Source organism: Bos taurus, chromosome 23 (assembly GCF_002263795.3).
Source record: "Bos taurus isolate L1 Dominette 01449 registration number 42190680 breed Hereford chromosome 23, ARS-UCD2.0, whole genome shotgun sequence".
In the NCBI taxonomy this organism is placed as follows: domain Eukaryota; kingdom Metazoa; phylum Chordata; class Mammalia; order Artiodactyla; family Bovidae; genus Bos; species Bos taurus.
In genome coordinates this window covers 42784222-42856310 of record NC_037350.1, presented here as the reverse complement: position 1 = coordinate 42856310, position 72089 = coordinate 42784222, and the positions used below count along the sequence as shown (strand labels likewise).

Here is a 72089-nt window from a genome sequence, read left to right as displayed (position 1 = left end):
TTCCTTTGATAGACTTGTGGGTTAGCTTCAAGTTCTCTCCTCTGGCAAACAAAGCTGCCATGAGAGTTCTTGTCTTTATGGTTTATTTTTAAAGAGCATTTACTGTTGTGCTAATGTGACTTTGAAAACAATGGTTGGCAAGATAATTCTCGCTGTGTGTGGAACATGCCATATGTAAACGTCATTTAAATTTTAAAACTAGAATTGAGTCATTTCTGTTAAAACCGGGTTAAAATCACAATGATCTCTTTCTCTTGTGTACGAATGAATCCTCTTGCTCCAGATGGGACATGAAACTCCTTAAATTGAAATTCTGTGCACAGGGGCTCTGATGGCCCTTGACAGATGGAAGGACAATCTCATCTGGATGGTTATATAACTCAGTGACTCTCATGAAAGCCTTCGGAGAGCCTCAGACAGAAGGTGGACTGAGCTAGGCTTGGGGCAGAGGCAGGTAAAGAGGCTGGAGTCACTAGTTTCTTTGTGTGTATTTATTTGCTAGTGTCGATAAGACTGGGGTCTGAGATCTGAGCAGTATAACACAGTCTGGTCTAATGACTAATGTTGGGACCTCAGAAATCTCCCATTTGGATACGATTTGAGTTGGAACTCAAAGTTTCCTGTTAAATGACCTTGGGATGATCATTCCATCTCTCTGAAGCCCTCATTCTCACTAATATGCAGATAATGCTTTCAGTAGGAGAGTATCATATTAATATTAGTCATAGGTATTTATGAAGAATTGATGCTTTTGAACTGTGGTGTTGGAGAAGACTCTTCAGAGTCCCTTGGATTGCAAGGAGATCCAACCAGTCCATCCTAAAGGAAATCAGTCCTGAATATTCATTGGAAGGACTGATGCTGAAGCTGAAACTCCAATACTTTGGCCACCTGATGTGAAAAACTGACTCATTGGAAAAGACCCTGATGCTAGCAAAGATTGAAGGCGGGAGGAGAAGCAGATGACAGAGGATGAGATGGTTGGATGGCATCACCGACTCGATGGACATGAGTTTGAGTAAGTTCCGGGAGTTGGTGATGGACAGGGAAGCCTGGTGTGCTGCAGTCCATGGGGTCGCAAAGAGTCGGACATGACTGAGCGACTGAACTGAACTGACAGGTATTTATTCAGCTGTATCTCTTGTAAGAGCTAGAGATACAGTTGTAAACAAGAGATAATCTATTTTTTTTTTCCCCTAAAGGGGAGGTTGTTGACTTCCTCACCCGGAAGTAATCAGCTAATCTGCTTGAATTTTGTCAATATACCGCACTGAAGTTTAGCCTTCATGTATCACCTCTTCTTGGTATTGTAGGCTGATGGTGAAAGTGTTAGTTGCTCAGTTGTGTGCAACTCTTTGCAATCCGATGGACTGTAACCCTCCAGGCTCCTCTGTCCGTCCATGGGATTCTCCAGGCAAGAATACTGGAGTGGGTAGCCATTCCCTTTTCCTGGGGATCTTCCTGACCCGGGGATCAAACCCAAGTCTCTTGCAGTGCAGGCAGATTCTTCACCATCTGAGCCAGTGGGGAAGCCACAGGGCAGGCTAAACTGTGCCAAACTTATTAGCCAAATCAATCGAACTTATCTGGACTTATCCGTTCAACAAGATACTGTTCCTCCTGCCTTGTATCAGGCCTGCATTGCTGAAGTCAGGACTCTTCCTTTTAAAAAAAAGCAGGTTTATTTATTTATGGCTGCGACCGGTCTTTCTTGCTGCACACGGGCTTTCTCTAGGTGCAGTGAGTGAGGGTCGCTCTCTAGCCATGGTGCGTGGGCCTCTCTTGCTGTGGAACATGGGCTCTGGGCATGCGGGCTTCAGCAGTCATGGTGCACAGGCCTAGTTGTGCCCTCAGGCCTAGCTGTGCCCACAGTTCGAAAGCATCAATTCTTCGGCGCTCAGCCTTCTTACGGTCCAACTCTCACATCCACACATGACTACTGGAAAAACCATAGCTTTGACTATGCGGACCTTTATTGCAAAGTGATATCTCTGCTTTTAAATACACTGTCTATGTTTGTCATAGCGTTTCTTCCAAGAGCAAGTCTCTTTTAGTTTCATGGCTGCAGTCACCATCCACAGTGATTTTGGAGCTCAAGAAAATAAAATCTGTCACTGTTTACGCTTTCCCCCCTTCTATTTGCCATGAAGTGATTGGACTGGATCCATGATCTTAGTTTTTTGAATGTTTAGTTTCAAGCCAGCCTTTATACTCTCCTCTTTCACCCTCATCAAGAAGCTCTTTAATTCTGCCATTAGAATGGTATCTGCCTATCTGAGGTTGTTGCTATTTCTCCTGGCAATCTTGATTCCAGCTTGTGATTCATCTGGACCAGCATTTTGCATGATGTACTTTTCATATGTACCCTGTTAAATAAGCAGGGTGACAATATACAGCCTTGATGTACTCCTTTCCCAGTTTTGAACCAGTCCCTTGTTCCATGTTTGGTTCTAAATGTTGTTTCTTGACCTGCATACAGGTTTCTCAGGAGACAGATAAGGTAGTCTGGTATTCCTATCTCTTTGAGTATTTCCCACAATTTATTGTGACCCACACAGGCAAAGACTTTTGTGTAGTCAATGAAGCAGATGTTTTCTGGAATTCCCTTGCTTTTTCTATGATCCAGCAGATGTTGGCAGTTTGATCTGTCCTTCCTCAGCCTTTTCTAAATCAAGCTTGTGTCTCTGGTACATAGTAGGTGGGAAATAAATTTTGGGAGGCTAGATATCTAAAAATATTTATTGTCTAAACTTTAGGCATTCAGAATACCTTTGGTGGATATAAGTATAAAATACTACTTCTGCTTTCAAATATCTTATATCTACTTAGGAGACAGGCATATTAACCAGAAATATGGATGCTTTAAGAATTGTGTGCACAGCATCTTCTTTCTCTATCGCCCCAATTAAAGTCACCATTTCCCGATTTCTTGTTCTATTCATCTACCCTATACTTTTAAATTTGCCTAAAATTGCAGACCAGATAAGCCAAAACATATTTTTGTTTCTGTTTTTGGTGAATCAGAGGTTACATTTCCCATCTTTTTCAAGGATATCTTTGGAGGCAGAACTCTTAAATGTTTTATACTTATTTGAAAAGCTGGTATAAATATTTCAGGACACAGTTGAGCTTTTCTCATTATTGCCCATTCTTCCCTTTCTGTATGCAGAAGTTTCTAGCTGTGGAGTGGAAGTACTATTTTCAAATAATTGTGAAGAGCCTAATTCCATGGTAACCATGACAAACAGACTTTTGCTATAATAGGTTTTGATGAGCTTATTTTAAATCAGAACAATGACAATTTTTTAACCTAATTTGATGTGTGTTTTTCAACTTGCTCTCAGTTAAAGGCTGTGGTGGGCTAGACAAGTCAGAATCAATCTATTTTTCAAACCAATAGCATAATCTGTGAATCACTGTTCTCAGGAAGATTTGGTGATATTTGTTGTAGAGTTGGTAGCTATCTTTAATCTTTTTTCTTTTGTTTCTGCATAATATAAAAATCAACAAATAAGCGAAAAATCTTCCTTGGTACTTTCTGTAGAATTACATTTAAATGCACGTAAGGGATGAGAGAAATTTCCATTTCCCCTTGGGTCACTTTTAATGTCCTACCCATAGGTGGCAGCAAGTGACTACTCTGCTAGACACTGGGCCTTTGCTGTTCAGAAGCTAAACTGTGTCTGACTCTTTGCAACCCCATGGACTGCAGTACACTGAACTCCTCTGTCCTTCGCTATCTCCCGTAGTTTGCTCAAACGCGTGTCAGTTGAGTTGGTGATGATGCTATCTAACTATCTCATCCTCTGCTGCCCCCTTTTCCTTTTGCCTTCAGTCTTTTCCAGCATCAGAGTCTTTTCTAATGAGGCAGCTCTTTGCATAGGGTGCCCAAGGTATTGAAGCTTCAGCTTCACCATTAGTCCTTTCAATGACTTTTCTGGGTTGATCTCCTTTAGGATGGACTGGTTGGCTCTCCTTGCAGTCCAAGGGACTCTCAAGAGTCTTCTCCAACACCACAGTTCAAAAGCATCAATTCTTTGGCTCTCAGCCTTCTTTGTGGTCCAACTCTCACATCCATACATGACTACTGGAAAAACCATAGCTTTGACTATGCGGACCTTTGTTGGCAAAGTAATGTCTGTGCTTTTAAATATGCTGCCTAGGTTTGTCATAGCTTTCCACCCAAGGAGAAAGCATCTTTTAATTTCATGGCTGCAGTCACCATCTGCAGGGCCTTCGAGTCCCTTTCTATCAGCCCCTTGCTGTAAAACCCTGGTAAAGGAAAGAACGTGGAAGATGACAGATTGCATCTCTGACGGATACTTCATTTTGTTTTCTGAGATGTAGCCCTCGTCTTTAGAGCTGGAGAATTCCGTTCTGTTTTGATTCTTCTTCTGTGGCTTTGGAGAACCCCAGCAGCACTGAAGTAGCCATCAAGGTCAAATAGGGAGGGTCAGGCTGGATGGGAAGGCCAAGGTCATCCAGGGAGTGCATATGGCTGAGGCCTTCCTTGAATTGCCCAGGGCCTCTGCCTCCTGCCTTGACTCATTCAGGTCAAGCCTTAAGAATTGGAAGTGCCTCTGACAATTCAGCATTGTCCCTTGGCCCCTGTGGGTCTGGAGTCTCTCTCTCTTTTTTCTCACCCTCTCAGCAAATTGTATTCTTGGGCAGCCCCTGACTCGAGTCCTCATGTGTATCACTGGTCCCTGGAGACTAGAGAGCCAGCATGCACATGATTTTAGACAATAATTTAAAGTTGGCATAAATGGATTTGTAGGTATATTCCTTTTATTCTGTGCTTATTATTTGACTAGCACTGTGCCAAATACTATATATACAACTTCTTACTATCCACAAGAGCTCCATAAATTAGAAATTATGAATCTCATTTGACCAGTGTGGAAATGGAAGTGAATTAACTTGTTGAAGTTTATAAATCTGGTTTAAACTGCTTTGGCTGGTTTAAGGAGGCCCTTTCTTGAGACGTGGGAAGACTTTGACCTTCTCGTTCAGTATGTACAGACTGCTTCCATGTGCATTGTGAAAGATGTAAATGTTCCGTATCTTTGAAGACTTTACAGTGGGACGGCTTACACACATCAAAAAGACATCAAGGCAGCAGAATTTGAGAAAACCCAAATTACGGTAAGTGTAATCTTGGGGAGATACTGCAATAAAAGAGTTTTCATAGAAACAGAAGAGGCCTGGGTAGAAATGTAAGCTAAATAGGAGAAGTATTGAACATAAGATGAACTTGTTCTGTTCTTTCAGTTTCTTTTGATTGGTATGTTTAAAAACATGGCTAGTATTCCCACCTGGCAAGGGCTGAGTTGTAGGAGTAATCTGGATCATTTCAAAATCTCAAGAGAACGTAGGAGCTAGATCTGCTCTCAGAATCTCTCCTGTGATGTAAGTTTCCTGAAGCATCAACAAGAGGTATTTTGTAAGAACTAATAGCTTACCAGTGGCCAATAAGCACATGCAAAAATGCTTTACATCCTTAGTTATTCAGTTCAGTTCAGTCACTCAGTCGTGTCCGACGCTTGGTGACCCCATGGAGTGCAGCACACAAGGCCTCCCTGTCCATCACCAACTCCCAGAGTTTACTCAAACTCATGCCCATTGAGTCGGTGATGCCATCCAACCATCTGGAAATGCAAATCAAAGAGATACCATTTCCCACCCATTAAGGATGGCTAGAAACCACAAGTCAGAAAACAGCAAATGTTGGTAGCGATGTGGAGAAACCGGAATGCTTATGCATTACAAATGGGAATGAAGAATTGTGCCGCCACTTTGGAGCACAGTCTGGCGGTTTGATTAAATTTAGAGCTACAAAATGAACTAACAATTCCACTCCTGGGTTTATACCCAAAGGGAATGAAAACGTACATCCACACAAAAACTCGCACATGCATATTTACACCAGCATTTTTTCATAATAGTGAAAATGTGGAAACAACACAAATGTCCATTAATTGATAAATGAAGATATCCATTAAAAAGGGATATTATTTAGCAATGACAAGGAACGAGGCACTGACATGTGTTACAACATAGATGAACCTTGAAAACACTACGCTGCAACTGAAAGAGGCCAGTCGTAAAAGACCACGTGGTGTGTGGTTCCATTTATACGAGATGTGCAGAGCAGGTAGAGCTACACAGGCAGACGCAGATTAGTGATTGCCCTGGGCTGGGGGTGGGATGTGAGGGGACAGGGTGATCGCTAAAGAGCATGGTGTTTCTGGGTGATAAAAATGTTCTAAAATTGAGTGTCATGATAGTTGCACAACTCCGTAAATACACTGATTCATACAATGGGTGAACTGGGTGAATGGTGAATATGTGAATTACACCTTAATAAAGCTGTTAAAGAGAGGAAAAAAACCAAAAAGAATCCATAGTCCCCTATGGCTACCTATGTAAAACTTTGAAGGCTTTTCATATGTTAATTTTTGTGATCTTCTCAAAAATCTCATGAGGTGGAAACTTTTAATCTTCCTTATTTTACAGGTGTGTGTTAGTCACTCAGTCATGTCCGACTCTTTTTGAATCCGTGGACTGTAGCCCCCCAGACTCCTCTGTTCATGGGATTCTCCAGGCAAGAATACTGGAGTGGGTTGCCATGCCCTCCTCCAGGGGATCTCCCCCAACCCAGGGATTGAACCCAGGTCTCCCGCATTGCAGGGGGATTCTTTACCATCTGACCCACGAGGGAAGCCCATGAATACTGGAGTGGGTAGCCTATCCCTTCCCCAGGGGATCTTCCTGACCCAGGAATTGAACCCGGGTCTCCTGCATTACAGGTGGATTCTTTACCAGCTGAGCTAATATACAGGAAAAGAAGGCACACTTAGGGTGCAGCTGCCACATATGCCCGAGCTGGGGCTCTCCAATGAATCCCGTCACTCAGATACAGAAGGCCTAGCAAGGACAAAGTCTGAGCCATCTGCATACACAGAAAGACAGTCTTTTCTTAAACTCCATATTTATTACTTTTGAATCTAGGGGGAGAGGTAGGTCAGACTGCATAGACGGCGTTGCAGGAGTATTAAATAGAAGAAAATGATGGAGCAGGCAATAAAATTGGTTGGGGATTTGGGAATTTATGAGAGAGAAACTGAAATAATATGCAAGCATGTCCACGAAATAGTGCCTGTCTCATTCTTCATTATGTATTATCAGAGGATTTCAAGGCAACTAAATTTGCAGAGAGATCTTGCTTGAAGTTAGAGGGATTCTTTTTTATAGGAGAAACTCAGGTATTCCACATGCCATTTCTGCTTCACTGTTAAATCTAGTTAGGAAGAGTGTGGGTAGCAGCAGGCTATGGAGAAAGATGGGAGAGCAGGGATAAACCTTAATATCCTATTAAGTGACTTAAAGGCGTGTGTGCATGTTCAGTTGTTTCAGTCATGTTCGACTCTTTGCAACCTCGTGGACTGTAGCCCACCAGGCTCCTCTGTCCATGGGATTCTTCAGGCAAGAATACTGGAGTGGGTTGCCATGCCCTTCTCCAGGGGATCTTCCAGATCCAGGGATCGAACCCACGCCTCTTACATCTCCTCCATTGGCAGGTGGATTCTTTACCACTAGCACCACCTGGGAAGCCTGATTTAAAGACAGAGGACCAATAAAAGCCTTCAGAATTAGCGTATGATCAAATTCGCCATCACCGTTCCCCTGCCGTTCTCTTATTCACTAAACCAGCCTCCTAGAACAGACCTCCGACAGCTCTGAGGTTCCCCTGTCTCTTTACAATAAGGGCAGTCATCTGGTCCAAGGTCTTCCGAGTTTCTGCTGAGCCTGAACTATCTTTCTGTTCCCTGGCATTTTCGTCCTCCTTGAATTGTTCAACTGCTCTGTCTGTTCCATCGCTGTTTCTTGAAAGGTTCAAAGTGGAGCACAGCTTCAAAGAAGACTCTGATATTTGCAGTCTTACACTGGAATTGTAACCTTGACGGCTTCCCTTGGGGGAATGTCTGTGTCTGTGGGCAACGTCAGATTGCAATGTGTTCAGAAGAACGTGGCAGTGAATGCAGGACACAGAGGAAGAGCCACCCACGCAAAAATAAAGGAAATAAATTTGAGGTGAGACAGAACCACTGAGGAAGAAAGGCTAGCAGGAAGTGTCCTGGGAAGCAGTGGTAAAAGGTAAATGACAGCTGTGGCTGGACTAGCAGGAAGGGTCAAAGGTTGGGTGACTCAGTTTGAATGAAAACTCACAGTGACATACAGATGGAGAGGAATTTTCCCACAGGTTGGGATAAGCCTCCAGGCCCAGTAATTATACATAAGCCACTATTTAATTTAGCAATTGATGTGAAAAGAATAAATAGTGATAGTATTTCAGCTTAATTCAAGTAAACATAAGATAAATGTTTTCAGTAACCCTGTATAAAAATACCCAGGACAATAAAACAAACTATAGCTTAAAGTGGGAAGACAGTCTTGGTCTTTTAGATTCTGTTCTTTATCATCATCCTGTTTGATGATGCCTATAATTATAACAACAATAAAAATAACAGTGGGCTATTATTAATATTTGATTTGGAGTAATGAGAAATCCTTTCACTCTTACTAGTACTGATTGATTATCCACAAAAAATACGTTCTTGATTTTGAACAAGATGAAGAGCCGTGTACAGCACTTGGCAGGTAAAGTGGGCTGCCTACTCGATAACCATGCCCTGTTTGTCTTGCTCTCAGAACCCATTTCTTTTTTTATCTGACAAGCTGCCCAGCTCCTGCAAATGATGTCATTGGCCTACACCAATCAGGACTTCAGGATTTCCCTTTAACAGTGATTGGTCCAGGGATGAACATGTGACCCAGTTCAGTCCACCAAGACAAGCTACTGAAGAATTCTGGGAAAAAGTTCCTCTCTGATGAAAAGGAGCAGCAGGATGAGAAAGGCCGTTTGTCACACCCCATTTCTTCCTGTTTGGATGTGGTTGTGTGAAGACGTGATACTTGCAGTCATGCCAGTCATTTGGGGACCCTGCTAATTACTGGGAGAGGAGAGCAAGGAGACAGCAAGAGTCCTATCCTTTGCTGATGTTAGAACTACCTTCCTATAGATGTACCTTCCTTTAGATGTCTTGTTTGATGAAATAAACACAATTATTTGGACTACTTTTATTAAAACTTTTTTTTTTTGACCATGCCCCCATGGCATGTGGGATCTTGGCTCCCCGACCAGGGATCTAACCTGTGCCCCTTGCACTGGAAGCGCAGGGTCTTAGCCGCTGGACCGCCAGAGTAGTCCCAGGACGACTTTTAATCATTATTTCCTTCCTGTTAGTTGAAGGTGTCTTACCTGCTCTAAGTTGCTGTGGTCTGAATGCTTGTGCACCAGCTCCCTCACCATCGCCCGCCAAATTCTTACATTGAAACCTTCTGCCCCCATCTGATGGTATTAGGAGGTGGAGCCTTTGGGAGATGCTGAGATCATGAGGGTGAAACCTTCATGAATGGGATTGGTGCTCTTATAAAAGAGACCCCAGAGATAGCTCTTCTCCTTCTGCCATGTGAGGTTAGAGCAAACAGATGGTTATCTATAAACTGGAGAGTGGGCCCTTGCCAAGAGGAATCTGCTGGCACCTTGATCTTGAACTTTTCAGCTTCCAGAACTACAAGAAACAAATGTCTGTTGTTGAAGCCACTCAGTATATGGTATTTTTGTTATAGCAGCCTGAAAGGACGTAGATACAGGTACTGTAACCACTGCACATTTTGCCGCTGCAAACGTGCAAACAGTCCAGATGAACATCTGGGGTGTATGCCGCTAGTTTGTCTCGGCGCCCCCTGAGACTGAGCTGTCTTTCTGCTCCCTGGCATTTCAAGCACTTTAATCATCCGATTTTGCACACACGCGTTTCAGTTCTTACAAATAAAGTCCCTGAAGAGAAAACAAAACCAAATTAAAAGTTTGCCTAAGCAAATTGATCCTATAAAATCCTTTCGGAGTAAAAGCTGACAAAACAAATGTGTTGCTAGCGCTAGGGTGTTCTGGGCTGTTAAGCAGGGCAAAGGTCCAAGATGGAAAAACCCCCCAACAAAGGAGCCCACGTGAGTAATTAGGGACACAGGAAAGGAAGCGCAGATTGCAGAGCCAAAGCTGGGCTTCTGTGCCAGAAAGAGCCCCTTCAGGGCAGGGGTTTAGTTGATTTCCAGCCCACGTTTTACAAATGGGCACCTCTTCAGTCTGCTTTTGCCCCAAACCCCCAACAGCCAACCACCTCCTCCCGCACAAAACAGAAAAATGAAACAAATCCTCGGTGGGCACTCTTGTCTGACAACTAAACACAATGCCACATGAAGTTACACCTGGGCTGGGAGTTCTATGTGGGAGCAAATACTTAACGTCATTAAATCAACAGACAGACTGCCAGCGAGGGCGAGACACTAGGCTAGGGAGAGACAGGCCATGCTAGGGGCTATGAGGGATTCAAAAGAAGACACGAACTTTGTGGTTTGGGAGTTTTTATTCTTGACATATGAAAATACCGGGCTTCCCTTGTGCCTTAGTGGTACAGAATCCTCCTGCCAATGCAGGAGATGTGGGTTCGATCCCTGGGTTGGGAAGATCCCCTGAAGAAGGAAACGGCAACCCACTCCAGTATTCTTGCCTGGGAAATCCCATGGACAGAGGAGCCTGGTGGGCTAGAGTCTATGGAGTTGCAAACGAGTAGGACACGACTTAGCGACTGAGCTTGCTCAGCCACCATACACACAGGCGTGCACGCAAATACCACTCTGGCACAAAATGCCAGGGGATTAGCTCTGTAAGAGAGATGTGAGGTCACGGGCTATGGGAGCTACTAGGCGAGTCCATCCCCACCAAAGGATGAGAGATTGCTTCAGTGAAGTGTGGGCATCTGAAGTCAGCATTGAAGGGTGGGGAAAGTTGGAGAAAAGGGCACTTTAAGCTGAATAAACCTGTCACTACAGAAGGACAGTATGTTTTAGTTCAGCTGCAATATGAAGACGAAGTAGTAGGCGTTACAGTGGGAAAGGTGAGTTAGCGCCAGAGCACAGAGAGTGAGAGTTGGGCAAGGATGTCTCTCTGTAGACAGCGGGGAGTTACAGAGAGCTCAGGGGCAGAGCATGGCATGTTCAAAGCACTGCTTTAGGAAGATGGAGCCAGAAACAATGAGTCCAATGATGAGTGATGCTAAGGGGAGACCGACAATCACGTGACCAGTTAAAACGCTATTATGATATTTCAGATAAAAATATACTAAAGTCCTTACTACAATTATGAGAATGAAAGTGAAGCAGGAGGGTGGGTTTGAAATTTAAATAAAAAGATGAAATTGACAGAATGTGGCAAATTGCCAGGAAGCAGAGGAAAAAGTTTACCCCGGGTTTCCTCCCTAATGTTTCTGAGAGGACAGAGTACCTCCCAGGCAACAGGTTTTGTTTTCATGAAAATCAAACTGTTCTAATGAATGTCTTTCCTGTTAAATGCGTGAATTGAAGCCCCTTGTGATGCTGTGATCCCCGGCAGCCTACACAACAGGCAGCTTTTGGAGGATTCCTGGCTCGCCGCCTTCCTCTGGCAAGCTGTCATTGAGGAGGCTGACAATGGCGCTGGTCTTGGCGACACTGGATATCCATCCATGGGAACCTGGACTGGGACCAGCCGGCCTCTTAACTTCCAATGCACTTCATTAATAATCACACGCGGCTTTAATATTTGCTCAGCTCTTTTGAAGGCAGTCTCATGGAGAATGTCAAATAGCATTCAAGAAAGGATGTGTATGTGTGTATGTGTGTGTGGTCAGCTAGAAAATAAAGTCCCAGCTCTCCAGCTTGGAAGAACAAGGGTCCCCCTGAGGCTTGTTAGTATTGAGAGTTGCCAGGAGGTGGGAAAAATCCAGAAGGGAGCAGAGGCTCTGTGAGTTCCCGTTCACCAGGCAAGACTTTTTTTCCAGGACTAGATTTTATTGTCTTGGGTTTTATTTACTAAAGAAAATGATTTTTCCTTACAAAAGTCCATCCAGTCTGATCTTTGCTACTGTCTCAGTATCATTTCTGTCACTGGCTCTTGAACACCCTGAATTCTGGCCACACTGAATCAAGGGCTCAGAACTTGATACCCTGGCTCAGCATCTTTAGCGCCTCACATCTGCTGCTTCCTCTACCTGCAATGACCTCCTTCCTTCATTATCTCAAGATAATGGGAAACGTACCTCCTTGGCGGAGAAGGCAATGGCACCCCACTCCAGTACTCTTGCCTGGAAAATCCCATGGGCGGAGGAACCTAGTAGGCTGCAATCCATGTGGTCGCTGAGTCGGACACGACTGAGCGACTTCACTTTCACTTTTTCTCTTTCATGCATTGGAGAAGGAAATGGCAACCCACTCCAGTGATCTTGCCTGGAGAATCCCAGGGGCAGGAGAGCCTGGTGGACTGCCGTCTATGGGGTCTCACAGAGTCGGACACGACTGAAATGACTTAGCAGCAGCAGTACCTCCTTGGTGGCTGTCAGTACCTGAAGCCTGATCTGCAGACTGCTACAGAAGGCTCACCACCTGAGCTACGGGTGTGCTCAGTCGTGTTTGACTCTTTGGGACCCCATGCACTGCAGCCTGCCAGACTCCTCTGTCCATGGGATTTTCCCAGGTAAGGAGACTGGAGTAGGCTGCTATGGTGGGTAGCTATTTCCTACTCCAGGGGATCTTCCCGACCCAGGGATGGAAACCAACTGAGTCTCTTGTGTCTCCTGCATTGGCAGGCAGGTTCTTTACCACTAGCGCCACCTGGGAATCTCCCGTGCTACCATTACCGAGACTCTTATCTGCCCTGTGCACGCTGCCTTCCCTCACAGCTGGGCTGCCCCTTCTTCATCTCTGGATCCCTGGCCTTGCTCAGAGATTGCACATGGAAGGAATAAAACCTTTGAATTAGCTAATATTCGTCAGCAGTAAGACAGGCTAGTGTCTTAGTGGAATATTCTTCCCTTGATGTATCTGTCCTAATTTTTTTTCAAAAAAAGCTGTGGCTTTTCTTTTTATTAGAGGTTGATCTTTTTGGCACCTTTCCTGGTCTTTGTCCAGCCCTCTACTGACTTAGATTTCTATGTGTATTCTGGTACAGCCCTTTTGTTGGTAAGGTCAAGAAGTCACTCAAATAAGATCAAGGAAAAGAAAAGATTCTTATGAGGATGTGGCGATTTTACAGCAGCCAAGGGTAGAAAGCAGTTTATGGCTGGATCTCTGTGAGCTAGAACCCGGCACTGGGAAGCCGGCCAGATCAGAACCGACTCACCAGGTGTTCGCTGAGTGTCTGGCCATGCCGGTGTTGTTCTAGAGGTGGAAGGTGGTCAGCCTGAAAGGGCCAGGCAAGTCCCTGTGGTCTGGAAGCTTGCATTCTAGAGGCAGAGGTGGTGGGAGACACACATACGAATGAACAACAGTTTTAGAAGGTGGCGTTTTGAAAATATTAAAAGAGGATGCTGATATGATGATGAGAAACTGGGTGTTCTTGCAGATTGGTCGGGAAAGCCGTCTTTGAGTGGGTGACGCTTTAGTGGGTGGCCGAAAGACACGAGGGAAGGAGATCTGGGCAGGGGACTCAGACAGGAATAGACTTGATGTATTCAGATGGCAGAAAGCAAGCCCGTGAGGCTTTAGTCTCTTAGCAGGTCACACAATGATGTCTGTTTCTCTGTTTGCAGTAGCTTGTCCTTCTCTGGCCCTGGGATGAACATGGCGGTCTGCATTGGCCGTGCATCATATATCCCAGCTTTGTCCACTTCCACCCACTCGTCCCCCACTCTTCTTTCAAGAGAGAGAATCTAATTGGCTCAGGTGACCTCCCTCAGCACAGAACCTTTCATGGCCAGAAACCTAGAAGGCATTCTTGGCACAGTCCTCTCCTCCATGACCTGGAGGAAACCTTCTGAAGAGGTTTCTGTTCTTCTTCTAAAATGCCTCTTTAATCTTTTTACTTTTCGCCATTTCATCTGTCACCACCCACCCAGTCCAGCTCAAAATCATCTGCCACTTGCTCTAGTAAACTGATACACATGTGAGTTTCCCTGTTTTCATCTTGCTCACCACAAATCCATTCTCCATCAACCAGAGGGATGTGCAAAAAGCTGCTAATTGGGGAGATAGCCTCGTTTACGATTAGAAGCTGAAGGGTGGCTTTTTTAAGCCTCTACCTCCTGTTGGGAAATTTCATACACCTCCGGGTTCTCTGGACTGTCGGGTTCTGGGAATGGTATGGAGGCAGAAACATGGAGAAGCACACTTGCCACCCACTATTTTGGAACTCACAGTCAGCTCACTCTTGTTAGTGTAGCCTCGATCTTGTTCCCTGTTCTAATAACTGTTCTTCCTCCCCGTGAGCGCCCTCACATTGGCCCTCACTTCCTTCGTGGACGACTCGTGGGCACCGCCATTAGTAGCACTGACCGTCGCGTCACTGAGAGATCTTGCTTTGCCACTAGAATAGATTCTTTCCCAGAGCTGCTCCTGTACCTGATGTTGCCTGATTTAGCAAATACAGATAGAGGACACCCAGTTAGATTTGAACTTAGGATAAACACATAAAAATGTTTTCGTATCGGTTCAGTTCAGTTCAGTCACTCAGTCGTGTCTAACTCTTTGCGACCCCACGGACTGCAGCGCGCCAGGCCTCCCTGTCCATCACCAACTCTCAGAGTTCACCCAAATGCAAGTCCATCAAGTCGGTGATGCCATCCAACCATCTCATCCTCTGTTGTCCCCTTTTCCTCTTGCCTTCAATCTTTCCCAGCATCAGGGTCTTTTCCAATGAGTCAGCTCTTCGCATCAGGTGGCCAAAGTATTGGAGCTTCAGCTTCAGCATCAGTCCTTCCAATGAATATTCAGGGTTGATTTCCTTTAGGATGGACTGGTTGGATCTCCTTGCTGTCCAAGGGACTCTCAAGAGTCTTCTCCAACAGCACAGTTCAAAGGCATCAGTTTTTGGCACTCAGCTTTCTTTACAGTCCAACTCTCATGTCCGTGACTCCTGGAAAAACCATAGCCTTGACTAGACGGACGTTTGTTGGCAAAGTAGTCTCTGCTTTTTAATATGCTCTCTAGGCTGGTCATAGCTTTCCTTCCAAGGAGTAAAGTACTGGCATGTCCCCCAGATTTCGTGTCCTGTATTTTACCTGGTCACTCTATCCTGCCCTTTGTCTGGAGTTCTGCCACCCTACTGAGCAGAGTTTGTCTCTCTCCCCTCTGCTTGAACTACCCTGTCTGGCCACAGTAAACAAGCCTACAAGTGGGTACTTCCGGTCATCTATGCCTGTCTAGCAGAGCAAGGTAAGCTCTCAGAGTGAGGGTGAGGTTTCAGTGGAAGGGTCCCGAGCCATCTTTCCTTCCCTGTGTTGTGTGCCTCATCCACGGAGAGCCTGTCTGGTCACAATATCCATGGCTTTGATGGCACAGAGTTCTTCGTTTATAATGTTCAAAAGAGCTAGTCACAAAGAAGGCCTTTCACATCATTTTACTATTCTAATGATGTGTACAGCACAGGGTTTCCTTTTGACACCAATTCTAGTCTTTCACTTCAAAAGTGTTACAGCATTAGAGTTGCACAGAACCTTTGATCAATGAGCTTTACTGAACGATCTAATTTAGACTTAGGAAATCCTTTGCCGCTAACAAGAGCAGCCTTCAGTACCCTCAATTTATAGGCGAGGAAACGAGAAACAAATCATTTCCAGTCTGCTGAGAGCTATGTCAGGGATCAATAAGTAAATGACCTATGAATTTAAAACATCATGTTGAACTGGTTAATATTCTGACACACTTTTTGCCACTGGAATGAGATAAGCTATGAGTGTGGGTAAAGTCTGACACCAGGGAACCCTGAAAAGAGGTGTGAGGCTCTATTAATGACTCAAAAAAAGGAAGCAACATCTTTAAACTGTGACATTTTTAAACACAGCTCCAAATTAATTGATTTAAAACAAAACTTATTTAAACCAGATTAAAGCACATCAAAAGTTAACTTTAATGGGATCTGGTCGATATCAAATTATACTTTTGGCTGAGACATCATGTGGAATCTCTCCATAGGGAGCTCTTGGCAAAGAACTATGATGTATTTGTTTAACTCTCTGTTTCCCTGCCATTTTCCCCACTGGCACAGAATATGTATATATTTTTAATTGGGCTGCACAATACACACCAGAGCTAAGAAATGATAAAATGGACAGTACTTCTCAATCCTATCTACTTTTGCCTGTATCCTCCAGGATTTTTACAGGATACATTTCTTTAATCAGCATCCAGTTTCTCACACTGAGGTTGATATGTCAGATAGCTCAGTAAATACATTGCTACTTTCAAGTACTGAATTTCAAAATTCATTTTATCTTTGTGGAATGGATTGCAATGAAAAATTAGTCCTCCTGTAAGCAGTTATGGGTCTGTTTGACATTTGATGGGCTTCCCTGGTGGCTCAGATGATAAAGAATCCGCCTGCAGTGTGGGACACCCAAGTTCAATCCCTGGGTTAGGAAGATCCCCTGGAGAATGGAATGGCTACCCACTCCAGTATTCTTGCCTGGAGAATTCCATGGACAGAGGAGCCTGGCGAGCTACAGTTCACTGAGTCATAAAGAGTTGGATATGCCTAAGTGACTAACACTTTCACTTTGGCATTGGTAGGAAACCTGACTAGAGCCATTTAGGGATGCATAGCCTTTCGTCAACCAACACTTTACATAAAATGCTCCTTTCAAGCTGGGTGACATTCCTGTTGCTTGTTGGATTTTTTTTATGTCTCCAAGAAATTCCCAGTGATGAAGGAATTGATGCACAGAGCTCATTTCAAGTTAGGTGACATTCTTGTCATCTGGTTGGATCTTTCTTTCTCCAAGAGATTCACTCTGATAAAGGAATTGAGAATGTTAATTGAGCATCTTTTGGAGACTCTGAAACATACGACTGATGATGTAACTGAACATTTTTGTTTATTTTTAAATGGATTAAAATATCTCCTTGATTTTGATAGTAATTTTATAACCAGTTCAGGGGTGAGGAGGGTTAAATTTCATGTCTCAGTCACAGTGCCAATCAGCTTACTTAAAGGAAGATGAAAAGATTTGTTATGACTAACCAGACAAATTTAGACTAACCAGAATTGAAGATTAATAGAATAGTGACAGATCTGACAATGTATAATTAAAAAAATAGTTAAAATTTATTCAGCATTGTATATGATCAGACATCATAATTAGAGTTTTCCACACATTCACTTACCTCGTTCTCAAAATAACTCAGTGAGGTAAGTACTATTATGGGACCCATTTAACAAATGTGGAAACTGAGGACCAGATGTATTAAACTGCTTGCCTGGGTCATATAGCTGATACGTAGGAGAGCTGGGATTCAGGCCCAGGTAATTGAACTTTAGTGCTCGTGGTAAAGTCTTTCTAAAATATAAACAAATGAGCTAGTTTTATCTCTAACATTTGTCTATGTTTAACATTTTCAATAAGTAAAAAATATTTAACATAAATTGCTATGACACATGTATGAAAACATTAATGTGAAAATTATATCTTGTTTTAACTAAAAGTTAACTTTGGATTTCCTGCTGATTTTTAGCATAAACACTAGCTCTAAAACAGAGCAGTCCAATATGCCACTTACATAATTTAAAATTTTTTAGTAAGCATGTTAAAGTGAAAAGAAACTGTACTAATTTTAATTAATATGTTTTATTTGACCCCATATATTAAAAATGTTATTTCACCATGTGATCAATATAAGGATTATTAATGAGATATTATACTTTTGGGCGGAGAAGGCAATGGCACCCCACTCCAGTACCCTTGCCTGGAAAATCCCATGGATGGAGGACCCTGGTAGGCTGCAGTCCATGGGGTCACTAAGAGTCAGATATGACTGAGCGATTTCACTTTAACTTTTCACTTTCATGCAGTGGAGAAGGAAGTGGCAACCCACTCCAGTCTTCTTGCCTGGAGAATCCCGGGGATGGGGGAGCCTGGTGGGCTGCCGTCTGTGGGGTGGCACAGAGTCAGACACGACTGAAGCGACTTAGCAGTAGCAATACTTTTGGGGGGTTATTGTTCCAAGTGTTTGGAATCTGGTGAGCATTTTGCACTTACTGAACAAGTCACTTTGGACTACATGGTATGAGTGTGCCAAACTTATTTACCTGATGGACAAACAAGTTGTTTCAATTTTTTGCTAATAAATAATTGCTGGAATGCACATCCTTGTAAATCTATCATCGTACACTTGTGTATTTCCGCATGACAAATTTCTGAGAATTGAGCTAGCCAGGAGAAAGGGATGTACATTTAAAATTTTGACAAATACTGTCAGACTGCTTAAGAGCCTGTGAGAAGTCCTTGTCTCTGGACTTCGTCTGGAATCACCAATGTTCCCAGTACAGGAAAGAGGCCAGTTGTTCTGAGGAACAGGCTGTTTCTATTCACCCTAAAATGAATCTTCTATTTTCATTAATTAAAATGTGTGGCTTCCATTGGTAATAACCTTGTTTTCCTTTATGGCTTCTCAGATAGGGAGCAAATCCAGAAAACATCAGCTACCCTGGGGTTTTATTATGTTATTGACATTCCTTTGGTGATTCACAAGTGCCAGAAAATAAATGCCGCGTTCCCCGGGGTCTAAACGAAGACACTGTAGGTCCTAGGTTTAATCACTGATATTTCAGGAAAACATAGGATGGGGTGATGACTCACCCCGGTGGTAGCTGTCCTCCAGCTCTGTCCTTCAGAGGAAGTATTACTGTGACCGTGCTAGTACTTTTCCCTCCCTCTCCAAGAATTTCCATAGGAGAGGATGCCTACCAGGTGCCAAGGTCAGCCTCACCCTTTCATCTTCCCCGGAGCACCACGACCTGCAGTGCACGGCTCGGGGGGCTTGGCACAGAGAGAGCGAGCGAGCCCGCGCTCAAGGTAGGCGCTTAAGCGGTCACGGCCAGTAGCCGAACAGTAGCAGCAGCAGAGATTCACAAGGACAGCCTCCAAGTTGTTTTAGCGTGAGGTTACAAGTGTATCCAGTGTTTAAATTAAAAAAACAAAAACAAAAACACACACCAAAAAACACGAAGCCCCCTTCTCTCTTCTCTTACTGGAGCCCCCCACGAAACACACGGATTTGGGTGGAGCGAGCCCAGACCCGTCGAGGCGCAGCTCGGTCAGGGCGGGAGGCGGCGGGGCGCCGGAGCCTCTTGGCAGCGCCGGGCTTCTGCGGCAGCTCGCAACAGATGCACCGGGACCAGTTGCTCCACACTTTATCTGTTTGCACCGCTTTCTCCTCTCTTCAGTGAATTTCCATGTTGAGGGCACAGCGCCAGAGAGGAGAAAGGTGGGGTGGTGGTGGTGGTGTGGTTGGTGGTGGTGGGCTTTGGGAATGTCCAGTGTGCGAAGCCAAAGAGGGTGCCTACGGGGGATGCCAATAGGCATCGGGCCCGGGGTGGGCTCCTTTCGCCCCCTCTTCCCCTCTTGCTGGGGCCAGACGAACGTTTTGGGCCCTTGAGAGAGGGGCGTGTGCGGTGGTGGCGGCTACTTGTGGGGTGGTGGGGGGTTGGGGGTCGGGGTGGTCCTTGTCCCCTCGGAGCAGCCAGACTGGGAAGAGGAAAGGCGGGGGTCCCGGACCCGGGATGCCCAGGGGTCCTCGCAGGGCCCGGGATGGGGGCCCGCCCCCCCGGCGGTTGCCATGGTGACGCAGGGTCGGTGGCTCCGCGCCGTGGAAACAAAGCCGCCCGCCCGCTCCTCGCCCGAGCTCCTCCTCCGCCGGCGCCTCCCTCCCCTCCCGGGCGCCGCCGCGGCCGGAGCGGCTCCCCGGCCCGCGCCGCCCGCCGCCGCCGCCGCCGCCGCTCACACATCCGCTGCCGCGGCCGCCCGCGGGTCAGGTGAGGCGAGCGCGCCGGCCGCCCGGGGGTTGGCGGGGGCGGAGGCTCGGGCCGGGCGCCGGGGGGTGGGGACGGGGGGCGTCCACCCGCCGCGGGGAGCGGGTCTCCGGGGAGGGGTGCGCCCCCGCCGGACAAGGTCTCTCCGCCGGGCCGCCCCGCAATCCCGGACGGCGCCCCGGGGCGCGGCGGCGGGCGGCAAACTTCGCGGCGGGCGCGCCCGACGGGCCCGGCCCGTCCCGGTTCCGCTCGACCGAGTGCGGGGCGCTGGGGTGCCCGGAGCCAGCGGGGTGCGCGGGGTGAGGCCGTGCGGAGAGGCGGGGGTGGTACCTGTCTACGTTATCCGTCCTTCTCTGTCTCTTTTGGAGTGTTAGCGAGGCTTTTTTGGCGGGGGGGTGGGGGTGGGGCGGGGGGGGGGAGACAAAAAGATACGAAAATATTTCCCTCTGGGACTTTGATGTTGCCGAGTTGATCCTCTTTGAGGGCGGGATGATGCCATAGGTCGCCAAGGGAACAAATGAGACTTTATTATTATTATTATTATTATTTTAAAACAATCTCTGAAAAGTGAGCCCAGGTTTCGATGCCTGGGACGGGAGCATTTTGAGGCGCTTTTAAAGTTCCCTGGGCTTTTGAACATCAGCACCTTTATCTTTGGAATGGGTGCTGGCACCTGTAACTAAATGGGAGAGGTAGCCTGGGATTCCTTCTGGCAATACGAGAGTTAACAGGACCAGTACTTGTAGATTAGATGCTTGGCACCCGTGTCAGCGCTGTTGTTTCTGGAAGGCAATGTGTTCTTGCTTTAAGGAACTGGAAATGCCTTTTTTTTGGTTTCTCTATGTGAGGAAGCAAACCAAAGCACCTCTGAGGGCAGGTGTCTGGGCGGTGTTTGCGTCTGTTTATGAGTGTGGTGAGAGGGTTACGATCGGTTGTCAAGGGCATAGGGTTACCGGATGAAGACCTGCTCAAGTTATGGGTAGTCTCCTCCTTTCTCAACGGGCCCCAACCTTGCCATCATTTCGTGATATTTAGTTTGTAGCAGACCTAGAGTAGATTAAAAATAGAATTGTGAAGACTTAGATATCATCTTTAGGTGTACTTATGTGGAAGAAGACAGTTTTCATTTTTAAGAAGCTGATCAGTGCAGAAGGAAATAAGGTATTTGTTAATTTTTTTGAAATAGGGGATAATAGGAAGATATTGAATTGTATACCCAACTTAGCAAAATAATCTTTAAGTTGGAAGAGGTCAGAGAAAATTTTATAGAAAGCAAGAAATTGTATTTTTGCTTAAAGGTAGTCAATGAGAAGAAACCATTGGCACTGATCATTTTGAATTGCAGTTAAGTTGATTAGAATTATGGATATTAAAGCTACTTGAGGTGTCAGACATAAAGTGATTATCTGATACTTCTCTCTTTTGGGATTTCAACACCTGTTAGCTGGCTGATTACTAGGTTTCTGAGTCTGTTCATATTTGCTAGTAATTTTAAGTAATGTCACTTCATTAGAAGATTGTATTGGAAACTATTAAGAATTGAGTTGCAGCAACAATTTGCAGATTATTTCACAATTGGTTTTGTTATTAAACTGAATCTTAACCTGTAGAGTGATTCACAGACACTCTGCAATGATGGTAGTGAAATGGTACATTGATTAAAATGAAGTTGATCTGTTTTCAGAAGATAACCAGGAGAGGAAAAATAAGCCTTTTTTCACTTGAGCATGAAAGACAACTAGGATGAATATTGAGGCCTTGTCCTGTTCTATAGACAGAATATCGTTTCATGTTTTGTGCTAAAAATAATTAGTTTTGTGTTCTTTCTGAGGCAGCAACAGTACAGCGTTATTCATATCTTTGTTAGCAAATCCAACATTCAAGTGCAAGGATTCTGGACCTGCTTTTCAGCTACATGGGCCCCTCACTATGAGTTCTAGTCTGTGGTCCTTGGTTTGGATTCTGAAGATTGGTGATAGCCAGTGTTAATTCAGCACAGTGATAACTCGTGTTTTGCCTTTGCTACTAGCTCACCCAAGGCACAGGATTCAATATAGTTTGGCATCTTTAAAGCTGGATCACTTTCTGCCAAGAAAATAAAGTCAGTAAACATCAGAAATAAACAGGCATATATTGCAAGCACAGCTTTGTCCTAGTGGTTTATTTACACAAGCTCTGAGGCAAGGAATGAAGCTTTTGTCAGTGAAGTGAAAAACAATAATTTGGCATATTTATATATGTTACTAGCATCACGAGGTAGGTGCGTGACCAAATCAGTTCAGTTGCTCAGTCGTGTCCGACTCTTTGCGACCCCATGAATCGCAGCACGCCAGGCCTCCCTGTCCATCACCAACTCCCGGAGTTCACTCAGACTCACATCCATCAAGTCAGTGATGCCATCCAGCCATCTCATCCTCTGTCATCCCCTTCTCCTCCTGCCCCTAATCCCTCCCAGCATCATAATCTTTTCCATTGAGTCAACTCTTCGCATGAGGTGGCCAAAGTACTGGAGTTTCAGTTTTAACATCATTCCTTCCGAAGAAATCCCAGGGCTGATCTCCTTCAGAATGGACTGGTTGGATCTCCTTGAATGAAAGCCAAAAAAAAAAAAAAGCTGTGATATCTATAGAAGCCCCTTAGGAAATGCAGATGGGAGTGTGCAGTAGGTCCCTGGTTGAGATCGGCCACCTGGTGGAAGTAGGGAACAGCACAGAGCATCCTTAGGTGTAATATGCCAGTTGTCACCGGCTCATTCATAGTAGTAGAAATCTTTTGCATTTCTAAGCTTCAGAGCCTTAAAATTAGAAAAGTCTCAATTTTGTAAAATTATTTTATAATTTTGTAACATCATAATTTTATAGTCTTAATTTAATAATTAAAATAAAACCCTGGTCCTAATTTTTGGTATACGTTGTAAAATTTGGTCTGATAATTATAAACACAGCCTGAAGAATTCTGTAACTTGACTTAGCGAGCATGTCCAAAGAGATAAAAGGAGTCAAGAAATGTTCTCATTTAAGTCAGATTAACATTGTTCTTGTGCCACTGAAAGTCATATTTTTAACCATATGAGCCTGCACGGGCAGCATTAGGCCGTTGGAGGCTTTGTTGGCTGTTTCTGGGTCAGTGTTCTCCAGCAATTTCTAGCTCTGTGATAACGTGATGACTGGTTGGTAATTTATCGTCTCGTACAACGTGTTGTAGCATTTGTAAAAGTGTATTTGTGAAAAAGATGATAGTTTTTTAAAACATAATTTCTTCACTGCCAAAACACTTGGATTTGGATTTGTGGCTGGGGAGAATAATGTTAGCCCTGGGACTTCAAGGAAAAAATGCTGTAAATGTAAGGTATTGTCAGCTGACCTGCTGTGTGTGGTGAGTATTGATTGTAACCACAGTGCTGAGAAAAGGCATGGGAATCCATGCTTGTGGTGATAGGAAGGGGTGTTTGTGCTACGGACAGTTAGTAGAGATTGACGGAGGCTGAGAAACTTCTGTGGGCGTGTGTTTCATTTTTTTCCTGCTCTCAGTTAAAATGAGGGTAAGATCTCTTAAGCCATTTTGTAAACCACTTTACAAAATGGGAAATGCATATATTTATTCAGTCGGACACAGAATTGGAGTGTTATAAACATAGTTCGAGATCAACGCTTGATTTCCATATGTGCCAGTTCTTTGTAGCAATTATATAGAATAGTTTTGGACATCAGTCAGCAAATGTTTATCAGCTGATTCCTTTTCTTTATTCCATATTGCTTGATAAAGTCACCTGAGATTTTATAGTTGAGGAATTACTTGTTTTCCAACTATTACGATTATTCTTATTATATGTGTAACTCATTGTTTATGATACCTAATACCCAAATATTCTATGTTAGCCTTCCTTTTCTTATGGGGAAAAGTTACCAGTTAATTCTTTAATGCTTTGTAAGTAATTGTATACCCTCCAGGGCTTTTAGAAAATATAAGTTGGTTAATTTGTTTTTCAACCAGAATATTAGAAAACTTACTTTATAATGGTGTGTATTAAAAAACTCATAATTCATGTTATAATCTTTTTTTTTCTTTTTAAGCTTTCTTTATTTTACATTGGAGTATAGCTGATTAACAGTGTTGTAAGAATTTCAGGTGGATAGCAAAGGGACTCAGCCATACATATACATGTATCCATTCTCTCCCAAACTCCCCTCCAATCCAGGCCATGTTATAATCCTTAATTTCACATTCTGGACATGTACAAAGGTCGTGTGGTGGATAGGAAAATCTGGAATCCTGTTAGGTGATGAAGTGCTGTTTTCCCTAACTGCCTAGATCTAGATCTCTGCTTCTTTACCTCATAACCAATTGAAGTGAAAGCCAAAGAATCTCAAGATGGAGAGTTCGGTGAGTTAAAAAGTATTGTTCAGTCACTAAGTCGTGTCTGACTCTCTGCAACCTCATGGACTGCTGCACACCAGGCTTCCCTGTCTGGCACTATCTCCTGGAGTTTGCTTAAACTCATGTGCAATCCAACCATCTCATCCTCTGTCACCCGCTTATTCTCCTGCCCTCTATCTTTCCCAGCATCAGGGTCTTTCCCAATGAGTCACGTCAGGTGGCCAAAGTATTGGAGCTTCAGCTTCAGCATCAATCCTTCCAATGAATATTTAGGATTGAATTCCTTTAGGATTGAGTTGTTTGATCTCCTTGTTGTCCAAGGGATTTGAGATTAATATATACTGAGACCTTTCAGGACCGGGTGAAGGGGAGGAAAAAGATGGATGACACAGATCATCTCTTCAGCACCTTGTGGTCCAGAATCCTAAAGCAACTCCCCAGCGAGTGTTTACATGGTTTCCAGAGACTGATCACTCCTACAGCAGAGAGGCTGTTCTGTTCACTTACCCCCACTTTTCCTTACAACCGAGTAAAAAGTGACTCCCCTGAACTGGGATGTAAGTGCACTTTTAATATTATAAACCACAAGTTAGGACATAAGAATAAAGATTTCCACATGATTATAGTGTATAATTGGTCAGGAAAAGTGAAGTCACTCAGTCATGTCCGATTCTTTGCGACCCCATGGACTGTAGCCTGCCAGGCTCTTCCGTCCATGGAATTTTCCAGGCAAGAGTACTGGAGTGGATTGCCATTTCCTTCTCCAGAGGATCTTCCTGACCCAGGGATCAAACCCGGGTCTCCCACATTGCAGGCAGACGCTTTACCATCTGAGCCACTGGGGAAGCCCATAATTGGTCAGGGAGACCAGTTAAATAGCCAAGACAGTAATGGAGCTTGAAAAGAAAACTATGGGTTTGTCCCATGTATTTGGGGGTGTTTAAATGAGAAATTGTTTCTCTGAGTATCAGTCTATTGTGAACCATCTTCCCTCTGTTACAGTCATAGCTGTTCAAGGAAGACATGGCATTTTACACAATTTTATTACTACGTGATGTGTCAGGCAGAGTTGAATTGAAGGACAGATGATTACTCAAACTCCTGAATTGTAAATCTCTAATGAAAGGTTTCTGTGTGGTCTCATCTGGCATTTTGTCTTGTTTCATATGGCTTCCTTAGACCCTGGTTAGCATGATTGCAGTTCCATCTCTTTTCTATCAGTCAAACCCTTGCAAGTGCTTCTTAATGGCCAGGCGCTTTTCTGAATACTTCACAAATATCAATCTATTTAATCTTCTTAAGAACTCTGTGAAGTAGGTACTACTGTGATCCCCATTTTAAGAAGGAGGAAACTGATGTGATCTTTCTGTTATATTATTCTAAAAGTACAGAGGCTTCCCAGGTGGCTCAGTGGTACAGAATCCACCTGCCAATGCAGGAGACACAGGAGACACGGGTTCGACTCCTGGGTTGGGAAGATCCCCTGGAGGAGGAAATGGCAACTTACTGCAGTATTCTTGCCTAGAGAATTCCATGGACAGAGGAGCCTGGTGGGCTACAGTCTATGGGGTCATAAGATTAGAACATGACTGAGCACACACAAGCACGCAGGCAAAATATGTACCAGAATCCTGGCTTCTTTATGTCAAGGAATGCAGCAAACTTTGCTTTTTAATTAACTGATATCAAGTGTAGAAATAAAGGCGTCAATTGTAATGGTACTTCGTTTTTTCCCCCTTATTTTAATAAAAAGGAACAAAACCTAAAGCCAGAATGATTTCTTCAAGAATAAAGCAAGAATTATTTCTTCATAGCATATTGTGACCTATGTCAGTATTTTCTTTACTTAAAAACTAGAACAGACTAATTTATGGAAAAGATACTTTTGAAGATAGTTGTTCTTTCACTTATTATTTGTATTCATATATTAAAAGAATGTATATTTTCGGTGGTGTTAGCTTTGCTATATACATGTGAAGGTATCTTTTACATTTGTCTATTTGGGATTGCCTTATGTGGTGTATCATCAGTCTAGGCACACCTTTTTAAAAAGAATGAAATGTAGTTGATTTGCAGTATTATATTAGTTTTCAGGTGGACAGCACAGTGAGTCAGTATTTTTGCAGGTTATAATCATGGTATGGAGAAGGAAATGGCAATCCACTCCAGTATTCTTGCTTACAGAATCCTGTGGACAGAGGAGCCTGGTGGGCTGCTGTCCATGGGATCGCACAGAGTCAGACATGACTGAAGTGACTTAGCATGCACGCATGCATTGGAGAAGGAAATGGCAACCCACTCCAGTATTCTTGCCTGGAGAATCCCAGGGACAGAGGAGCCAGGTAGGCTGTCGTCTATGGGGTCCCACAGAGTGAAGCGACTTAGCAGCAGCAGGAGCAGCAGCATAATCGTTGTAAGCTACTACAAGATAATGGCTATCATTCCCTGAGCTGTAGGCTCGTCTGGTCTTTTCTCAGTAGCTCTCTCATGTCCTGAGGACCAGGTAATATTCCCTTCTCACTCATTCTCTTCCAAGAGAACTCTGTCTATACCTATTTAAAAAACAAACCAAAACCGAAAAACAACTTAGCATGTTGTTTGAAAACACATATATCTTTTTTGTGTGTGTGTGAAGTGAAAGTGAACGTTGCTCAGTCCTGTCCAACTTTTTGCAACCCCATGGACTATATAGTCCATGGAATTCTCCAGGCCAGAATACTGGAGTGGGCTGCCTTTCCCTTCTCCAGGGGATCTTCCCAAACCAGGGATTGAACCCAGGTCTCCTGCATTGCAGTCGGATTCTTTACCAGCTGAGCCACAAGGGAAGTCAAGGAATACTGAAGTGGGTAGCCTATCCCTTCTCCAGCGGATCTTCCCAACCCAGGAATCGAACCAGGGTCTCCTGCATTGCAGGTGGATTCTTTACCAAATGTGTGCCAGACTGTAAACAAGAACTATGCCTTATTCATTTCCAAAGATAAGATAAATACAAATGTGCTTTCCTTAAATGAATGCCTAAAAGATTTTTTATGTGATATAAAAAGATTATTTTAAAGTCTAGTTCCAAAGTCAGTATTGAGGACCTTACAAGTGTCAATGTTAGGGTCTTAGGAAAGTGACTCAGGTTTCCTGCACGCGTGCATTCTAAGTCATGTTCGAGTCTGTGCGACCCTATGGACTGTAGCCCACTAGGCTCCTCTGTCCATGGGGATTCTCCAGGCAAGAATAGTGGAGTGGGTTGCCGTGACCTCCTCCAGGGATCTTCCCCACCCAGGGGTGGAACTCGCCTCTTTTGTCTCCTGCATTGGCAGAGAGACCACAGCACCATGGGGGAAACAGAGCAGCATTACTTCAGTTATCCAAGCTCCAGTGTGTCATCAGGGCGCTGAAAATCACTGTAGCTTTTAGTTATTTGAAATACAACATAAGAAATCAAAGATCATCGTTTCATTTTCAATTTATTTGGATTCCTGATGGTCATATCTTAAAAGGTTATGTATGTGTATGTGTGGCTCACCCTGGTGGCTCAGAGGTTAAAGCGTCTGCCTGGAATGCAGGAGACCCAGGTTTGATCCCTGGATCGGGAAGATCCCCTGGAGAAGGAAATGGCAACCCACTCCAGTCCTCTTGCCTAGAGAATCTCATGGAGGGAGGAGCCTGGTAGGGAACAGTCCATGGGGTCGCAAAGAGTCGGACGCGACTAAGCGACTTCACCTCACCTGTGTGTGTGTGTGTGTGTGTGTGTGTGTGTGTGTGTGTGTGTATACTCGACTGAGCGACTTCACCTCACCTATGTGTGTGTGTGTGTGTATGTGTGTGTGTATATATATATATATATATCACAAAAAACTCTAGCTAGCTTAATTTTGAAGCACAAGCGGTAATCAAGATTGCCGGGAAGAATATCAATAATCTCAGATATGCAGATGACACCACCCTTATGGCCGAAAGTGAAGAAGAACTAAAGAGACTCTTGATGAAAGAGGAGAGTGAAAAAGCTGGCTTAAAACTCCACATTCAGAAAATGAAGATCATGGTATCCGGTCCCATCACTTCATGGCAAATAGATGGGGAAACAATGGAAACAGAGACTTTATTTTTTTGGGCTCCAAAGTCACTGCAGATGGTGACTGCAGCCATGAAATTAAGACTCTTGCTTCTTGGAAGAAAAGCTATGACCAACCCAGACAGCATATTGAAAAGCAGAGACATTACTTTGCTGACAAAGGTCCATCTATTCAAAGCTATGGTTTTTCCAGTAGTCATGTATGGATATGAGAGTTGGACTAGAAAGAAAGCTGAGCGCCGAAGAATTGATGCTTTTGAACTGTGGTGTTGGAAAAGACTCTTGAGAGAGTCCCTTGGACTGCAAGGACATCCAACCAGTCCATCCTAAAGGAAATCAATCCTGAATATTCATTGGAAGGACTGATGCTGAAGCTGAAACTCCAGTACTTTGGCCACCTGATGTGAAGAACTAACTCATTAGAAAAGACCCTGATGCTGGGAAAGATCGAAGGCGAGAGGAAAAGAGGACGACAGAGGATGAAATTGTTGGATGGCATCACCAATTCGATGGACATGAGTTTGAGTAAGTTCCGGGAATTGGTTATGGACAGGGAAGCCTTTCTGCAGTCCATGGGGTTGCAAAGAGTTGGACATGGCTGAGTGACTAAACGGAACTGAGCTGAAGTTTATACTCGAAGTTATGCATAAGCTTTTGATTATTCAAGTCAAAGAGAGCAAAAAATGGATCTTTAAAAATCATCTACATTTGTCTTTACATTGCTTTTACTATTTTATCTTCTATCTACCCCACCCCGTTATAAACTCATGTTCTCACTGTCTCCATAGAAGAGTGATCAAGTGTTTTACTTTCAGGGGGCTTTTCTTATTTAAGCTATATGAAAAGCAAAATTAAATAAAAGACAGGTGTCCATAAAAGCAAGTAAGGAAACACAGTTCTGTAGGTTCTTTTAATAATAAATATTGTGATAGCTATAATTTATTGATCACTTACCTGGCACCCCAGTAGTCCATTTAGTATGTTATACAAACTATCTCTTGATCTTCACAATCACTCTTCTTTCCTCATCTATAAAATGCTAATAAATAGCTTATCCAAGATCACACAAGGTTGGTAAATTTAAAACCATCATCTGTGTGATAAGTCACAATCTGAAATTGACTATGCTTGCTTTGTTAATCGGAGAAGGCAATGGCACCCCACTCCAGTACTTTTGCCTGGAAAATCCCATGGACGGAGGAGCCTGGTGGGCTGCAGTCCATGGGATCGCTGGGAGTCAGACACGACTGAGCAACTTCACTTTCACTTTTCACTCTCATTCATTGGAGAAGGAAATGGCAACCCACTCCAGTGTTCTTGCCTGGAGAATCCCAGGGACGGGGGAGCCTGATGGGCTGCCGTCTATGGGGTCGCACAGAGTTGGACATGACTGAAGCGACTTAGCAGCAGCAGCAGCAGCAGCAGCAGCTTTGTTAATTGCCAGTCAACAAAGAACGCCTTCCTGCTGCAGTGAACATGCATTTTAATTACCTTTGCTTTGGAAAGAGTGGCTGCCTGGTGGGGAAGATTCAGGATGGTAGGTATGGTCAGTGTTGAAGGGGGAGATGGTTCTCAGGAGGTAATCAAAACCATAGTCCTTGTTTATGTTCATTGCCTCAGACCCCCAGATAGGGTTTTGGTGTAGAAGGAGGGGGCAAAGTCTCCCCCTCCCCCAATCTATTTTTAGAATTAAAAACAAAATTAAAAGGAATTATCTTCTCTTTCCTGAGTTTATTTTGTTTTGTTTTGTTTTGTACTGTGCCCTGGATTCAGAATTAACGCCCCCCGCCCCCGGCAACACACACCCAAAAAGAGGCCAGATGAGATGTTGTAGGATGAAAAGAAATGCAATGAAAAGTAACTCAATACGTGTCATTTCCCTCAGGCTGGACTTTTTTGAGGGTCAGAGCAACATGTTCTCTGTCGCTGCGGGAGAGTTCCTTGTCTTAGAACGCCAGCAGCCTGGAGTCGCAAGGTCAGGATGAAGTTAGAAAACTTGGAAACTGCTCTCATTTGGGTCCCTCCCTTGTGCATCACGGGTTTTTCCTGGAATTCCTAGCGCAAACCTTTCTTGATAGTTACTGGGAAAAAAAGAGAAACAAGATTTTTCGTTAACATCTTAACAGCATGTAAAAGCTCACCTTTTTGAACAACTAGTTATTTTTGTCAGGATGAGCTCTTTCTTTCATGTTCAAGGGCAGTCTGAGAGTCAGCAAAGCACAGTGGTTAAGAGCGTGAATTTTGATGCCAGACAGCTTGTATTTGAACTCCGGCCGTGCTACCATCTAGCTCTATGACCTTAGGGTGGTGGCTTAATAATGCTGTGCCTTCATTTCTTGACTTATAAAATGGGGAGAATATTACTTACTTGGTTGGGTTGTGAGGGTTAAGTGAATTAATATTTGTAAAGTCTTATTAGCTGTTAAGAATCAATTTTGTCTGCAGAAAGGACAATTTCGGTAATATTTTAAGTTTTTACAGGTAAAAATAAATATCGAGTTGCCTTTAAGCGTTTAAGTTACATATCTTCTTATTCTGCTTATAAATCTGCTAAATGTGAGCAATCACAATCCCTTTTTCTTTGATGAAACTTTAGTTCAAATTGAACAGATTGAGTTCCTTAAACTATCAGTCTCGTTTGTAAACTTAGTTAAATTTAAACCCTAAAATATTTTCAATTGTATATATTTATTTAATATATTTGATTTTCTTTTTAAACAAATCAGATGCTCAGTGGGCAAATGTATGATTCAAATGAGTGAAGCCTTTCCAAGTACTTAGCTCAATTTCCTTTGACTATTCCATCACTTACAAAATTAATATTTTATAGACATAGCCAAATCCTCTTAAACACTTCAATCTAAATAAATCATATGTCTAAATATAGCTCACATTTTAAGGAGAATCACATGTCAGTTTATGTCAGATTCTTTTAAACATTAAAAACGTAATAATTATGCACAAACTGTTCCAGTTAATATAAAACATATTTCTAAAATATTCTAAAAAATATTAACGTGAGTCTCATTTTCCTTGTGGTCTCTATGCTACTGTGCACGCCCAGTCTCGTCTGACTCTTTTCAATCCCGTGGACCAGAGCCCACCACGCTCCTCTGTCCGTGGAATTTTCCAGGCAAGAATACTGGAGTGGGTTGCCATTTCCTACTTCAAGGGTTCTTCCTGACCCAGGATCCAACTTGAGTCTCTTGAATCTCCTGCATTGGCAGGGGGGTTCTTTACTCCTGTGCCACCTGAGAGTCTCTGTTTGATTCTAAACTTTCTCTAGATTGGAGAGGCACTTACCCGTTAGAAAGAAGTGTATTATTTCGGGTAAGCTGGAGGTACCATTTTAGGTGAACTTTTGTTATCATCCCATTCCACATTGATTTCAAGTTACTGTTTGACTCTTTTTCATTAAAATACGGCTCCTTATGGATCACAGATTTAAGGCTTAGATACTGCACGTGGGCTGCGTACATCCTGAGTAATATTCCCGTGACCTTCGTGCACAGGCTTCACCCATTTTTTGTAGTCACCATGACAACCAGTGATTCCAAACCATGCTCTTTAGATATAGTATTGGCATTTTAATCTTTAGACGGATACTGTCCAATATGTAATTTTACATTTCAGGTAGGCATATTTTTACTTTTGAAGGTGTCAACCCTATATTTAGCCCATGAATTTTTTGGTTTTATAAGAGAATATATTCATTTACATAGGTAAAATAAATGATATATATACTGTTTAATAGTTTAGCATATTAAAATGTCAGACATACTAACTACAGCATCAATGATATTTCCGTGAATAGAATTGGAGTTTCTTATTAAACTGATTCTACAAATACATTTTCATCAATTGATGTGTTTTATAAGACATATTTCATGTAGCAGCTATTTTTTTTAGATGGAGCCATCTTTTGAAATCAGGATAGAAAAATAAAATTAAAATAACTGTGGTTAAATTGTGGGATTTAGGTTAAAAATATTGTGGTAGTGCCTTTTTTAAAAGTTTTACTGAAGATTCCTTAAAAAAAAAAGTAAGATAGAGCTACCATATGACCCAGCAGTTCTACTCCTGGGCGTGCATCTAGAGAAAACTCTCAAGATTGAAAAGATACATGCATCCCAATGTTCATAGAAGCACTGTGTACATAGCCAAGACGTGGAAGCGACCTAAATATCCATTGACAGATGAATGGATAAAGATGTGGTATATGTATATATGTACATATATATATATATACATATAAACAATGGGAAATGTCAGTTAAGTTCAGTTCAGTCGCTCAGTCGTGTCTGACTCTTTGTGACCCCTTGAACCACAGCACGCCAGGCCTCCCTGTCCATCACCAACTCCCGGAGTCCACCCAAACCTATGTCCATTGAGTCAGTGATGCCATCCAACCATCTCATCCTCTGTCGTCCCCTTCTCCTCCTGCCCTCAATCTTTCCCAGCATCAGGGTCTTTTCAAATGAGTCAGCTCTTAGCATCAGGTGGCCAAAGTAGAGTTTCAGCTTCAACATCAGTCCTTCCAGTGAACACCCAGGACTACTCAGTCCTAAAAAAGATTGAAATAATGCCATTTGCAGCAACATGGACGGACCCAAGGTTTATATTAAGCGAAGTAAGTCAGGCAAAGGGAAATATCACATGATATCACACGTGGACTCTGAAATACGATACAAATACACTTTTTTACAAAACAGAAACAGACTCACAAACAGAAAACAAACTGGCCAGGTTGGTGAGAGTAGGCAAGAGGTAAAAGGAGGGAACTTTGCATATTGAAATCCTAGAATCTATTCTAGGGAGAATATGGCTTCTAGAACAGGTAGAGTTGGGGAGGGGATGGAGTGAAGTGGGGAGGGGATGAGGGAGTGGCTGGTGAGGAAGCAGAAGTCAGATTAGGAAGACATTAACATGTTTTCAAGCTGGAATCAAGATTTCAGGGAGAAAGATCAACAACCTCAGATATGCAGATGATAGCACTCTAATGGCAGAAAGTGAAGAGGAACTAAAGAGCATCTTGATGAGGGTGAAAGAGGAGAGTGAAAAAAGCTGACTTGAAATTCAACATTCAAAAAAACGATGATCATGGCATCCAGTCCCATCTCTTCATGGCAAATAGAAGGGAAAAAGGGGAAGCAGTGACAGATTTTATTTTCTTGGGCTTCAAAACTTCTGTAGATGGTTCCTGCAGCCGTGAAATTAAAAGACACTTGCTCCTGGGAAGGAAAGCTATGACAAGTTTAGACAGTGAATTAAAAAGCAGAGACGGCACTTCACTGACAAAGGTCTGTATGGTCAAAGCTATGGTTTTTCCAGTAGTCATGTATGGATGTGAGTGCATGTGTGTGTACTCAGCCATGTCCGAGTCTTTGTGACCCCGTGGACTGTAGCCCACAAGGCTCCTCTGTCCATGAAATTTTCCAAGCAAGAATACTGGAGTGAGTTGCCATTGCCTTCTCCAGAGGATCTTCCCAACCCAGGGATCAAACCCATATCTCCTGCACTGAATGGCAGATTCTTTACAGATGTGAAAGTTGGACCATAAACAAGGCTGAGCACCAAAGAATTGATGATTTCGAGTTGCAGTGCAGGAGAAAACTCTTGAGAGTCCCTTGGACTGCAAAGACATCAAACCAGCCAGTCCTAAAGGAAATCAACCCTGAACATTCACTGGAAGGACTGAAGCTGAAGCTTAATACTTTGGCCACCTGATTTGAAAAGCTGACCCTTTGGAAAAGACCCTCATGTTGTGAAAGAGTGAAGTCAACAGGAGAAGGAGGTGGCAGAAGATGAGATGGTTAGTCATGTCCACTGACTCAGTGGACATGAATTTGAGCAAACTCTGGGAGATAGTGGAGGCAGAAGATGAGATGGTTAGTCATGTCCACTGTCTCAGTGGACATGAATTTGAGCAAACTCTGGGAGACAGTGGAAGACAGAGGAGCCTAGTGTGCTACAGTCCCTGGAGTTGCAAAGAGTTGGACAAGACTTAGTGACTAAACAACAGCACGGTATTTTCAGCCGGGGCATAAGTGATTGCTTTTGAGTTCTAGAAAATCTCTCTGGTTGCTGAGTGTAGACTTTTCAGAATCACTTTCTTTTATCTGTTTTGTGTTTTGTGTATCACGTAGAGACTTAAGGAAGCATTGTTTTTCTTTTTAAGTAAACTTGTGTCATTAATAGTTAGCATGCAGCCAGAAAGGTATACAAGGCAGAACGTGACATACAGCTCTATGCATTTTCACTAAGTCACTAGTTATCACCTGTGTAATCATCTGTTTTACTTTTCGCATTTAGATCTATAATCCTCTTGGAATTGAGTTTTGTATATGGTGTGAGGTAGGGGTGAAGGTTATTTATATCTATGTAAATATCCTGTTGACTCAGCATTATCTGTTATAAAGGTCATCCTTTCTCCCCTAAATTGCAGTGGCCCTTCTTTCATCAATCAAATAATCATGTAATGTTTGTGAATCGGTTTCTGGACTCTCTGTATTCTGTTCTATTGGGCTATTTCTTTAATAAAATGCCTTAAATTATTGTCGTTCTGATGTCAGGTTGAGTAAGTCTTTCATTTTTGTTTTTCTCCTTTTTTTGCCTCTTTCTTAGTGTTTAGCATTTACATAAAAATCCTAGAATCATTCTATCAATTTCCACACACACAAAACCTGGCCGAGGCTTGGGTTGGGATTGCATTGAATTTGTAGATCAGTTTGGGAGAGTTTACTGTCTTTACGATATTGACTCTTCTAATCAATGAATGCTACAGGTTGTCTTTAATATTTTCAAGTTCTTTTTTTTTTTTTAATAAGAAAAAAAACTTTATTTGAAGTGTTCACAAGAATTTTAACATAGTAAACCTCAACTCAAACATTGACACACAAACAATAAAAAATATTAAAGAGTATCATCATACATTATTTTGGCAAAACAAGATGGTCCAAGTTCTTGTCACAAAACATTGCATAGTGACATTTTTCCTGTCAAATGACTAACTAGATGAAAATACCACATTTCTTTTGTGTCCTTAAGAATATGTAGGTCATTTATCGATTATTGAGTTTTGAGAAGATTCATCTACAATATATTCCTCTGAAAGCTCATAACCTGACCAATTTTGCCATCATTAACAGAGTCTAAGAGTGCTGCTACCTGCCTCTTTCCATTTATCCTCTGATTCATCTAATAAAGTTCTATTGGTAGCATTCATGTATATCTTTCATCAACTTATATTCTTTTTGTTGTTATTGCAAATGACATCTTTTACCATTTCATCTTCTAATTTTTGTTGCCTGTACAAATCTGTTGCAATGTGGCAGATTTTCTTGTATTGACCTCGTTTCCAAGGATTTTGCTCCATTCATTTCTTAGTCTTAATAGTTTACCCATAGATTCATTTGGATTTTCTTTGTGCATGATCATTTTATGTAGGGAAGAGTTTTATTTTTTACTGTCCAGTTCTTATACTTTCCATTTATTTATTTTTTATTGCCTTGTTGCACTAGGGCCTCAGTTATAATTTTGAATAGTAGTGATGATAACATATATTTCTGGTTCCCAAAATCAGGAAGGAGAGCTTTCAGTATTTAAAGTAGGGCATTTACTTAGGAGTCTGGTTGAAAACTTTTTTGTTAAAGAAAACTCTCTAATTTCTAATTTGATAGGCAGTTAACTATGAACATGTGTTGACTTTTATCAAATGCTTTTTCTGCAGCTACTGGATTGTCATATAATTTGTTTCTCCTTTATTTTGTCAACATGGTAATCATATTAAAAAACATTAAAACAGTCTCATGTTCCTGTCATAAACCCAACAGATGTGCTATCATTTTTGTGTTTGATTGGATTCAATTTGCTAATATTTTAAGAATTTTGCTTCTGTGTTTGGGAAGGGAGGTTAGCTTGTGGTTTTCCTTTTGTGTAATGAACTTGCCTTGTTTTGGCATCAAGGATATGCTGGTCTTATAAAATCAATGGGGAAGTGTTTCCCTCTTTTGTTCAGTTCTCTGGAAGAGATTGGTATTACTTCTGTCTTCAGTGTTTGATAGAAAATTTATTAGTGAAGGCATCTGAGACTGGAGTTTTCTTTGTAGCAAAGTTTTATATTATGGATGTAATTATGTTAAGTACAGGCCTAGACATATTTCTATATACCATTTCTTGTGTCCAGTTTAACTTTTTTTGGACTAAAATTAGATGTTGTCTACCTTTTTTGAGAAAGATACTTAGATTATTGATTTTCAGTCTGCATTTCTAATGTATGCATTCACAACTCTACGTTTTCCTTTAAACTGTGGTTTTAATAGCATCCTAGAAGTTTTGATGTTGTATTTTAATTTTTCTGCTCAAGATGTTTTAAAATGGTCATGGTACTTTTTTCCTTTGACCTTTAGGTAACTTAGACACTTGCTATGAAGTCTGTCTCCCCATGATGAGTCTACACACTGATGTCTCTGCTGAGTTTTTTTCCCTCGTCTTTTATTTTTAAAGCTTGGCTTCCTGGGGATCTTTTCTGTGTGTGCATAGCTGTACGTTCAGCCAGAGACAGAGGTTGTGCGCAATTTTCTCAAGCCAGGAAGACTTCCCCTCTCTATGGACAGAGCTGCATGTGGCCTGGGAAGTCCATTCGAGTTCAGGGCATTTTCAAGTCTGCTCTCGTTTTTACTTCCACGGGCACTCATGTCTTCTCTATGCAGGTATTCAGACTCTGCTGTGAATGTGTTCGTGTTTTACACATTAGTCTCTGAGATGTATGTGCTCAGCCTCTGGTTAACCCCAGGCTATGTGGAAAAGTTTTCAAGCCTGTCTTTGCCATCTTAACTTCCGGAACATCCCGTCTATGGCTTGTCTCAAATTGTTTTCTTAGGCTAGCAGAAATGCTGTCTCTATTAGCTTGTAACCGAGATCACCACCTTGAACAACACTGTTTCGTATCAAGTGAGCTTCCGTGACAGTGGCAGCGGAGCTGCTGTTTCTCGCAATTGGTCGTGCCCTGGGTGAAGTAGCATGCTGCTGGGCGGGGGCGGGGGGTGATGGGAGGGCCCAGGCAAGAGCTCTCAATACTTAGGTTAAGCTCGCCAGAGTTCTCCTCTGTTTGTTGTTTGCTGGAATTTTCAGAATGCCGAAATGATTGTATTTGACAGTTCTGACTGGCTTTATAGTTGCTTTGTGGGGAGATGATTTATCAACCTCTTCATCATGCCAAAGTGAATCTGTTCTAGCTATTGTATTTTTGAGATTTACAATCTTTATTTGATTTTTACCTTTCCTTTTTCTCTTTAAAACAGGTCCCAGTTCTCTGGTGTAATTCTTCACTTGTCATTTTTTTTTTTGGACATATTAATCATATTTCTTTTAATGTCCATGTTGGATAACTTCCAGTATTTGGATCACCAGTGGGGTCACTTTATCTCATGTCTCCCCACCCCACACCTCTGCCCTGATTTTAGACATTTCGTCTTATCCCCTCACACGATATTTTTGTTAGAGTGTCAGAGCGTGTATTTGTAAAAATTGTAAGAAGCTCTGAATGATGCAATCTTTCTTCAGAGTGCAGTAAGTTTTCTTCTGGAAGACAGTTAGGGGGCTGCTTGTTTTGATTCGGTCAAGAATCGAGACGATGTGATTCTGAGTTTCGTTTGTTTTTCTGGCTGCCCTGAGTCTTCACTGCTTTTGTGCGGGCTTTCTCTAGTTGTGACACATGGAGGCTCTCCTTCCTTGTGGTGCTCGGGCTCTCCTTGCGGTGGCTTTTCCTGTTGGGGAGCCTGGGCTCTAGTGTGCTGGCTTCAGTAGTTGTAGCGCTCGGGCTTATCTGCCCCGAGGCATGTGGAATCTTCCCCCACCAGGGATCGAACCCGTGTCCCCTGCATTGGTGGGTGGATTCTGGTCCACCGTGGCAGAGTTTTATTCTTCTTGAGGAATATCTTACTTTGATATTCTTTTATTCCTGGGGCACAAGCTTTTAGAGATCCCAATTGAAACCTAAGGTGTTTGCTGGGGGCTTCCTCCTTGGTGAGCCTGAGCCCCACTTTCTTTTCTTCAGTCCTACAGATCTACCAAAATCTCTGCTGAGTATTTTAACCTCACGTGTGCCACTGTTTTCTGGCTTCTCAGAGTGTGCAGCTTAGGAATCTTGAAGGGAAATGTTTTGTGGAATGTTAGTCTTGCTCTCTGCACCTATCTTTTCTTTGGTGTCTTGGCTCATCCAGTCCTACTCACTTTGGTAAACCTGAACTCTAATTCTTGAGCACATACCGCTGAACCAAAATATTTGAACCACCACTTTCTTCATGGTCTACTGGCCCCCAAGTGTACACAGAAATTGTGTGCACTTGACCATCGACGTGGCAGATCATGGCAAGTTACCCACTTTAGTGCTTTTCCCTTCTCTCCAGCAACTTGTCTCTCAAGTCCTGGTTGCTTGGGTTGCTGTTTAAGGACTCGAACAGCTTTTTGCTTTTTTCAATCTTATCTCCTCTTTCTTCATGGGATTACTGGTCTGATAGCAACTACTTCACTCTTTATGGAAGTGGAGCTCCACAAAAGTATTCTTAGTGTCATTATACTTTATTTGATCTAAGTTGACAGATGTATGATCATGCAATTTTTTTCTCTAGATTAGAATCTTGGAATAATCAAGGAGTCTCCTGAAGATACAATAACTAGACTGGAAAGACTGAAAAATCATCTTGCAAAATTTGAACTAGGGAAATTTTACTCAAAATATATCAGTAGCTAAGAGACAAAATTGTTTTGCATAAATTGACCTGCAGTGTTATTATAATTTTGGTCTTATGAATGCTTTATTTTGAATTACTTCTTACAGTAAAATTAATCATGACTATATAAGGAAATTTTACAAAAATTTGATAATGACTTTTAGTGTGTGGATCACAGCAAACTATGGAAAATTCTGAAAGAGATGAGAATACCAGACCACCTTACCTACCTCTTAAGAAACCTGTTTGCAGGTCAAGAAGCAGCAGTTAGAATCGGACATGGAACAGCAGACATGGAACAACAGTTAGAATTGGACATGGTTCCAAATTGGGAAAGGAGAACGTCAAGACTGTGTATTTTCACCCTGATTATTTAACTTATATACAGAGTACATCATGCAAAATGCCGGGCTGGATGAATCTCAAGTTGGAATCAAGATTACCAGGAGAAATATCAATAACCTCAGATATGCAGATGACACCACCTTAATGGCAGAAAGCATAGAAGAACTAAAGAGCCTCTTGATGAAGGTGAAAAAGGAGAGTGAAAAAGCTGGCTTAAAACTCAACATTCAAAAAACGAAGATCATGGCATCCAGTCCCATCAGTTCAGTTCAGTTCAATCACTCAGTCATGTCAACTCTTTGCAACCCCATGAATGGCAGCACGCCAGGCCTCCCTGTCCATCACCAACTCCCGGAGTTCACTCAGACTCACGTCCATCGAGTCAGTGATCCAGCCACCTCATCCTTTGTCGTCCCCTTCTCCTCCTGCCCCCAATCCCTCCCAGCATCAGGGTCTTTTCCAATGAGTCAGCTCTCCGCATCAGGTGGCCAAAGTATTGGCGTTTCATCTTCAACATCAGTCCTTCCAGTGAACATCCAGATGGATGTTTAGGATGGACTGATTGGATCTCCTTGCAGTCCAAGGGACTCTCAAGAGTCTTCTCCAACAACATAGTTCAAAAGCATCAATTCTTTGGTGCTCAGCTTTCTTCACAGTCCAACTCTCACATCCATACATGACCACTGGAAAAACAATAGCCTTGACTAGATGGACCTTTGTTGGCAAAGTAATGTCTCTGCTTTTTAACATGCATCACTTCATGGCAAATAGATGGGGAGACAGTGGAAACAGTGACAGACTTTATTTTCTTGGGCTTCCAAAATCACTGCATTTGGTGACCGCAGCCGTGAAATTAAAAGATGCTTGCTTCTTGAAAGAAAAGCTATGACCAACCTAGACAGTGTATTAAAAAGCAGAGAGATCACTTTGCTGACAAAGGTCTGTACAGTCAAAGCTATGGTTTTTCCAGTAGTTATGTATGCATGTGCAAGTTGGACCATAATGAAGGCTGAGCGCCAAAGAATTGCTGCTTTCCAACTGCAGTGCTGGAGAAGACTCTTGAGAGTCTTTTGGACAGCAAGGGGATAAAACCAGTCATTCCTAAAGGAAATCAACCCTGAATATTCATTGGGAAGACTATTGTTGAGGCTAAAGCTCTGATACTTTGGCCACCTGATGCGGAGAGCTGACTCATTGGAAAAGACCCTGATGCTGGGAGGGATTGGGGGCAGGAGGAGAAGGGGACGACAAAAGATGAGATGGTTGGATGGCATCACCGACTCAATGGACGTGAGTTTGAGCAAACTCCTGGACATAATGAAGGACAGGGAGGCCCGGCATGTCCAGCGGGTCACAAAGAGTTGGACACGACTGAGTGACTGAACAACAGCAAAGAATCATATTGTTTTTACGATTTGGAAAACACAAATATTTATAGTGTCAAATTATTGTTTAGGTTTTTTTATTTTAAGTGAAACAACACAGAATGCTTAATTTTTAGAGCTAGTTAATTTTGGATCTAATACTTTTTATTATAGAAAGTAAAAATCAATCTTGAAAATAGCTTTTAAAAATTATTAGGTAAGGTTCATCAGTTGTAACAAATACACTGCTCAGATGAATGATACGGATTATGTGGGGGGATGTGCAGGTGTGATGGGAAACGGTAAGTGGGAAATCTCTGTATCTTACTCTCAATTTTGTTGTGAGTCTTAAACTGCTCTAAAAAAAATTAAAGTCTTCAAAAAATTGTTAGATACACAGAAATTACATTCACCTACTACAGGAGACAGGGATCAAGACCATTCCCATGGAAAAGAAATGCAAAAAAAGCAAAATGGCTGTCTGGGGAGGCCTTACAAATAGCTGTGAAAAGAAGAGAAGCGAAAAGCAAAGGAGAAAAGGAAGGATATAAACATCTGAATGCAGAGTTCCAAAGAATAGCAAGAAGAGATAAGAAAGCCTTCTTCAGCGATCAATGCAAAGAAATAGAGGAAAACAACAGAATGGGAAAGACTGGGGATCTCCTCAAGAAAATCGGAGATACTAAAGGAACATTTCATGCAAAGATGAGCTTGATAAAGGACAGAAATGGTATGGACCTAACAGAAACAGAAGATATTAAGAAAAGATGGCAAGAATACACAGAAGAACTGTACAAAAAAGATCTTCATGACCCAGATAATCACGATGGTGTGATCACTGACCTAGAGCCAGACATCGTGGAATGTGAAGTCAAGTGGGCCTAAGAAAGCATCACTACGAACAAAGCTAGTGGAGGTGATGGAATTCCAGTTGAGCTATTCCAAATCCTGAAAGATGATGCTGTGAAAGTGCTACACTCAATATGCCAGCAAAAACTCAGCAGTGGCCACAGGACTGGAAAAGGTCAGTTTTCATTCCTTAATGCCAAAGAATGCTCAAACTACCGCACAATTGCACTCATCTCACACACTAGTAAAGTAATGCTCAAAATTCTCCAAGCCAGGCTTCAGCAATATGTGAACCGTGAACTTCCTAATGTTCAAGCTGGTTTTAGAAAAGGCAGAGGAACCAGAGATCAAATTGCCAACATCTGCTGGATCATTGAAAAAGCAAGAGAGTTCCAAAAAAACATCTATTTCTGCTTTATTGACTATGCCAAAGCCTTTGACTGTGTGGATCACAATAAACTGTGGAAAATTCTTCAAGAGATGGGAATACCAGACCACCTGATCTGCCTCTTGAGAAATTTGTATGCAGGTCAGGAAGCAACAGTTAGAATTGTACATGGAACAACAGACTGGTTCCAAATAGGAAAAGGAGTTCGTCAAGGCTGTATATTGTCACCCTGTTTATTTAACTTATATGCAGAGTACATCATGAGAAACGCTGGACTGGAAGAAACACAAACTGGAATCAAGATTGCCAGGAGAAATATCAATAACCTCAGATATGCAGATGACACCACCCTTATGGCAGAAAGTGAAAAGGAACTCAAAAGCCTCTTGATGAAAGTGAAAGTGGAGAGTGAAAAAGTTGGCTTAAAGCTCAACATTCAGAAAACGAAGATCATGGCATCCGGTCCCACCACTTCATGGGAAATAGATGGGGAAACAGTGGAAACAGTGTCAGACTTTATTTTTCTGGGCTCCAAAATCACTGCAGATGGTGACTGCAGCCATGAAATTAAAAGACGCTTACTCCTTGAAAGGAAAGTTATGACCAACCTAGATAGCATATTCAAAAGCAGAGACATTACTTTGCCAACAAAGGTTCGTCTAGTCAAGGCTATGGTTTTTCCTGTGGTCATGTATGGCTGTGAGAGTTGGACCGTGAAGAAGAGTGAGCACCGAAGAATTGATGCTTTTGAACTGTGGTGTTGGAGAAGACTCTTGAGAGTCCCTTGGACTGCAAGGAGATCCAACCAGTCCATTCTGAAGGAGATCAGCCCTGGGATTTCTTTGGAGGGAATGATGCTGAAGCTGAAACTCCAGTACTTTGGCCACCTCATCGAAGAGTTGACTCATTGGAAAAGAGTCTGATGCTGGGAGGGATTGGGGGCAGGAGGAGAAGGGGACGACAGAGGATGAGATGGCTGGATGGCATCACTGACTCGATGGACATGAGTCTGGGTGAACTCCGGGAGTTGGTGATGGACAGGGAGGCCTGGCGTGCTGTGATTCATGGGGTCACAAAGAGTCGGACACGACTGAGCGACTGATCTGATCTGATCTGACTCTGATATACCAGTGTTATATTGCTATACAGCAATCTACTTTTCTTAGAAGTAATTTACATTAGTAGCAGTTAATATCGATAAGCTGCTTACTAGGTGTCAGATCCTAAGGGGAAAATTTAGTAAGATCTAATAAACTCTGAATAGCGAGAAAGTCAGACTGTTCCTAGTGCTTTGCTTTGTCCAGATGTAAATGCTCTCAGCTGTCATTTGAATGACTGCCGACACCCTTAATACCTATGGAAAGGCCGGCCCTAATCCTAGATCCTTGTGATGTTGGAACAGGGAGGTCTTTAGCCATCAAGTCCAGAATCTTAATTTCTTGGATGAAAACGTCATGACCCAGAAAGGGTAAGTGATTTCCCCAAGTGATTTACTCCAAGATCCCAGAGCCTGCTCATTAGACAGAGCTGGGATTGGAATAGACAAATTATTGTGGCCCGATTTGGAAATTTACCCTAAGATGTCCTTATCACAGAACATATTTATCAAATGTCAAACTGCCACAGCGTCTCCACTGCATTCCTTTAGAAAAATAACCTTAAAAGGTGAAGTTGTCGGTGGGTGGAGATGACAGTGACTCAGCAGTGTCCTTGAGCCCGTTAATGGCTTAGCAGAACTCTCTGTATAGATACTTCTGCCTCCATCTGCCAGATGGCTTTTAGTGGCCCTCCCCCTCCACCCTAGCCCCAATGCTATAGCTTCGGCAAAAATAAAAGAATAGCAACATGACAATAACAACAAAACAGCCAACCTGCGTGCGTGCTAAGTTGCTTCAGTCCTGTCCGGCTCTTTGTGACTCTATGGACTGTAGCCCGCCAGGCTCCTCTGTCCATGGGCTTCTCCAGGCGGGAATACTGGAGTGGGTTGCCAGGCCCTCCTCCAGGGCCTCTTCCCAACCCAGGGGATTGAGTCCGCATCTCTTATGTCTCCTGCATTGGCAGGTGAGTTCTTTACCACCAGCGCCACCTGCGAAGTCCAAAAAAACCCAACACACATCTAAAAAACAAAAACAAAAAACCCAAACCTTTCTTTTCTTTATTTATTTATTTTGCCTAAATGTGAGCATTAGAGCGTTTTAAAAATTTCAAAGATTAAAATGCACCATTTTTGTTACTTATGTCAAATCTTTTCATTTATGCTGTTTTAGGTGTTAATTGGGCTTCCCTGGTGGCTCAGTGGTTAAGAATCCATCTATAATGTAGGAGATGCAGATTCAATTACTGGGTTGGGAATATCTCCTGGAGAAGGAAATGGCAACCCACTCCAGTCTTCTTGCCTGGAGAATCCCCGTGGACAGAGAAGCCTGGCGGGCCACTGTCCATGGGGTCGCAAAGTGTCAGACACGACTGAGTGACTAAGCCCACACCCAGCAGGACAAAGTAAGCATCCCTGAACACAAACATTGGCAAGTAGGGACAGAAAGCGTTGCTAGTGGTTTTTATTTTTGTCTTTTTATTATGGAAAAACTTTAAATGTATTCAAAAGTAGAGAAAATGGTAGAATGAATCCGTATTTCACTAATCATGAAGCCTTAACAATGGTCAACATATGGCCAATCTAGCTTCTTTCATCTGCCCCTCCCCACTGGATTATTTTAAACAAAGCCCAGATGTCTTATTTCATCTGTGACTATGCCAGAGTGTATCTTTAAAACAATAAAGAGACTTGCCTTTGTAAAAAAAAAAATAACCACAATGCTATTAGCACACCAGAAAACAGCATTCTTTGCTGTCATCAAAAATATCTGATGCGTATTCAGATTTCCCTGATTGTCTTGTAAATTTTTTCTCAGTTGGTGAGTTAGAATCAGATCCAAATAAGGGCCACACATGCGCTTAGTTGATAAATGTCTCAGGCCTCTTTTAATCTATAGGTTCACCCTTTTCTCCCTCCTCTTGCGATTTATTGCAGAAACCAAATTCTTCACCTGTAGAATTTCCTACAGTATGAATTTTTGCTAATTGTATAGCCCTGATGTAGCTTAATTTTCCTGTCCCCTGTATTTCCCATAAACTGGTAATTAGAACCAGAGCTTTGGCAGATTTTGGGGTAGGGGGCATATGCTTTCTAGTGACCTTCCCTGGTGGCTCAGTGATAAAGAATCTGCCTGCAGTACCGGAGACATGGGTTTGATCCCTGGATCAGGAACATTCTCTGGAGGAGTAAATGGCAACCCACTCCAGCATTCTTGCCTGGAGAATCCCATGGACAAAGGAGGCTGGTGGGCTACAGTCCATGGGGTTGCAAAGAGTTGGACACGACTGACTGAGCACACACACACGTATACTTTGTCCTGCAGGACATCAGGGGCCACATGCTACCTGGCCTTCCTGTTTGTAGGGTTAAGTTTGACCTGCGAACAAGTGTCGTCAGCCTGACACATCCATTATAAACTCCCCCATCTGCTTTGTGCCTGGTGGTTTTAGCAATCACTGGTAATTATTGTCTAGATCAGGGGCTGGCAGACTCTTTCTATAAAGGGCCAGAGAGTGAATATTTCAGACTTTGAGAGCCATATGGTCTCCATCATTGCACATAGCAGCCTTAGGTAACATGTAAATAACTGGGCATAACTGTGTTCCTATAAAACTTTACTTACCAGATTAGGTCTGGCCTGTTGGCCAATTTTTTTGCTGACTCCTGACCTACATCAATTATTTCATAAGGGGTTGCAAGATGATATGATTCTATCATTCTTTCTTTGTTTATTCACTGAAAGCCTTCTGTAAAGAATTTGACCTCATCTGGTATTCGGCTCCTCTAAGCAACTGTTTGTAAAGGAAAAGCAGGGTAAATACTGGAGTCTTTCCCTTTGTTTATTATCCACCTTCAGAATATGGTGTTGGTTTCCTAGCATCTTCCAGAGGTGACCATTTTGTTTTTAAAGTACCATCATGGAATTCCAGATCTGTGACATGGTCGATATTTCAGGCCTCCTAGACTTGGGCCCTGTACATGCTCAGAAGAGCCTCTCGGCTGTTGTCTTAATAGTTAAACTGCAGCCGTGTGGCACTCCCCAGACGTCTTTATTTTATTGTTATTATTATTTTTTTTGTCTTTGAGTGAATCTAAATCTCAAGGACAGATGTCCTCAAATATTTTCCTTTGGCAGGTGTTAAATGAGTGCCCATTCTATGTCAGACCCAGTCCTGGATCCTTTCCTCCCAGGCATCCTTATATCCCTGGCAGAAAGGCTCTGATGTACAGTTGTTATAGAATAAGTGGTCTCCTTCTGCAGCTGTAGAATCCACGATGCTCTGGTTTCCAGTTTTATCAGGTAAGAAAAACACGTTTTTCAAATTCAACAGTGAGATTCTTTCACATAGCTTTCCATAGTTTTTAATCTGTGTTAAAACATTTGTTTTTAATCATGGCTAAGTCACTGCTATTAAGCGAGATTGACATTTAAGTGTTCACAATGCAATATTATTTAGTTAGCCTGCAATCTGAAATTTGATTTAATACCCTCTGGTTTTTCATTAGTGCCAAGTGGGGGAAAAAACGGACACATTTAAAGAGCTCAAATTTAACATTGTCAGAAATGTTGAGATGCTCTCTCCTGGTGAATCAGCCAAAGTTCTCTTCAATCAGTGGACTGTTCCGATGCTCCTTCTCGCTTCCTCTCTCTCTTGTTTTAGCGCTGAGTTCGCTCTGCATTTTCTCTCTGTTGTGGCCGGACTTTCACCCTAAACCCACAGGCTCTGTCTTCCCCTCAGTTATTTGAGGTTCTGTGAGGTCTCCTTTAAGTGTTGGTGTCGCTGCCCTGCTGCTGCTTTTGACACCTCCTTGTCACCCTCTCTTTCATTGGATTTAGGGGCGACCTTTAGTTTTTCTTCTCATCCTCCTCTTGCTTGCTTCCCTCTCCTCTCTTTTCCCAACCCACCAGCAGTGTGCCCGGATCTTGTTTGATCTCACCTCCGCGTTTCTCTCTGACTTGCTTGGGAAGCTCGTGGTTTGCCAGTCTTGGGTTCACGATTTTAATTATCCCCGCTCCGCACATGACTCTAGAGCCCTGTCTCCAACGCTGAGCTCCGATGTTTCTATTTCTATATTTATTGTCAAGGATGAGATGTTTAAACGTTGACTACTTTTTTTTTTAACAACCGAAGATAAGATCCAAGAGAAGAGAGTATACCGTGTTCCTGAGGTACCTTTCAATGTAGTCCTGTCCCTCTTGAAGTCCCTGGTGGTTGGCTGATCAATGAAACGATCTTGAAGATGGGTTTAAAGCCTTCTGAAACTTGTCTACAGATCCCTCTCCGTTTCCATCTTCGGCTATACCCTGTCTCTGGTCTGGCCCTATATCTGCTGGCTGTCCTTGCTTTAGACTACTTTATAACATTTCTCTATTTAATATATCTTGCCACACCACCAGTTTCCCTTCTTTCTGGAAAGATTTTCCAGATGAATTCTGACCATCTTCAGATACCAGAAGCTGAACCCCTTTTCTCTGAACCATAAAACTGGTTGTGTGTGTGTGTGTGTGTGTGTGTGTGTGCTTTTGGCAATTCCATGGACTGTAGCCCGCCAGGCTCCTCTGTCCATGGGACTTTTCAGGCAAGGATACTCAAGTGGGTTGCCACTTCCTGCTCCAGGGGATCTTCCCAACCCAGGGATTGAACTCCAGTCTCTTGAGTTTCCTGCATTGGCAGGCGATTCTTTACCACTGAGCCACCGGGGGGGCTCGAGCAGGTGGCTCAGTGGTAAAGAACCTGCCTACCAATGCAGGAGATGAGGGTTCTATCCTTGAGTCAGGAAGATCCCCTGGAGAAGGAAATGGCAACCCACTCCAGTATTCTTGCCTGGAAAATCTCAAGGATGGAGTAGCCTGGCAGGCTACATTCCATGGGGTTGCAGAAGAGTCTGACATGCTTAAACAACTAAATAACAACACCACAAAATTAGGAGGAATTTTTTTTTTCATGACTTGAAAACTTCCCCAAACCCATTATTTTCTGCACTGATAAGAACGGAAGCAATGTTTTATTTTTTATCTTTTGAAGATGTAAGTATTTAGTATGTCTGACACACAACAAAATCATTTAACCCTAATGTGTAATAAATGTAAAACTTTATTTCCTAACAGTGTGCTCCTTTTCCTATACAAACATCATTTTTATCTCATTAAAAAAACATTGAAGCTCTTTGCTTTATCCTAATCTTCACAGTTGAGTATGTGTCGATCAATAAAGCCACTTTATGTAACTGTTGCAGAGTGACACGTTCATTAAGATTGAGGCTGAAAGGCCTTTTGAGAAAAGCCCTTCAGGGCAAATTCAATAACACTTAATCTAATATTTCTGTTTCTGCTTACCAAGCTTATATTAAGGCAAATAGTAAATGTAGAATTTAGAAAGTGATTTTTTTCCTTTAAAAATCTTTGCCCATTATTGATTGAAGTATTTTGTTCATCGGATTGATCACATTTTACTGAGTCAGACCACAGGTGGGCCTTGGTAAGTACAGATATTCAGGATATGTAGGCATTTCTATTGAAGATGGAGGAGAGAGAATACATTCCTTAGAATTATGGGAAGTGAGCAAAACACTTTTGGGAGAGATGAAAAGGAAAAATATTTTCATTTGTGACTTTGTTTTTACTTTAGAATAATAGTATAGCAAGAATACCTTTCTGGCTTTTACTATATTTATAATTTTGAGAAAGTTGTGAGTTTCGAGACTAGCAGTGGTCATTTTTACTTAGTGTATAAGGAAACATTTAGAGAAAATTTAAAACGCTTTAAGGGCAAAGTATACCTCTTCATGGAGAAGGAAATGGTAACTCACTCCAGTGTTCTTGCCTGGAGAATCTAAGGGATGGAGGTGCCTGGTGGGCTGCCGTCTATGGGGTCGCACAGAGTCAGACACAACTGAAGCAACTTAGCAGCAGCAGCAGCATACCTCTTCAGATTGATGTCCTGATATTTACAGACAAACAATCCTACAGAAGTTGTAATCTCTGATTTTTATTGATGAGTATCTAGGAGCCTAAACCTGAAGCTGACTGTGGATAAATATTTATGAAAATGGGATTTTCAATGATGAAGATAAAAGAATTCATTCATTTGTTCAACATATATTGGAGGCTTTCTAGATGGTATGATTTAAGGGCACCCCACTCCAGTACTCTTGCCTGGAGAATCCTATGCATGGAGGAGCCTGGTGGGCTGCAGTCCATGGGGTCGCTAAGAGTCGGACACGACTGAGCGACTTCACTTTCACTTTTCACCTTCATGCATTGGAGAAGGAAATGGCAACCCACTCCAGTGTTCTTGCCTGGAGAATCCCAGGGACGGGGGAGCCTGGTAGGAGGCCGTCTATGGGGTCGCACAGAGTTGGACACGACTGAAGCGACTTAGCAGCAGCAGCAGCTGCAGCATATCAACCTAAAGCAGGAATGAGTTTGGACTATTCCTGGAACTAGCAAACGGGGATGTGACAGGAAGGTGACATGAGTGGTGAATCCAGACAAGACGGAAGGGAATGTAGAGGCCAGACTGTGCCGTAGGGAGTCTGGACTCTAATCTCTATGTAATGGAAAACTACTCAGTGATGGTGACTGTTTTGCTTAGTATTAATGTGTGAAGTCGCTCAGTCATGTCTGACTCTTTGTGACCCCGTGGACTGTAGCCCGCCAGGCTCCTCTGTCCATGGGATTCTCCAGGCAAGAATACTGGAGTGGGTTGCCATTTCCTTCTCCAGGGGATCTTCTCAACCCAGGGATCGAACCTGGGTCTCCTGCACTGCAGGCAGACACTTTATCCTCTGAGCCACCAGGGAAACTTAGTATTAATATTCATATATAAAACAATATTTAGAGAAAATATAGAAACCTTAATGACAAAGTATACCTCCTTAGGTTGATGTCTATAAAAATATAATCTAATTTACATTTCTAGAAGTTCATATTTGAGCTGCAAAGAAGATAGTTTGTTGTGGGGCAAAACAGAAGCAGGAAGATTATTTAGGAGACAATATCCTAACAGATAGGCTTTCTAGGTGGTCCTGGTGGTAAAGAATCTGCCTACCAATGCAGGACATGCAGGAAATGTGGGTGTGATCCCTGGGTCGGGAAGATCCCCTGGAGGAGGGCATGGCACCCCACTCCAGTATTCTTGCTGGGAAAATTCCATGGACACAGAGAAGCCTGGCAGGCTACATGGGGTGACCACGTAGGTCACCCATGGGGTCCCACCATGGGGTTGCAAAGAGTCAAACACAGCAATTGTAATGGACAAGGTCACACGTGGGTGCAGATGGAAGACTGGAGACACGTTGTGGGCAGAGTTGACTCTTCTCCCTAGTGAGTTGGATGTGAGGAGTGAGACGCGGGGTAGGATGAAGCAGGACTCTTGGGTTGTGACCTGAAAAACAGAGAATGAGAAACTAGCACACATTGTAAAGCAGTTTTATCCCAGTTTACAAGGTAACTAATCATTAATTTAAAAAGCAGAGGAGGGTGGTGCCATTCATTATGATGGAGAAACTGTACTGGGTGTGGTTAGAAGTGAAGATCAAAAACTGGTCTTGGATTGAATTCAGATCTGAAATGTTAGTGAGAAGACAAGGGGCGGGGTCTAGTAGGCGGTCTGTGACTCAGGGGAAAGGTGTGAGCTGTAGACCCAGAGTCAGGGGGGCTGTCAGGTGGCACTTAAAACTGTGGGAGCAGATGCAATGATCAGTGGCTCCAGACCAAGTGCTCGGGTGCCCCAACCTTCAGAGACGTGGTAGAGGAGGAGCTGGCAGAGAACGAGTGGTCCCGAAGAGAACTGGGGAAATGTGGCATCCTGGCAGGGATGAGCAGAGAGGGTTTGGGGAGGAAGGCCGTGGGCAGTGGGTGGAAAACTCTAGAGAGGTGAAACGAGATGAAGGCAGAGAAGGATCCATTTATTACCTTTATAGTCGACTTCTGCCTTCAGAAATCTCATCTTACTTGCTTTTGTATCCTCAACGTCTAGCACATAGCTTGACACATCATAGGCATTGGTAAATACTTGTTGAATAATTAAATGAAAGAGGTGGTATGAAAAGAGGGCTACATCATGTGTCTATCGGAATTAAAATCCAACTACTGCTCTTTTAAGTATTTTCTGTAGGAATTGAAGATGGCTTTCCTATCAATTACTAATATATTGATTAAAATGTTTTGAAAGTCTTTGATTTTCAGCTATGATTTCGGGCGTATGATTGTGTAGTTTTTTTGACCAGTAGGTATGTTTCCTCTGTTTTCCAAAAGAAAGGCAGTTACATTCGTTTGGGAGAAGGAGCATTTGAGTATGTGTGTATGTGTGGTATTAGTTTTATTTGAAATCAGCATTAAAATAATTAACTTATTTCTACCTAAGTTTGAAGTTGTAGAAATGTTGCAAAGCACCTACGTTAGTCTCTTTGATCATGTTATTCTTTCTTGATATAGTTAGAGACTTTTATTCAATTTGGCCAAGGGAAATTATGGGGAAGGATTAATAGCAAAGAGGTTTGTCTAATGGGAAAGGATTCAGTCACTTTTAACAATGTAATTTGTAGCCTATATTCCTGTTAACACTTGATCTTCTTATATTCTACTTTTGCTTCTTCCAAGTAAAGTAAGATACCAGACAAGCAATCTAAACTTATAAAAGAAAGAATGAAAGAAAGTGTAGTCGCTCAGTCATGTCTGACTCTTTGTGACCCTGTGGACTGTAGCCCACCAGGCTCCTCTGTCCATGGAATTCTCCAGGCAAGAATACTGGAGTGATTGCCATTCCCTTCTCCAGGGGATCTTCCTGACTTAGGGATCAAGCCTGGGTCTCTCACATTGCAGGAAGATTCTTTACCATCTGAGCCACCAGGGAAGCCAAAACTTAATAAGACTTAATAAGACATCTGTTCATGTCCTATACAGACAGAATACTCATTGAAAAAAAAAAATAAAATTTCCCTTTCAACTCATCAGGTCGTGGAGATTATTAGAATCCTGTAAGTTTGGTAGATAACGTTTTACTTGCTGTGAGTTCTATCTATAGATAGAAAACCTGGGTAGCTTGGTTCAGTGCATATTCTTATAACTGCTACCGGTTTAGAATGCCGAAGTACTTAAAAATATCAGTGGATACATTATTTATAAATTTCTGACAGCATCCGTATAGTATTTACTTATGTAAAATATTTCTACCCGTATGATTTAATTGAATCCTTACAACAACTGCTGAGACAGGTGTTCCTTCTTAGTCCAAGATCAGATAGCCTGTCAGTGTCAGAGCCGAGCCCCACATCTGGGTCTCCTGACTCATTTCAGACTGCCTTCAAGTGATGGCCATGCGTCTGGCTCCCCACAAGTCCTGAGATTGCAGGTGTGGATATACGTAGGGTGAGGAGAACCTGACTTTTCTCCGTCATTGCTGGATATACACACTGGTTTAAGAGAGTTGGCAAATGATGAATCGTTAAATCCCTCCTCCATCTGTATAAACAGTGGCCTCTCATCCAGCAGTTAAAGCCTGGAGCACTCGGTCATTAATTCTGCTGTATTCTAATAAACAGATTATGATTCCCCATCAAATTAAATTGCCTGGTTGTGGAGGAGGGGTAAAGTAAGAGTTTCTGTCTTTGACGGAAGTTTTCTGGAAGTGCTCAGAAGGCTGCCAAGCAACCACTAAGGGTTATTGGTGTTGGAGGTTAAATTCGTTTTAGAGTCGGCTGGTGATCCTTCAAGAATGAGCGTTCGGCATCTACTGAGCCTCTTCTTCCAGAGTTTTCTAAGTTAGAGCCTTTTTTTAATAGCAAGAAGGATTGTTCTTAATGAAAAGGCACAGCAACCGCCCCACCCCCACCAATCTGAGCTTATCATGCTATACAAAAGCTTAAATGTTGTTAATGTTCTCTAAGGGGGCACTATGATCACTGGGACTGAAATCAGCATATTATTGGCAATTTGTAATTATTAACAGTAATGTGAGTTTTTCAGACTCTAACTGGAAGCTAACTTAATGAATCTCTGGATGGAAAGACTGGACATTCTTGAAGGTAGATGCCACATATATGGTATAAGTTTACTTTGAGACTCAAGAGCCATAAATACTAAGATTTGGAGTGTAGGGATTTGTGAATGCAATTTAGCATTATATGGCCAGTATGTGTCATTTTTAGTAGCTGAGCTTAACATCAGTGTCCTGCCTTGGTTATTCACAAAGAAGGATGGTGCTGCAAGTGCTGGCATCTCTCATATTGTTTTTCACTTTTTGGGTGGGGGGTGGGTTAGAGCTATCAGTCAAGAATTTAAGATGTCATAAAAACTGATGATCAAAACCCGAAAATGTTTGAATAATAATGTTCCAGTTTTGCACAAAAAGAAATTAAAGATAGAAGCAAGTCTTTAGCACCATCTCTAAAAACAGGAACCATAGGTAATGTAAGTGACTGCTGCTCAATCTGTATCAGTTTTTTGGTTAGAGAACCCTTTAAAATATACTGTCTACCCATGTAGGAAGCAATGTTAATACTGTTTATTTTCCAGGATTGGAGGAGGATCCAGGAAATGAGAATTGAGACTTGGCAGTGTTGCTGTTTCATAAGGGGAAAAAATATAACCTGTCCTGTTAATGCCAAATTAAAATGGTTGATGGACTCCGTGAGCATGATTCAGGCTAAATGAAACCAGTATGAGAAATATTGGAAGAAACTAAATTCACCCTGAGACATATAAAGATAATTTATATGGACACTGGAGTGAGACAGAGGACAGAACCCTGGACAGGCGACAAAATAGCATCACATTTGATGGCTTATTTTTTGAGCTCCCTTTGTTCTTATTTCTTATGTGATCTTGGAAAAAATGCTTATCTTTTGTGTCCATTTACATATCCTTTGGGGCTCCCCAGGTGGTGCTAGTAGTAAAGAACCCACCTGCCAAAACAGGAGACACAAGAGCCGAGGGTTTGATCCCTGGGTCGGGAAGATCCCCTGGAGAAAGGCATGGCAACCCACTTGAGTATTCTTGCCTGGAAAATCCCCATGGACAGAGGAGCCTGGGGGGCTACAGTCCGTGGGGTCACAAAGAGTCTGACACGACAGAAGCAACTTAGCACAGCACAGCATATGTCTATTAAATAGGAATGATGGTGCCCTTCATTATTATGAAGGTTATGTATGTTTCTAAAATTTTTCAGTTTCTTAGAGAAAGTCTCTTAATTAACAGAAGTAATTATAGTAAAAATTATGAAAGTTTATATATAGAGGAAGGTACAGGGGACTTTCTTTTGACCAAGAACTTTCTAACACAAACAAAAATTGCAAGGATCTCTTAGGCAGCTTCAAAGTATTCAAGGAAGTCTTTTAGGTAGGATGATGATAAATGGTGGCTGCCTGCTGTCACTCTGCGAGGTCACAGAGTAGAGACCTCTGTGTCCCCTCATGGAAGTGTAGTCACGTGGGTCCTCCCGTTCCCAGCCAGATCCCCAGGGATATAACAGAAATAATGGTTCCATGAACACATGGTTAATGCGGTAGAGTGGCAGCTGGAGACAGACGCCGACCTGACAAAATATAGTAAGAGCACATAAGGAGATTTAAATGCAGCCTAAGAAGACTTCCTAGAGAGGAAAAGCATGATTTTCCCATCAAACATTTCAGTAAATGAATTGAAGGAGATGACAGTCTTCCTGGAGACTTGAATGAAGAGCCAGGTCTCTCAAGTGGAAGAAGCTGAAAGCATAGAACAAAAATATAAAGAAAGGGATCCAAATCACAAGAGAAAATGGATCTAGGAAATATAACATGTGAGTAACAGGAGAGCCAGAGGGAGGAAAAGGACAGATGGAGGAAAGGCAATAATTAAATAAATATAAGAAATAAATTTTCTGAGCTTGAAAATCAAGACTTGTGTCTGTACATTCAAATGGCTCATCAAGTTCCAGGCAAGATTTCTCAATTCTCTGTAATACTGGAAAAGTTCTCGAACTCTTTAAGAATACAAAGCAAAACCTTAAAAGCTTCCAGAAAGAGAGAATGAATTACCTACCATTTAAGGATTATCAGAGAAGGCAATGGCACCCCACTCCAGTATTCTTGCCTGGAAAATCCCATGGACGGAGGAGCCTGGTGGGCTACAGTCCATGGGGTCGCAAAGAGTCGGACACGACTGAGCGACTTCACTTTCACTTTTCACTTTCTTGCATTGGAGAAGGAAATGGCAACCCACTCCAGTGTTCTTGCCTGGAGAATCCCAGAGACGGCGGAGCCTGGTGGGCTGCCATCTATGGGGTCGCACAGAGTCGGACACGACTGATGCGACTTAGCAGCAGCAGCAGCAGCAGCAGACTAGCAACACACTTCTCACTGCTGACCCCAGAAGCTAGAGATAGTGGGGTCCCTTCCATAGACCATGGAGACAAAAGTGAAAATCGCATACACAGTCAAGCTACCATCTCTCTGTTAGGGTAAAAGAAATTTACTGTTACGTAAAAATTCAGAGACGTCATCACCCATTTTCTAACAAAAGTACTTAAGAAGAGTATCAAGTGAAAAGCATCTAAACAGAAGTTAATCAGAAATACTTCAAGGTGAGCAGAGACAATAGCAGAGGAATTTTTTTTTTTAATTTCTAAATTAACCATTGAATTGAAGTGGAAAGGAAAGAGTAAGTTCAAATAGTCTTTACATTAAATGTGAATGAACTGAATTTTCCCATTAAAAATTTGATACTATTAGACTAAATTCAAAAGCAAAACCCAGCTATATGGTATTTTTAAGAAACATTTGAAACAAAGTAATGGAAGTTGAAAAAACAAAAACAAAACAAAAAAAAACGGTAGACAAAGATCCCAGGTCAATACAGAGAGTCAGAAGAACTAGTAATATTAGGTTTAGTATTTAAGTTATATTTAAGATAAAGGCATACTTAGGATAAGGAAAGAGATTATATAATGATTCTTAAAAAGCACAGTTTATGAAGAAGATACATAAGCCTGTATATATAAAGAACATAGCCATTAAATCTGTAAAGCAGAGGATTAGAAATGCAGTTACGATGAGACACTTTAGTAAGCCTTTCTCGTTTGTCTCAACCCATCTTAAGTTCATGCAGACCTCTAAGATGGAGAAATTGAATAAGTAAAAAAGTTAGATTTAACAGATATGCAAGAACCTTACATCCTTTGAATACAGAATATTTCTTTTCTGGTTTACTTACAAACCTTGATTATATACTTGACCACAAAGAAGACCTTAACAAAGCCAAAGGAAAAGAGATTTTTACAGATCTCATTCTCTGATCATAATCCAGTAAGATTAGAAATGAACAAGAGAAGGTAATAAAAAAGAAACTTTACTTGGAAATTTAAAATCACTCTTTATGGCCTTTGTATCAAAAGAAGAGGCAAAAGTCAATTTACACGATATCTAGAAATCAATAAAGGGGGCATGATTTATTCTAAAAGCTGTGAGGTAGAATGAAAGCTATAGGCAGTGGAAGTTTACAGCCTTGGGATGTGTTCATTATTTAAGAATAGAGACAAAGTGTACCTCATCATGAAATGAGAAAGAAGAATGACAAAACAAACTAAAGTAATCAGAAGGAGACAATAGCAAAAGCTGAAGTTAGTGAAATAAAAAATAATAGAAAGGATAAATACATATGCTAAATTTACATGTGCTAAATTGCCTCAGTCGTGTCCTACGCTATGGACTGTAGAGCCCATGAGGCTCCTCTGTCCCTGGGATCCAGCTGTAAACAGCTGGTTCTTTGAAACAGTAAGATAAGACATAAAGATTTGTGTCTGATTAGGAAATGAATAGAGAGTGAAAATTTACAGACTAGAAATGAGAAAAAGGATATAATCAGAGCTACAGGAGCAATTCAAAGAAGATAACAAACACAACTGCATTTGAGACCTCCCTGGTGGTCCAGTGGCTAGGACTCTGTGCTCCTAATGCCGGGGGCCCAGGATTCATCCCTGGTCAGGGAACGAGATCCCCCAGGCTGCAAGCAAGGATCCCGCTGCATGCCACAACAGAAATAAAGGATCCGGCGTGCTGCACCTAAGACCCAGTGCAAACCAATACATAAATAAAAACAAAGATTAAAAAAGATAACTTCATTCAGCTCCAGGACAATAAAATTTCAGAAACCTGAAATGGCTTATTTCCTTGCCAAATATAAATGTCTAAACTTGACTCAGGAAAAAGTAGAAAATTTGAGTAAGACAATAAATACCATAAAAGACATTGGAAAAGTGATTAAAGATCTTCCCTTTAAAAAGGCCGTGGTGGGACTTCCCTCATGGTATAATGAGTGAGAGACGGTCTGCTAATGCAGGGGACACGGATTTGGTCCCTGATTGGGGAAGATCCTACATGCCACGGGCAACCGAGCCCATGCGCCACAACTGCTGAAGCCTGTGCCCCCTAGGGCCCGAGAACCACAGCTAATGAGCCCCTGGGCAGCAGCTACTGAAGCCCAAGTGCCCCAGTGCCTTGCTCCACAACGAGAGAAGCCACCACAGTGAGAAGCCTGTGCTCTGCAACTCGAGAAAGCCTGCTTGCAGCAATGAATACCCAGTGTGATCAAAACCAAAAAATAAATAAAAATTATTTTTAAAAAGGCAATGGGATCATATGAAGTTATAGATGAGATTTATTTGTGTGAATGTTTAGTCGCTCAGTCATGTCCGACTCTTTGAGACGCCATGGATTATAGCCCACCAGGCTCGTCTGTCCATGGAATTCTCCAGGCAAGAATACTGGATCGGGTTGCCATGCCGTCCTCTAGGGGATCTTCCCAACCTAGGAACTGAACCCAGGTCCCCTGCATTGCAGGTGGATTCTTTACCATTTGAGTAGGGTTTATCCCAAGAACAGAAGAGTCGAAATCTTATCAGTGAAATCCTTCACCGGATCAAATTAGGGCTAGAAAACCATATGGTCATATCAGGAGATGCTGAAAAGTGTTTAATAAAATGTGTAGACACAGTAAAAAAATATAAATCAGAAACAGGAAGAATGGAAAGAAACTACATGAGTCGAATCCGACTCTGCAGTCCCGTGACTGCAGCCTGCCAGGCTCCTCTGTCTATGGGGATTCTCCAGGCAAGAGTACTGGAGTGGGTTGCCATGCCCTCCTCCAGGGGACGTTCCCAACCCAGGGATCGAACCCAGGTCTCCCTCACTGCACGTGTATTCTTTACCATTTGAGCCACCAGGGAAGCCCTGCTGTATAAGGCCTAGTACAGTGGACCATTTACCAAAATAAACAGTATCATCCTAAACAGCAAAACACAAAATTTACAGTAGTGTTACTAATACTTAGTTATTAAGTAACTAAACTTTCTATCACTTATTTATTTAACAAATGTTTTTTCCAGCATCTCCTTTGGGTCAGGATATTGGTCTGTGTTCTCAGGAATGAATAAAAAAGAGAAAAGGCTGTGATTCATGGAGCTTACATTCTAGTGGGAATTGTTAACTTTGTCTTAGAGTTTGTGGTAAGTTCATTAAAACAAGAAAAATGAAATAACTGGAATAAATACTAGAAAAGACAAGCTAAAACTATCTTTTACCCCTAGTGATATCAATGTATACCTTGCAAATCCAAGACACCCCCAGTAAATCCTGTAAACATAAGAGAATTTGGTAAGTGGCTAAATTTAAAATAAATAAAATCAAAGCCTCCTTCTTGCCCCAAAATAGCAACAGTCCCTTATAAATGAAGGGTAAGGACAAATTAGAATAGTAGCAAAACCCTAAAAATACTAAAGAATAATTTTAAAAGGCATGAAACATGGAGAAAATGAAAATATATTGAATAACACAGATCAAGATTGTAAACAAGTGAGAGACCCTGTTCTTGGATTGGAAGTCTTAGTATATTTTTTATTGGAGGATAATTGCTTAGAAGTCTTAATATTTATACATTTGATACGATTCCAATCCCAACAGTTTTTTTTCCAATTTGATAAAATGATCTGAAAATTTATAACAGAAGGTTAAGTGCCACTAATAGCCAAGAAAATAATTCCTCCATTGCCTCCCTCCAGACCACTGAAATGTAAGCTCAGGAGAGAAGGGATTTTGCTCGCGGTTGAATCGTCAACACCTACAATTGTGTCTGGAACATACGAGACACTTAATAAATAGTTGAATGAATTAATAAAGGAGACTTCCTCAAGGAGACATAACTTACCAGGTATCAAAACATACTAAAAAGCCATGATACTCAAGTGACTATGGTCGAGACAGATGGCTAAACAAATAGATCAATGCAATATAGTAGAACATCGGAAATAGATCTCGGAACGCATGAGATTTTAATACATGTCAAGCAGATGCAGAAGGCCAACAAATTAGACTTGGCTTAGCAGATAAGAATCTGCCTGGAATGCAGGAGACACTGGTTCCATCCCTGGGTCGGGAAGATCCCCTGGAGAAGGAAATGACAACCCATTCCAGTATTCTTACCTGGGAAATCCCGTGGACAGAGGAGCCTGGTGGGTTACAGTCCCTGGGGCTGCAAAAGAGTCAGACCCAACTTTGCGACTAAACAACAATAACGTGAAGACAGAATTCAGAGAAGAACAAATCCTGGAGGCCAACAAATGAGAAGACAGTCTCGCTCAAATCATGACATATCACCCCTCAGGCTGGCAAAAATTACATCAATATCATCTATTGCTGTTAGGGGAGAAGAGCTCTCACATTACTGAGTTTTGAAGTCTGTGTGACAGTCTTTTTAGAAGACAATCCAGCAGCATGTGTGCAGAGTAACATCTGTTTGACCCAGGAATTCCACTCCTTGTTCTCTTAAAAAAATGAAACGCTGTATGCATGGGTGTGTATCCCAAGATTGTGTTCTACAATAATGTTAGTGTGGAGGACAAAATGGAGATACATGAATGCTTATCAGGGGAGGAATGGTGGGCTATATTACATTCATCCCAATGGTGAAATGTTATACCGCCGTTAAAAAGGAATTTGGGGCTGTATTGGTTGAATTGAGAGATTTTAAAAGTGAGTCTTTATTTAGTGGGAAAAACAAGATGCAGAAAACTGGATATAGTGTAATAGTTAGGAAAAATAATGGGAAAAACTGTGCTTATAGTGTCTTTCCAATTATATGTACATGGATAGATAATATGCACGTTGGAATATATATGGAAGAAAACATGCTGCTGCTAAGTTGCTTCAGTCGTGTCCGACTCTGCAACCCCATAGATGGCAGCCCACCAGGCTCCACTGTCCCTGGGATCCTCCAGGCAAGAATACTGGAGTGGGTTGCCATTTCCTTCTCCAATGCATGAAAGTGAAAAGTGAAAGTGAAATTGCTCAGCAGTGTCAGACTCTTTTCGACCCCATGGACTGCAGCCCACCAGGCTCCTCCATCCATGGGATTTTCCAGGCAAGAGTACTGGAGTGGGGTGCCATTGCCTTCTCCTGGAAGAAAACATAGCAGGTAGTTAATATGGGTTATTGGAGGGAAGGGAGTGCCTTTCAGGCTGATACCAGTGAAGGGAAGTGAAGAGGAGAAATTAACCAAATAAAAAGGGAACACATAGAGAGACCACTAATAAATAAACAATATGTATGATGACTTTTCCAACAAAGGTCCGTGTAGTCAAGGGCTGTGGTTTTTCCAGTGGTCATGTATGGATGTGAGGGTTGGACTGTGAAGAAAGCTGGGCGCCGAAGAATTGATGCTTTTGAACTATGGTGTTGGAGAAGACTCTTGAGAGTCCCTTGGACTGCAAGGAGATCCAACCAGTCCATCCTAAAGGTGATCAGTCCTGGGTGTCCATTGGAAGGACTGATGTTGAAGCTGAAACTCCAGTACTTTGGCCACCTGATGCGAAGAGCTGACTCCTTGGAAAAGACCCTGATGCTGGGAAAGATTGAAGACAGGAGGAGAAGGGGACAACAGAGGATGAGATGGTTGGATGGCTGCACTGACTCGATGGGCATGGGTTTGTGTGGACTCCAGAAGTTGGTGATGGACAGGGAGGCCTGGCATGGTGCAGTTCATGGGGTCGCAAAGAGTCGGACACGACTGAGCTGAAACTGAACTGAAAATGATGCCTTTGGGGGCTTCCCAAGTGGCTCAGTTGTAAAGAGCCTGCCTGCCAACGCAGGAGACACAGGAGACATGGGTTCAATCCCTGGGTGGGAAGATCCCCTGGAGGAAGAAATGGCAACCCACTTTAGTATTCTTGCCTGGAGAATCCCATGGACAGAGGGCATGGCGGGCTACAACCCATAGGGTCTCAAGGAATCGGATACTACTGAGCACACACACACAGGCGATAATGTTTGTATGCTTTTGTATATAAATTTGTGTGTGTGTGTGCATGCAGGCATGCACATGTACACACATGTGCAAATGAAACTTTTAAAGAATTCCTATTGGCTTTGGCTTGTTTTACTCAATTATTTATTTATAATTTCTGTAGTACTAAGCAGAAGCCTAGATATAAATACACAGTAAATTCTCTAAGTTAAATGCAGCATGGTAATTATATCCTGGCTCTTTGTGTTGTGAGTAGCAGAAATCCTACCAAAAAATCTAACATGAGCAAAAATGGGGATTTACTGACTCACGTGCGCCTCACACAAGATTAGGTTCAGAAGCTCAGTTCAGCTTTCATGAAAAGTCTTTTGCTTTTACCTGCATCTCTGCCTTCCTTTACTTTTCTCTCTCTCTCTCTTTTTGGCCCATCTTCTGCTTCTCTCCCTCTTGATGGCATGACAGTTCCCCGGTACATTTATTTTTGGTCTGTCCTCCCTTCCCTGGCCTTCAGTACGTTTCTTCTTTCCTCCAAGCTTTACATTGAAAAAGGCTCAGGAGGTGCTGTGACAGGGCTGGTTTGAATTGCATCCCCACCTAGACTGTGGGCCCTGTGAGCACGGGGTTTGTGGAGTCCTGGGGTGAGGCAGGCCGGGGTCACGGATCCCAGCTTGGGAGAGAAGGGAGGCAGTGTGGCATTGTCCACATCACAGAATCTGAGTGAGGGGAAGGCTTCCCCAAAGAAGCCGTGGCAGGTGGGAAGGAGCAGTGTGGTCTAAAGGAAAAAAAAAAGATCCTGGGTGGGTGGACAACAGATGTCCCCTGGAGGGACTTTGGTTCGAAATACAAGCCAAGTTTGCATCTTTAATAGCAAAGACTTGAGTAGTGGAGACAGTGGGTTTGAGTCAAGTAGTAACCACCACACACTTTTTGTTCAGTCGCTCAGTTGTGTCTGATCTTTGTGACCCCACGGACTGCAGCATGCCAGGCTTCCCTGTCCTTCACTATGTCCCAGAGTTTGCTCAAACTCATGTCCATTAAATTGATGATGCCATCCAACCATCTTATCTTCTGTCATCCCTTTCTCTTTCTGCCTTCAATATTTCCCAGCATCAGGGTCTTTTCCAATGAGTCGGCTCTTTGCATCAGGTGGCAAGAGCATTGGAGCTTCAGCTTCAGTATTAGTCCTTCCCGTGAATATTCAGAATTGATTTCCTTTAGGATTGACTGGTTTTATCTCCTTGCTGTGCAAGGGACTCTCAAGAGTCTTCTCCAGCACCACAGTTCGAAGGCATCAATTCTTTGGCTCTCAACCTTCTTTATGGTCCAAATTTCACATCGGTACATAACTACTGGAAAAACCGCAGCTTTAACTATATGGACCTTAACACATTTAGGGCAATGAAAATATTTAGTCCTTTGTCTAAAAGCTCAAGTTAATTTATAAGAATTATAGTAGGTGATTATCTCTTTGTATATACTTACACTAGATAATCTATAAAAGGATTAAAGACTTAAGTGGCTAATGAGGAATATCAGCTTCAGATATTTGAATAGATATTTTTCTAGGAAAAGAAAATCTACCTTTTGTATTTATTTTCCCTCCAGCTTTATTGAGATGTAATTGGTACACAATATTATGTAAGTTCAAAGTTCACAGTGTGATGATTTGATACTCGGATGTACTGCAAAGTGATTAACAGGATGAGGTACGACATCACTCACCTCACGTAACCACACATATTTGTTTTTGAGGCAGTTTAGCATGCCGGATTCTTTGCCGTGTCTGGTGAAACATACGTTTAGTTTTTCTCATCAAGTAATGCTCCAGATTTGCTCACTTTAAAGACTCCATCCTTTTTAATATTGATTTATAGCGATGCTTGGATATTTACGTGATAAATAAATGACTGGCATCTCAATTTTGTGGGGGAAAAAAAAATGAATGAACTTACAGATCACAGAGGAAAAAAGTTGATCCAAAGTATCCATGGACAGAAAACTCTGGGCTATCCAAGTAGCAAATGTATTTAGCCATGGACTTAAAAAACAAAACAAAACAAAACACTTTTTACTCTGAAAGTAACGCCAGTACAGAAAAACGTGCTGCCCGATGGTGTAGGACGACAGGGACGCTCACAGGTGCCGCCCGTGTCAAGCCTCTCAGCCCACACCCAGGTGTATCTGCTGTCCTGACTTTCATGCTAATCACTTCCTGGCTTGGCTTCTTGGCTTTACCACTTACACTTGCATCCCTACCACGGCTTACCTTTGCCTGTTTTTTGAGCTTTCTAAAAATAGTCATACACCGTGTGCTCTCCGGGGTCTAGTTTCTTTCATTCAGCATTTGAATTGAGGCCCACAGTTGTGGAGTGAATGCAGGGTGGGAATGAGCTGCAGTGTCCAACTTTTAGATGACCAAATTAACAACTCCCACTAATTGTAACCCTATAAATTACAGATTTTAGGCTATTACTTGAGTACTTAGGGGGACCTTAGAATTAAAATGAGACACATGAAGTATTTAAGTATCCTAGAGCTTGGTACCCCATCCTCCCAAGAGGAACAGACACTGCCCTGTTTATGCCATTCCAGAAAGAAAGCCCTTGTGCTGGCTGCATTTCCTGGGATGTGACCCGAGCTCAAGGCTGTCAGCCAGTCCTGCCCAGAAGTGCCACTTTCAGAGCCTGGAGTTGATGAAGTATTTCAAGCTAATAGAGTGGGTTTTCTAGAAAACTCCTTAGAGATAAAGTAGGTACTTTTTTGATTGGATATTTAAACATTCAGTATTTTTATTTTTGCACATTACCAAGAAGCCCCTGTATGAATTTTTAGAACGTTATGATCATAACACTCTAAACATGTTCATAGGAATGAAGAGTGGTTCTGTGAAAAAGGTAAGCTTTATTGAAAATAATAGCTCAGTATTGGCTCAGTGAGGCTTCCCTGATAGCTCACTTGGTAAAGAATCCGCCTGCAACTCAGGAGACCCCGGTTCGATTCCTGGGTCAGGAAGATCCGCTGGAGAAGCAAATGGCTACCCACTCTAGTATTCTTGCCTGCAGAATTGCATGGACTGTATAGTCCATGGGGTCACAAAGAGTTGGACCTGACTGAGCGACTTTCAGACACACATTGGCTCAGTGAATAACTTATGTTCCCAGAATTAGGAAATAAAAATTGTGCTGGCTTAACATATTAATAGAACTTTCCTGCTGCTCCTTTAATGGTAGGAAGCTTGGGTACAGAAAGTATTACAGTAACCAGCTGACTATCAGATGTTGACAATGTAATGTATTCTTATACACACACACAGCCTTTAAATTTTTTTCATTTCCCTCAGTTTTATTGAGATTCAATTTACATATAGCATTATAGGGGCTTCCCTGGTAGCTCAGCTGGTAAAGAATCTGCCTGCAATGTGGGAGACCTGGGTTTGATCCCTGGGTTGGGAAGATCCCCTGGAGGAGGGCATGGCAACCCACTCCAGTATTCTTGCCTGGAGAATCCCATGGACAGAGGAGCCTGGCGGGATATAGTCCATGGGATCCCAACGGATGGCACTTACATATATATTGTGAAATGATCGCAATAAGTTCTATATATTCTTTTTTGCATGTCAGTGTAGTTACAGAGAAATTAGCTTTAATAGCAGTTTTGAAATACATGCATTCATATACAGTGTAAAGTGAAGTGATGGGAAAGTCGCTCAGTCATGTCTGACTCTTTGTGACCCCATGGACTGTAGCCCACCAGGCTCCTCTGTCCATGGAGCTCTCCAGACAAGAATACTGGAGTGGGTTGCAATAGTAAACTCTATTAAAAAAAACTCTACCTATACTTTTTGGCTGATGCCAGAGGTAAGAGCCTAACTTATTGATTGTCTTCCTTTTCCCACCAAGAGTACATCTTACCATGCTAGCCATTACACTATACATTCTTGTACTATATTGAGTCAGTTTAAAATTAACTAAGGTCATAATTTAAAAGGAACATAATACATATTCACAAACCAGTTAATCATGATTTCAAAAACCATCCAAGTTTACCTGCACACTGGCTTTTCTCTGTTAAGGCAGTAGGGTCCATGGCAAATTTAAAATGCTGGCATAGTTGCATTCTACTTCTCAGAACTCTTATGACCGCCCTCTGCTGTTATTTCCTTGGGGGTCTTCTCAGAAATTCAAATACATTCTGATATTTTTCCAAGCAAAATATAACTTAAGACAAATCTTTGCGCGTGCCTGTGTGCTAAGTCACTCAGTTGTGGATCTTAGCGATCCTGTGGATCATAGCCCACCAGTCTCCTCTGTCCATGGGATTCTCCAGGCAAGAACACTGGAGTGGGTTGCCATGCCCTCCTCCAGGAGATCTTCCTGACCCAGGTATCGAACCCGTGTCTCTCAAGTCTCCTGCATTGGCAGGCAGATTCTTTTCCCCTATCGCCACCTGGGAAGCCCAAGACAAATCTACCACCCCCCAATCACATATATTAAAGCTAAAAATTATTTGGAGATTTCTCACATTGCTGCTCCCTTCTTTTAGTCCTAATAATTGAGAATGGACTGTTTATGTGACATCAGTCTTCAGCCATTTGTCCAAAGTCAGCAGTAATAGCAACCATCATGCTTTCTGTTCACCATAGAGAGAGTTTACATGAGCTAAAGTAGGCAAGTGGCTGGAGTTTGAGTACTTTTTGATAGCCATGCATGCATGATTCTTCATGTTTTGAGACATAACTGCACGTGTGTTCTGTGTTTAAACACTCTTGGCTCAGATGCTGAAGTGCCTGCCTGCAATGCAGGAGACCTGGGTTCGATCCCTGGGTTGGGAAGATCCCCTGGAGAAGGAAATGGCAGCCCACTCCAGTATTCTTGCCTGGAAAATCCCACGGACAGAAGAGACTGGTAGGTGACTGTCCATGGGGTCGCAAAGAGTCAGACACGACTAACAACTCCATTTCTGTGTTTTCTTCTCTGTCTTGGCAATTAGACTTGACTTGGATATAATGCTTATTTTAGGTGTCATGTGCTTCACTCTTCTTTGAGTGAATGTATGTGTACAGCCATGGTTTTCAAGACTAGTATTGAAACAGAAAGTTTGAAATTGAATAGTCAAATAAGGAAGACACTTGTAACAGATTTCTTTACACTGGGAAGGTAAGAATAGTCTGCTGTATTTAAATACACTCTCATCTGTATAAATTACTTTCTGAAAACACGTTTTCAACATCTATCCTTAAGTTTTCCCTCCTTTAGTGTGTTCTGAAGCACTATTGGGGTTATTTAGACAATCGGAGTTTATTACCAATGGGCCTCTAAAAGAGTTAATTTATACTGAATGGAGTTTAACTGCAAATGTATCTATTTCTGGTAAGTGTCCCATTCTGTCTTCAAAAAGGCCGAATTTGTACAATTTCAGAGAGAAAAATCTCTCTATTGAGCTGAACACATAGTGCTCTGCAGTGTACTTCACACCACTAAGATTCTTAATGCCTTCTTTACTATCATATCTGTGGACTGAAAAAAGCTAAGCATAGAGATAATGCTTTCCTATATCCTGGAGGCAGAAACGCGTGAAAAGATGCTGGGGATTTAACCTTTCAAGTCTGCCACTTCTAATCGCTGGAAGCTCAGAAAATTCCGTAAAGCACTTTTCAGCGAACCGCTCACCATATTAGAATCTCTTTTCCTTTGCAGACCCCTCTCGTGGCTTTTGTCAATATGCTGTTTGAGACAGAGAGCGATACGCAGAAACTGAAAATGCCCGGCCGATTTCTGTCCCTCCTTTTCCTGCCTGTGTGCATCTCTGCCTGATTTGGACGATGTGATAATTCAGAGAGAAGGCACCGTCCAAGCCTTCCTTTTGCGGGACCCGTCCAGCCCGTCCGGCCCAGGACGGGAGGCACAGAGCCCGGGATGGCCAGTCAGCTGCCAGAGGAGGCAGCCGAGTCTCAGGTCTCAGATGAGCTGGAGTGTAAGATCTGCTACAACCGGTACAACCTGAAACAGAGGAAGCCCAAGGTGCTGGGGTGCTGCCACCGCGTGTGTGCCAAATGCCTGTGCAAGATCATCAACTTCGGGGACACCCCGCACGGCGTCATCGTCTGCCCTTTCTGCAGGTTCGAGACGTGCCTACCGGATGACGAAGTCAGCAGCCTGCCCGACGACAACAACATCCTGCTGAACCTGACCTGCGGCGGCGGCAAAGGCAAGAAGTGCCTGCCCGAGAACCCCACCGAGCTCTTGCTGACCCCCAAGCGGCTGGCCTCACTGGTCAGCCCTTCCCACGCGTCCTCCAACTGCCTGGTCATCACCATCATGGAGGTGCAGCGGGAGAGCTCGCCCTCACTCAGCTCCACGCCCGTGGTCGAGTTCTACCGGCCCTCCAGCTTCGACTCGGTGACCACCGCCGTGTCGCACAACTGGACCATGTGGAACTGCACGTCCTTGGTCTTTCAGACATCCATCCGGGTGCTGGTGTGGTTGCTGGGCTTGCTGTACTTCAGCTCCCTGCCCTTGGGCATCTACTTACTGGTCTCCAAGAAGGTCACACTGGGGGTCGTCTTCGTCAGCCTGGTCCCCTCCAGCCTCGTCATCCTGATGGTGTATGGCTTCTGCCAGTGTGTCTGCCACGAATTCCTAGACTGTCTGGCACCGTCCTCTTAAGCGAGACTGGCGCGCCGAGAAGTCAGACACCTCTTGCCACGTGTCAAGTTAGGTCACTTAGCCTTTGTTTTCTATCACAGTCTCTGTGATCGGCGCCCATGGTGTGAACAGAGCCACTGGGCATATGTCTGTGGTCTGTTTCCCATCCAGATATTGACTCGGTGGTTTTCCTATATGCTGGAAGTAACATGTTCACTTCTACTTACATGTTAGCAAAAAAGAGACAGGGATCAGCTCAGCCTTCTAGTGCTTTGCTACTGAGTCTTCCCAGAGACAGGGCAGCCGCCACTCAGGGCTGCTAGATGGACCCCGGGGCCCGACGTGTTGTGCTGTGGCGGCTGGAGTCTTTGTGGACGGTCAGGCATGAACTGGTGCCTCTTCTCATCATCTTAGCCTGGGATGGAGGGTAGACCCAGGAGGGGGGCAGCCCCAGGGCACACCCATTTGCACAGTGCACACCCCTGCCCCTGGCCCACAGTTGGCACTTCCCTGGATCCTCTCCAGCTCAGATGCTGGTGCCTCCGTGCATGGTACTTGCCAAGAGGAACCCAGCCTCTTGCGTGGTTTCAGCTATATGCCTGTTTTGTCACATTACTATAGAGAGCTTAAAACGCCGGGAAATTGGCATCAGTAAACCTCAAAGCAGAATGTGGCCACTCGTTTGGGACACACACCCTTTTTTTTTTCTCCATGTTTATTTTCTGCTCTCCAGCTTTCTCTGAAATTCTCTCAGAGCAGTTCATGGAGATCCAATTTGAGCTTTTCCTTAAAGCATTTTAGTTTAGTTTCTTCTTTTTTTCTTAAACCACATTGTTCATTCAGCACCATCCTTTATCCTGGATGGGGTTCCATTTAAATTAGTTGCTATAACTATATGTGGATTTCGATTATTTTTTCCCCGTTTCATTTTAAATTCTACTATGGACTCACTTAACTTAATCCTGTAACAATTTGGCGTAAATTGTGGCAGTGGAAACCCAGGCCCAGTTCAGGAGCTGTTCCAGCTCATGGTTTGATGTGCCGAGAACCTAAGTATTTTGCTGTGTTCTGTTGAGCTGTACCAAAATATAATGGTTTAGGCTTATGTGCAGTAGCTCAGGCAAAAGGATGGGCAAGAGAGATGTCAAGCTGATGCCCTTCAAGGGAGTATATAACAAAATGGAAGGGCAGAGTGCAATCTCCCATATTGCCATCCCTGTTAAGTCCCTTTTAGAATGGATTCAAGTTCTCATGCAGTTTATTTCAAATAAAAGCATAAGCTTATATGACTTGAGTTAATGAACTTCTTTTCGTGAGGTAGGGGACATTGAATGTATATATTTACGAGAAGAAATTGGGTAACAGATTTTAGGTTTGAGGGAATAGAATGCCCACAGAAAGTAGGCAAAAAAAAAAAAAAGGTTTTTTAGCCTAAAACTCATTACTGATGATAAATGTTTAAATACTTATAACTCTTAGAAAAGGGCATTACTAAGGCTACTTTACGTATTTGTGACGAAACATTTGTTGGGTGAAAGACAGTGGACCAGTTCCAATCTGTTTATTCAGGAAAAATCGATACTTTTCTAGAAGAGTAGTTTTTAATTCTGTAACTGTTAACTTGGAGACTATGTATGCCCAGGGTAAATATGACGGGAAAGTATGTGTGGGATGTGGCCCAGTGAATTTAAGCCCCAATATAGCTATATACTTATAATTTCCCGAAATCTAGTTTAGATGGCATTGTGAATGCAATTTCCAAATATCCATTTGTACTTAGAGTAAATGTCATGTTTAGGAGGTGTTTTGTGGTTTGGATTTATATGTTTATGAGGTTTTTAAAAAAGGCTTGCTTTGCCTGAAATGTAACGTCAGATGGCCTGGTGCGTTATCGGGGGCGCGCGCTCTAGGGAGCTCTGGTTGTGGGCACCGTGCGTTTTGCTATTTGTGCCAGGCCCGCTGTGCTTGCTTTGTGTCTCTGTAATGTGGTAGTCTTCGTTTCTTTTCTTTTTTTTTTTTTCCCAGTTGCCAGTAAGTTAATTTGGTGTTAACCAGTTTTAAATGTATGACAACAAAAAACCTTTTCATGATGTTGGATGAAAAAAGGACAGTGCTTCAATCCTTTATTTATTGTGGTGATGTTTTATTTGTCCATTAAATTGTTATTGTTTCCAAGCTAGACGTTTGATTTTTTTCTGACTGATGGTTGAAATTCAATTATTTTGGACTTCTTTTAACATTAGATAATTGCAAACTTGAGCTTTCAAACACATTGATTAAGCTAATGCCTTTATTATACAAATAAAGATTCTAGAACTTTCTGACAAAGCTGATCTACTCTATTATAAAAGACCTTTGTGCTTTTTTTTTTTTTTTTAAGGAAAAGGACAAAAGTAGGAAAGATGAAATAAAAACATTGTCTTTATAATAAAATTTTTTGGTTTTAATGTGCTTGATTTGTTTTCCAGACTGCCTAGCTGCTGAGCAAAACAGAATCCATTTTGGTTGGGAATTCACTAACCTTGTGTGATCAGTACAAGTGTAAAAAATTTACCTGATATTTAAATATGACCAGTGTTAGGCAAGGTCATGGTAATTTGGGAATATGTCACAGTTTTATGCTTATGATACTTAGTAAATTGGCACCATATGTTAATCTAGAGTCATGGCTTCATTCATTTTCGAATCTCTACGTAAATGAGGAAAGAATCAGATTAAGGGAAACAGTTACCTGTGCTTGTCATAACTTAAGAATGTTAATTTATGCTTATCTGCTGAGAGACCCACTGAGAGTCATCAACAGTCAACCTTTTGTTATATTTGTTTTTGCTCTCTCTCCCCTAAGAATATAAAGTCCATGGAATTCTCCAGGCCAGAATACTGGGGTGGGTTAGCCTTTCCCTTCTCCAGGGGATCTTCCCAACCCAGAGATGGAACACAGGTCTCTTGCATTGTGGGCGGATTCTTTACCAGTTGAGCCACAGTGGAAGCCCAAGAATACTGGAGTGGATAGCCTATCCCTTCTCCAGCAGATCTTCCCAACCCAGGAATTGAACCGGGGTCTCCTGCATTGCAGGTGGATTCTTTACCAACTGAGCTATCAGGGAAGCCTCAAGAATAAGGGACATACTTTAATTTGACTAAAATATCATTATTGTATCTAAAACACTTAAAAATACTTTTCTAATATCATTTAATACGCAGCCTCCTCCAATTTTTCTATTTGTTCCCAAAATACCTTTCATCATTTGAAACACAAATTACAAACCAGAATCCCATCAAGCTCCACACGTTGCACTCAGTTGTTGTGTATCTTATTCTCTTTTATTCTGGAACAGTCCCCCACCTTGTTTTCCTGTGACATTGACTCAAAAAAGCAGGCCAGTTACCTTGTCAATGCCCCACCTTCTGGATTGGACTGACTGTCAGACAAATGGTGATATTTAACTTCTATCACTTCTACTTTCTGTAAACTGAGAGTTAGGCTTGGAAGCGTGATTGGATTCAGATTTGGGTCAAGAGTTTGTCTTAGGATGATGGCATGTACCTGGAGTTGCATCCCATCAGGAGACATGAGTGGAAGGTTGCCCCATCGTTTGAAACACGGACTCATCACTCGGTTAAGAGGGGGTGACCTCCAGGTCTCACCATTTCCTGTGTGCAATTAACACAACATAATCTGTGTGGTGAATTTTGGTACTATGCAGATGGCATTTTCCCTAAAAATTTTACCTGATGGTCTTAGCATCCAGCGAGGATCCTTGCCTGAATCAATTATTTCACTTTTCTCACTAATCTAATCCAGTGAGAACTGACTTCTCTCTCACTGGAGGTTTTCAAGAGAAGCTGGTCCAGTGCTTCTCGACAGGTGTCTGGTGCGGGAGAGAGATTCATGGAAGCCTGTCTAAAGCTTTGGTCGACGTTAAGGTTGGAATGTGTCTTTACAGTCATCCGATTATTGAAGGGAGAAACGGAAATGTATAATAATCTTTTATCTCCTGAGGTGTTTTCTATGAGCTCATAGAAGAAGAGACCCAAATCACCCATGAAATA

The 72089-nt window shown here is 42.5% G+C and overlaps 1 protein-coding gene across 3 annotated transcripts; it reads left to right on the top strand.

Moving 5' to 3' along the window:
• Window positions 1–19088: 19088 nt before the first annotated feature.
• Window positions 19089–70357, top strand: RNF182 (ring finger protein 182). Of its 3 annotated transcripts, none has more exons than XM_059880341.1 (2): window positions 19089–19356; window positions 67089–70357. In XM_059880341.1, exon 2 carries the CDS (start codon window positions 67308–67310, stop codon window positions 68055–68057), a length of 750 nt encoding a protein of 249 aa, XP_059736324.1. In that variant the 5' UTR covers window positions 19089–19356; window positions 67089–67307; the 3' UTR covers window positions 68058–70357.
• Window positions 70358–72089: the final 1732 nt, after the last annotated feature.

Excerpts from the sequence above, each read along its gene's own strand:
- RNF182 (XM_059880341.1), top strand. The coding sequence starts at position 67,308 with ATGGCCAGTCAGCTGCCAGAGGAGGCAGCCGAGTCTCAGGTCTCAGAT.